Raw genomic sequence first — 72,089 nt, forward strand, 5'->3', positions numbered from 1 at the left:
GAGATTTATCTATTTTAATCTTATTTAGCCGGTTTCGCACCTCTTCTTGGGTTAGATTGGTGACCCTTAATATAGGGTTTTCATTGTTTCTTGGGATTTCACCTAGCATTTCATTTTCCACCGTGAATACCGTGGAGAAGAAGGTGTTTAATATGTTAGCTTTTTCCTCGTCATCTACAACCATTCTTTCCTCACTATTTTTTAAGGGGCCTACATTTTCAGTTTTTATTCTTTTACTATTGATATAGTTGAAGAACAGTTTGGGATTAGTTTTACTCTCCTTAGCAATGTGCTTCTCTGTTTCCTTTTTGGCAGCTTTAATTAGTTTTTTAGATAAAGTATTTTTCTCTTTTAGAGCTTCAATGGTGCCATCCTGCTTTAGTAGTGCAAATGCTTTCTTTTTACTGTTAATTGCCTGTCTTACTTCTTTGTTTAGCCACATTGGGTTTTTCCTATTTCTAGTCCTTTTATTCCCACAAGGTATAAACCGCTTACACTGCCTATTTAGGATGTTCTTAAACATTTCCCATTTATTATCTGTATTATTAGTTCTGAGGATATTGTCCCAGTCTACCAGATTAAGGGCATCTCTTAGCTGGTCAAACTTTGCCTTCCTAAAGTTCAGTGTTTTTGTGACTCCCTGACAAGTCCCCCTAGTGAAAGACAGGTGAAACTGTACAATATTGTGGTCGCTATTTCCTAGATGCCCGACCACCTGCAGATTTGTTATTCTGTCAGGTCTATTAGATAGTATTAGGTCTAAAAGTGCTGCTCCTCTGGTTGGATTCTGCACCAATTGTGAAAGATAATTTTTCTTGGTTATTAGCAGAAACCTGTTGCCTTTATGGGTTTCACAGGTTTCTGTTTCCCAGTTAATATCCGGGTAGTTAAAGTCCCCCATAACCAGGACCTCATTATGGGTTGCAGCTTCATCTATCTGCTTTAGAAGTAGACTTTCCATGGTTTCTGTTATATTTGGGGTTTGTAACAGACCCCAATGAGAATTTTGTTACCATTTTTCCCTCCATGAATTTCAACCCATATGGACTCGACATCCTCATTTCCTTCGCTAATATCCTCCCTTAAAGTGGACTTTAGACAAGACTTTACATAGAGACAAACCCCTCCTCCTCTCCGATTTTTACGATCCTTTCTAAACAGACTGTAACCCTGTAAGTTAACTGCCCAGTCATAGCTTTCATCTAACCATGTCTCGGTTATTCCCACTATGTCAAAGTTACCTGTAGATATTTCTGCTTCTAGTTCTTCCATCTTGTTTGTCAGGCTTCTGGCGTTTGCAAGCATGCAGTTTAGAGGATTTTGTTTTGTTCCAATCTCCTCGCTGTGGATTGTTTTAGAAATGTTCTTACCTCCCTTCTGAGTATGTTTTCCTGGATCTTCTTTGTTCAAGTCTAATGTTTTTCTTCCCGTCCCCTCTTCTTCTAGTTTAACGCCCTCCTGATGAGTGTAGCGAGTCTTCTGGCGAATGTGTTTCCCAGGTTTGTTGAGGTGTAGTCCGTCTCTGGCGAGGAGTCCATTGTACAAGTAATTCACACCGTGGTCCAGGAATCCGAATCCTTGTTGTCTGCACCATCGTCTTAGCCAGTTGTTTGCATCAAGGATCCTGTTCCATCTCCTGGTGCCATGCCCGTCTACTGGAAGGATAGAAGAAAAAACTACCTGTGCATCCAGTTCCTTTACTTTCTTCCCCAACTCTTCAAAGTCTTTGCAGATTGTCGGTAGGTCCTTCCTTGCCGTGTCATTGGTGCCAACATGTATCAGAAGAAATGGGTGGACGTCCTTGGAGTTGAAGAGCTTTGGTATCCTATCGGTCACATCCTTGATCATCGCACCTGGAAGGCAGCATACTTCTCTTGCAGTTATGTCCGGTCTGCAGATGGCTGCTTCTGTGCCTCTCAGTAGTGAGTCTCCCACCACCACCACTCTTCGTTGCTTCTTGGCTGTACTTTTTGCTGTCACTTGTTGCTGTGTGCCCTTTTCTTTTTTGCTTGCTGGTATTGCTTCATCCTTAGGTGTGCCATCTTCATCCTCTACAAAGATTTGATATCGGTTCTTCAGTTGTGTGGTTGGTGATTTCTCCATGGTCTTCTTGCTTCTTTTGGTCACATGCTTCCACTCATCTGCTTTTGGAGGTTCTCTGACACTTTTTTCACCTTCTGTGACCAGTAGAGATGCTTCTGTTCTGTCTAGAAAGTCTTCATTCTCTTTGATGAGTTTCAAGGTTGCTATTCTTTCTTCCAGACCCCGCACCTTTTCTTCTAAAAGGGCCACTAGACTTCTGACAGGTGAAATTTAATTCTTCTTCTGGTCGATCTGTGAACATGTAGCACATGCTGCAGCTCACCATGTAGGTTGTCACATTTGCCATGTTGCTCCTAGATCCTGCTGACTTGCTGTGTGTTTTCCTTCTTGTGTAATCTACTCAGCCAAGCTCTCTTGCAATAATGTCCTACAGGCAAAAATTCTTTTTGGTGATTCTTTCCAAGCAGCTGGTCCCGGCTGTACCCAACGATCTTCTAGCTTAGGGAGACTCTTTGCTTTCCCAGAAGGCACCTGGAATATGCAAATTAGCCTCCTCAAGCTTGAATCCCTGGTTTGATGATTCTTTCCAAGCAGCTGGTCCCGGCTGTACCCAACGATCTTCTAGCTTAGGGAGACTCTTTGCTTTCCCAGAAGGCACCTGGAATATGCAAATTAGCCTCCTCAAGCTTGAATCCCTGGTTTGATGATTCTTTCCAAGCAGCTGGTCCCGGCTGTACCCAACGATCTTCTAGCTTAGGGAGACTCTTTGCTTTCCCAGAAGGCACCTGGAATATGCAAATTAGCCTCCTCAAGCTTGAATCCCTGGTTTGATGATTCTTTCCAAGCAGCTGGTCCCGGCTGTACCCAACGATCTTCTAGCTTAGGGAGACTCTTCGCTTTCCCAGAAGGCACCTGGAATATGCAAATTAGCCTCCTCAAGCTTGAATCCCTGGTTTGATGATTCTTTCCAAGCAGCTGGTCCCGGCTGTACCCAACGATCTTCTAGCTTAGGGAGACTCTTCGCTTTCCCAGAAGGCACCTGGAATATGCAAATTAGCCTCCTCAAGCTTGAATCCCTGGTTTGATGATTCTTTCCAAGCAGCTGGTCCCGGCTGTACCCAACGATCTTCTAGCTTAGGGAGACTCTTCGCTTTCCCAGAAGGCACCTGGAATTTGCAAATTAGCCTCCTCAAGCTTGAATCCCTGGTTTGATGATTCTTTCCAAGCAGCTGGTCCCGGCTGTACCCAACGATCTTCTAGCTTAGGGAGACTCTTTGCTTTCCCAGAAGGCACCTGGAATATGCAAATTAGCCTCCTCAAGCTTGAATCCCTGGTTTGATGATTCTTTCCAAGCAGCTGGTCCCGGCTGTACCCAACGATCTTCTAGCTTAGGGAGACTCTTCGCTTTCCCAGAAGGCACCTGGAATATGCAAATTAGCCTCCTCAAGCTTGAATCCCTGGTTTGATGATTCTTTCCAAGCAGCTGGTCCCGGCTGTACCCAACGATCTTCTAGCTTAGGGAGACTCTTCGCTTTCCCAGAAGGCACCTGGAATATGCAAATTAGCCTCCTCAAGCTTGAATCCCTGGTTTGATGATTCTTTCCAAGCAGCTGGTCCCGGCTGTACCCAACGATCTTCTAGCTTAGGGAGACTCTTCGCTTTCCCAGAAGGCACCTGGAATATGCAAATTAGCCTCCTCAAGCTTGAATCCCTGGTTTGGTGATTCTTTCCAAGCAGCTGGTCCCGGCTGTACCCAACGATCTTCTAGCTTAGGGAGACTCTTCGCTTTCCCAGAAGGCACCTGGAATATGCAAATTAGCCTCCTCAAGCTTGAATCCCTGGTTTGATGATTCTTTCCAAGCAGCTGGTCCCGGCTGTACCCAACGATCTTCTAGCTTAGGGAGACTCTTCGCTTTCCCAGAAGGCACCTGGAATATGCAAATTAGCCTCCTCAAGCTTGAATCCCTGGTTTGATGATTCTTTCCAAGCAGCTGGTCCCGGCTGTACCCAACGATCTTCTAGCTTAGGGAGACTCTTCGCTTTCCCAGAAGGCACCTGGAATATGCAAATTAGCCTCCTCAAGCTTGAATCCCTGGTTTGATGATTCTTTCCAAGCAGCTGGTCCCGGCTGTACCCAACGATCTTCTAGCTTAGGGAGACTCTTCGCTTTCCCAGAAGGCACCTGGAATATGCAAATTAGCCTCCTCAAGCTTGAATCCCTGGTTTGATGATTCTTTCCAAGCAGCTGGTCCCGGCTGTACCCAACGATCTTCTAGCTTAGGGAGACTCTTCGCTTTCCCAGAAGGCACCTGGAATATGCAAATTAGCCTCCTCAAGCTTGAATCCCTGGTTTGGTGATTCTTTCCAAGCAGCTGGTCCCGGCTGTACCCAACGATCTTCTAGCTTAGGGAGACTCTTCGCTTTCCCAGAAGGCACCTGGAATATGCAAATTAGCCTCCTCAAGCTTGAATCCCTGGTTTGATGATTCTTTCCAAGCAGCTGGTCCCAGCTGTACCCAACAATCTTCTAGCTTAGGGAGACTCTTCGCTTTCCCAGAAGGCACCTGGAATATGCAAATTAGCCTCCTCAAGCTTGAATCCCTGGTTTGATGATTCTTTCCAAGCAGCTGGTCCCGGCTGTACCCAACGATCTTCTAGCTTAGGGAGACTCTTCGCTTTCCCAGAAGGCACCTGGAATATGCAAATTAGCCTCCTCAAGCTTGAATCCCTGGTTTGATGATTCTTTCCAAGCAGCTGGTCCCGGCTGTACCCAACGATCTTCTAGCTTAGGGAGACTCTTCGCTTTCCCAGAAGGCACCTGGAATATGCAAATTAGCCTCCTCAAGCTTGAATCCCTGGTTTGGTGATTATTTGTTGTTCTAGAAATTAATATATGCAATACCTAAAATAATTTTAAAATTACTTATAAGGAGTTAGGTACTGCTGATTCACATAAAGATAAATGTACAAACATGAGTGTACTTAGTTATTTGCCTCTGTGCCTCACGTGGCCGCTGATCATAATTTGGGAATAAGGACCCACATATACTCCTCCATGCTGCCTCTTTTTGGGCCCTGTTGGCATAGTTGGGATCTCTCTGGTCCCAAATTTCGGGCCTCTCCTGGACCAAAATGATGAGCATGTCAACATTTATGATGGTAACCATGCTGATTCAGACTCCGTGGAGGCGTTCGGCAGACTTCCGGGATCTATGTCTGGCTTTTTCAGCTAATTAGCATGTCTCAGCTTCCTGATTAAGGCCTTGGGACATGTCCTGGCACCTGCCAGAGTCTAGCGTATTTCTCGCAAGTCACAAGCGTGGTCCGTATGCATTCCGTATTTTGCGCGCCCCCATAGACTTGCATTGGCGTATTTTTTGCGCAATACACTGACAAACGCAGCATGCTGCCATTTTCGACGGCCGTACACCTTGTACACATGCAGCTCTGCTCCATACACCTCGTACACACACAGCTCTGCTCTGTACACCTCATACATACACGTCTCCGCTCCGTACACCTCGTACACACATGGCTCTGCTCCGTACACCTCATACATACACGTCTCCGCTCCGTAGACCTCATACACACCCATGGCAACTACGGCGAAACAGCCAAACATATGACCACCAAGTGATCCCTTCCACTACCAACATAGACCCAATAGAGAATAAGGAAGGTGCCAATATGTAAAAAGGTATAAATTTATTAAACACACATATCACAATGTATACCAGCACTAAATGGCAAGAGGTATATAAATATACATACAATTACATGACAATACCCTAAAAATAGGGGGAGAGTAAGGCAGGCTATATATCAGCGGAAAACCAAAAAAGGGGGGACCACAATCCTTGGGGTATATACCACTATATCTAGGAATACAACTTATTTTTAACAGTATGCCATAAAGCCCATACAGGACTATACATGATCAAATTCTATTGTGGTGCAAACTGTCAATGACGTGGTTGAATACAATAATCCAGTTACACATCAAATCAGACATATGCCATGTACCATCAGATATAAGTGTGAAAAATACTAAATAAGGCTAACCACAATAGCACTCGTATCCCTGTAGGGTGCCTGACTTAGATTATAGCCACATAAGTGATCACATACCAGAGCTCCATAGTGCACATACAATAGTTGGATAGTACAATAGTAGCACACACTATAAGCAGCTCATATGTTACCTGCGGTCATGATATAACCCCGGATGGTGGTCCCGTAGCGCACCTCGATGCGCGTTTCACTGCCCCCGCAGTTTCGTCAGGAGGTAATGGGTAACCTGATAGTCCGACTATATATACTACTCCCGCACTACTCCAGCTGTGAGCGGCGCGCCCCCGCCATGTTGCATCGCGGGGAGAGGGGCGGCGCTCAAGGAGCACGTCACACGGGCACGTGATCCGGTCACATGACCGGGTCCGTAGCCATGCCGACGCGTCACCCTAGAGAGCAGCCGCCCGTCTCACCGAGAGGCAGCGCATGCACGGTGCACGCTCCAGCCTATATCCCTGAATAACCAGTGTGGGTGCCTGTAAGTAACACAATAGGAAGCGATTGTGAATAAGAGAAACCTTGCACTCTCTGTATGTAAAACGCCTCCGGAGGCAAGTCCCAAAAGGGATTAAAGCCAATGATCCCCCAGAACATTGTTACTAAAATACCGCAGCCAGAATAACTATACAGAGATATGTTTTTTGCCCACCATAATGTGCAAATTCACAAGGAGCCTATCTTGTAACATTCTATACAAAAACAGATTATTCAGTGTAACACTATAATTATCATAATAACAATATAATTATCATAATAACAATATAATGGCATGTCTTCTTTTACGGATGACGTCCTGTCCTCAGGCTTAATATGGGTCATACGGTCTTTCCAAACGGGTGTTATTAGAGGTCCGTCTCCGTATCACATGTTTATCCTTGGGAATTTATCACATCAGATAAAGCAGAGTCATCACATTTTCATGATCACGATCGCAGATGGTGATGCTATTGTAACTAGACTGGAATATAAACAAAAGTGTTATACACATCATACATCCTATTTGGGCACCTCATACTTCAGGCACAGAGAGACTGAATGGTGGAGACACAGCCATATATGGAAGAACAGCTAAAAAAACATAAAAGGTTAAAATTCGCGCTAAACTACCAACTACAGAAAGGATTTGAAGCTCAATGAGTCATTAAGGCCCTTAGGAGTGATAGAATTGAGGAAGACTATCCATCTAGTCTCTATTTTAAGGAGTTCCTTCTTGTAGTCCCCGCCTCGTATGCCTAACTGCACCCTATCTATCCCTCTGACTCTAAGCCATTTGGGATTGCTCCCATGATGGCTTCTAAAGTGCTTTGGGATTGTTTTAAGTATTGTGGTGTCATGAGCTGTGGCAGCCTTCCTAATGTCCCGCATATGTTCCAGGATCCTCACTTTGAGCTGCCGAGTCGTCATGCCTATGCAGATGAGTTTGCAGGGACAATACGCATCTATATATATAATTGTCTAAGGGTTTTTCCATCTGTCTGTCTGTCTGTCTTTCTGTCTGTCTGTCCTGGAAATCCCGGCTCTCTGATTGGTCGAGGCCTGGCGGCCTCGACCAATCAGAGACCGGCACAGCATCGACGTAGAAATCCCGCGTCTCTGATTGGTCGAGGCCGCCAGGCCTCGACCAATCAGCAACGGGCACAGCGACGATGATGTCATAAAGGACGTAGAAATCCCGCGTCTGATTGGTCGAGGCCGCCAGGCCTCGACCAATCAGCAACGGGCACAGCGACGATGATGTCATAAAGGACCTAGACATCTCATGTTTCTGATTCAGCGACGGGCACAGTATCGACGTAGATGTCATAATGGTTGCCATGGCGACGATGATTTCATAAAGGTTGCCTCGCACCGACTCACGGTGCGGAGGTGCCACTCTGCATCCCAGAGCTTCCAGCTAGCAAAACAAAATCATGATAGCAAGCTGGACAAGGAAACAATGAACAAATAATAACTAGCAGGGACTTAGCTTCTACTGGAGTAGACAGGTAACCAGAAAGATCCAAGAGCGAACTGATCCAGTACAAGAACATTGACAGCTGGCATGGAGTAACAATCTGAGTGGAGTTAAATAGAGCAGCCAGCCAACGAATAAACTCCGTCACCTGTGGAAGGAACCTCAGAAGCAGCAGCACCACTCACAGCCACCAGAGGGAGTCCATGGACAGAACTCGCCGAAGTACCATTCATGACCACAGGAGGGAGTTCGATAACAGAATTCACAACACATAAGTCCTCATCAGCATGTAAAATAGGCCAGTATTTGCGCATAATATCCATAATTTCTGTCCATCTTGAATTAAAGGTTGTAATAAATCGAACCGGTTGTTCATGTTGATTTGACTGTTTGCTCTTCTGAGAGAGTAGCTGACTCCTAGGGGTAGCTAGAGCCCTTCTACATCCCTTCCTGATGGACTTATGGTTATAGCCTCTCTGCTGCAAATTACTCGTCAGGATCCTGGCCTGCTTTTTAAATTTGGTGTCATCCGAGCAGATGCATTTCATACGCAAGAACTGACCCACCGGGATCGCCCCAGTTGTCTGTGGGTGGTGTGCCGACGTGGCATGGAGGAGAGAGTTGGTTGCTGTACTTTTACGATAGACATCGGTTGTGACAAATTGACTCCCATCCATCTCAATCAAAACATCAAGGAACTCAACCTTTTCTTGGCTATATTTGTAAATTAGCCTGATATTCTGCTGATTATCATTTAATTGGCCAATGAAGGAGTTCAATGATGTTTCATCCCCCTGCCAAATAAATAATATATCATCGATATATCTGGACCATGAGACCACGGCAGAGAAACTTTCCAAATTTTATACGACTTCCCTCTCCCACAGCCCCAGGAACAATTTTGCGTATGAGGGCGCACAAGTCGCCCCCATCGCTGTTCGCTGGAGCTGTAGGAAAAATCTGTCTTTAAACGTAAAAAAATTATGAGTTAATGTAAATTGTAAGAGGTCAATGATAAGTTGTATAAAATCATTATCCAAATCTTTCATCTGTAGAAAGAATCTAGATGCCGTGATCCCATGGCCGTGACATATCGATGTACATAGTGACTTGACGTCACACGTAACCAGGAACATATCCTGTTCCAATTGGATATTGTTTAGTCGGGTCAAAATATCGGTTGTGTCCTTGATGAAGGATGGTAGGGTTACTACTAGTGTTGAGCATTCCGATACCGCAAGTATCGGGTATCGGCCGATACTTGCGGTATCGGAATTCCGATACTGAGTTCCGATATTTTTGTGATATCTGGAATCGGTATCGGATCCATATTAATGTGTAAAATAAAGAATTAAAATAAAAAATATTGATATACTTACCTCTCCGGAGGCCCCTGGACATCACCGCTGGTAACCGGCAGCCTTCTTTGTTTAAAATGAGCGCGTTTAGGGACTTCCATGACGTCACGGCTTCTGATTGGTCGCGTGCCGCTCATGTGACCGCCACGCGACCAATCAGAAGCCGCGACGTCATTCTCAGGCCCTAAACTCCTCATTCTAGGAATTTAGGACCTGAGAATGACGTCGCGGCTTCTGATTGGTCGCGTGGCGGTCACATGAGTGGCACGCGACCAATCAGAAGCCGCGACGTCATTCTCAGGTCCTAAACACGCTCATTTTAAGCAAAGAAGGCTGCCGGTTACCAGCGGTGATGTCCAGGGGCCTCCGGAGAGGTAAGTATATCAATATTTTTTATTTTAATTCTTTATTTTACACATTAATATGGATCCCAGGGCCTGAAGGAGAGTTTCCTCTCCTTCAGACCCTGGGAACCATCAGGATACATTCCGATACTTGGTGTCCCATTGACTTGTATTGGTATCGGATATCGGTATCGGCGATATCCGATACTTTTCGGGTATCGGCCAATACTATCCGATACCGATACTTTCAAGTATCGGACGGTATCGCTCAACACTAGTTACTACACAACGCTGCAGATAAAAGTCAATAAACCTGCATACCTGTTCATTTAATCCACCAATACCCGAAACAATGGGGCGACCCGGTGGGTTGTTCATGTCTTTGTGTATTTTGGGTGTCAAATAGAATGTTGGGATCACCGGGAATGGATTAATTAGGCCTTCCAACATTCTATTTGTAATAAGTCCCTGATCTCAAGCCCCCTGCAACATAGAATCTAATTCCATTTTAAACATTGCAAGTGGATTGGTATCCAATTTTTTGTAACAATGCTTTACACTGAGTTGCCGCAGGGCCTCCTACCAGGGCCACACCCATGGCTCTGCTCTGCACACACGTGGCTCCGGTCCTTACACCTCGTACATACACACGGCTCTGCTCTGTACACCCCATACACACACGGCTCTACTCCGTACACCTCGTACACACATGGCTCTGCTCCGTACACACATTGCTCCGCTCCGTACACACCCATGGCTCCGCTCTCCAGACACACGGCTCCGGTCCGTACACCTCATACACACATATGGCTCCGGTCCGTACACCTCGTGCACACATATGGCTCTGCTCCGTACACCTCATACACACACGGCACCACTCTGTACACCTCGTACACACATGGCTCTGCTCCGTACACACGGCTCTGCTCCATAGACCTTGTACACACACAGCTCAGTTCTGTACACCTCGTACATACACGGCTCCGCTATGCACACCTTGCACACACGTGACTCCGCTCCGTTCACCTCATACACACCCGACTCCGCTCCGTACACCTCGTACACACGCGACTCCGCTCCGTTCATCTCGTACACACCCGACTCCGTTCCGTACACCTCGTACACACACGGCTCCGCTCCATACACCTCGTACACGGCTCTGCTTCGTAGACCTTGTACACACGTGACTCCTCTCCGTTCACCTCGTACACACCCGACTCCGCTCCGCACACCTTGGCACCCGCGACTCAGTTCTGTACACCTCATACATACACGGCTCCATTATGCACACATCGTACACATGCGACTCCGCCTCGTACACATCGTACACACGCGGCTCCGCTCCGTACACCTCGTTCACACGCGGCTCCGCTCCGTACACCTCGTACACGTGCGACTCCGCTCCGTACACACGCGGCTCCGCTCCGTACACCTCGTACACACACGGCTCCACTTCATACACCTCGTACACGGCTCTGCTCCGTAGATCTTGTACACACGTGACTCCTCTCCGTTCACCTCGTACACACACACGGCTCCGCTCCGTACACCTTGACACCCGCGGCTCAGTTTTGTACACCTCATACAAACATGGCGCCGTTATGCACACCTCGTACACACGCGGCTCCGCTCCGTACACCTCGTACACATGTGACTCCGCTCCGTACACCTCGTACACACGCGGCTCAGGTCCGTACACCTCGTACACACACGGCTCTGCTCTGTACACCTCGTACACACCCGACTCCGCTCCATACACCCTGTACACACGGCTCCGCTCCGTACACCTCGTACACACACGGCTCCACTCCGTACACACACGCTCCGCTCCGTACACCTTGTACACACACGGCTCTGCTCCGTACACCTCGTACACACACGGCTCCGCTCCGTACACCTCGTACACACACGGTTCCGCTCCGTACACCTCTTACACACGACTCCGCTCCGTACACCTCGTACACACACGGCTCCGCTCCGTACACCTCGTGCACACACGGCTCCGCTCCGTACACCTCGTACACACACGGCTCCGCTCCGTACACCTCGTACACACATGGCTCCGCTCCGTACACCTCGTACACACACGGCTCCGCTCCGTACACCTCGTACACACACGGCTCCGCTCCGTACACCTCGTACATACACGGCTCCGCTCCGTACACCTCGTACACACACGGCTCCGCTCCGTACACCTATTACACACGGCTCTGCTCCGTACACCTCGTACACACACGGCTCCGCTCCGTACACCTCGTACACACACGGCTCTGCTACATCCACACTGTAAACCCCTCCTGACCCCACACATAAACTTCCCCTCATCCAGCACCATGACAACCAGCACAGCAGAGTCCTGCATACACTGAGGCCCCTGATCATGTGACCCCAGACTCCTCCCCTCCTGTGACCTCATCACAGGTCCTGTGTGCACAGAGCAGCCATATATGTGGAGTGGGGCTCTGCAGGTGGAGGTAGGTGCTGGAGCCCCTGGTTGTTTATCATTATAATTAACCCTTTCAGGTATGGGCTAATTTTCCGTTTAATCCCATAGTGACGAGACCAAATGCCTTTGGGCTACTGATCTGACACTTAAAATACACATACAGCGATGCCCTGCAAGCAACCCAGGTCCCTCCAGCCTGGCCCAAATGGGTTCTGGGCACCAGAACTGGCATCAAAGTGGGCAAACAGCCCATTTTCACAGATTTGAATACGTAACTGATGATTTTAAGGGGTTAAATGACTTTGGGCCACTGATCTGACACTTAAATACACAGATAGTGATGCCATGCATCAAACCTAGGTCCCTCAAGCCTGGCCCAAATGGGTTCTGGGCACCAGAACTGGCATTAAATTGGGCAAACAGCCCATTTTTGCAGATTTGAATAAGTAACTGATGTTTTTAAGGGGTTAAACGACTTTGGGCCACTGATCTGACACTTAAATACACAGATAGTGATGCCATGCATCTAACCCAGGTCCCACCAGCGTGGCCAAAATGGGTACTGGGCACCAGCACTGGCATCAAATTGGGCAAACAGCCCATTTTCGCAGATTTGAATAAGTAAATGATGTTTTTAAGGGGTTAAATGCCTTTGGGCCACTGACCTGACACTTAAAATACACAGATAGTGAAGCCATGCATCAAATCCAGGTCTCTCAAGCCTGGCCCAAATGGAGTCTGGGCACCAGAACTGGCATTAAAGTGGGCAAACAGCCCATTTTTGCAGATTTGAATAAGTAACTGATGTTTTTAAGGGGTTAAATGACTTTGGGCCACTGATCTGACACTTAAATACACAGATAGTGATGCCATGCATCAAACCCAGGTCCCTCCAGCGTGGACCAAATGGGTTCTGGGCACCAGCACTGGCATCAAATTGGGCAAACAGCCCATTTTCGCAGATTTGAATAAGTAAATGATGTTTTTAAGGGGTTAAATGCCTTTGGGCCACTGACCTGACACTTAAAATACACAGATAGTGAAGCCATGCATCAAATCCAGGTCTCTCACGCCTGGCCCAAATGGGGTCTGGGCACCAGAACTGGCATTAATGTGGGCAAACAGACCATTTTTGCAGATTTGAATAAGTAACTGATGTGTGAAAATGGGCTGTTTGCCCACTTTGATGCCAGTTCTGGTGCCCATAACCCATTTGGGCCAGGCTGGACGGACTTTGTTTTGATGCATGGCATCGCTGTCTGTATATTTTAAGTGTCAGATCAGTGGCCCAAAGGCATTTAACCCCTTAACCCTGCTGTTGTCTTCGGTCTGGGGAGACCTATTTTGAACTTTGGTATTTTTTGGGGTGTTCAAGATGCGGTTCTGAAACTTGTGGTTGATTGACTTAAATGAGGATGGGTCGGTCGGCCACGGGTTTCAGGTTTCAGAGCCGCATCTTGAATATTTTAAAGAATATTGAAGTTCAAGGTCGGTCGTTTTTGACCAAAGACAACAGCAGGGTTAAAAAAATCAGTTACATATTCAAATCTGAGAAAACGGGCTGCTTGCCCACTTTGATGCCAGTTCTGGTGCCCAGAACCCATTTGGGCCAGACTGGAGGGACCAGGGTTGCTTGCAGGGCATCGCTGTCTGTATAATTTAAGTAACAGATCAGTGGCCCAAAGGCATTTAACCCCTTAAAAACATCAGTTACTTATTCAAATCTGTGAAAATGGGTTGTTTGCCCACTTTAATGCCAGTTCTGGTGCCCAGAACCCATTTGGGCCAGGCTGGAGGGACCTGGATTTTATGCATGGCATCACTATCTGTGTATTGTAAGTGTCAGATCAGTGGCCCAAAGGAATTTAACCCCTTAAAAACATCAGTTACTTATTCAAATGTGTGAAAATGGGCTGTTTGCCCACTTTAATGCCAGTTCTGGTGCCCAGAAGCCTTTTGGGCCAGGCTGGAGGGACCTCGTTTTGATGCATGGCATCACTATCTGTGTATTTTAAGTGTCAGATCAGTGGCCCAAAGGCATTTAACCCCTTAAAATAATCAGTTACTTATTCAAATGTGTGAAAATGGGCTGTTTGCCCACTTTAATGCCAGTTCTGGTCTGGTGCCCAGAACCCATTTGGGCCAGGCGGAAGGGACATGGGTTTGATGCAGGGCGTCACTATCTGTGTATTTTATGCATCAGATCAGTGGCCCAAAGGCATTTAACCCTTTAAAAACATCAGTTACTTATTCAAATGGCAAAAAATGACTGTCTGCCCACTTTGATGCCAGTTCTGATGCCCAGAACCCATTTGGGCCAGGCTGGAAATAACTGGTTTGGATGTGGGGCGCCCTGTTCTATATGTCTGCAGTGTGAGATCAGTGGCCCAAAGGCATTTAACCCTTTCTTCAGCGCTGTTTGGTGCCCACTTTGATGCCCATTTTTGTGCCAGTTTTATTGTTTTGGTAGCCGTTTTTAAGCGTATTCACATCAGGGCACCTCGCTGTATTGTCTTTTATTATTGTGATGATTATTTTTAGTTGTTAAACCTACAAAAAACAGAAAAGAAAAAATTGCCGAATAAGAAACTGACGAATAAGAAACCAACTTCAGCCTCGTTGTAAAATGTTCCTTTATTTTGTTAGCATTTTAAAGGTTTCAAATTTTGCAGTAATTTTTTTTACAAGGAAATTTACAAAACTTTGTTTTTTTAGGGACCTATTCAGATTTGAAGTGATTTTTGGCGGTCCTTTATATTGTAAAACCCTAAAAGTGAGACCCTTATAAAAACGGCACCCCTTGACATATTCAAAACTGCTGTCAGGTCGTTTATTAACCCTTCATGTGGTTTTCAGGAATCAACGCAAAGTGGAACGACAGGAATGAAAATGTCTATTTTTAACACTAAAATGTTGCTAATATCTCAACCGAAACCTATAGCCAGCAAACCCAAAAGCCATGGCAACCATCAGGACCACACAATCACTATGTCAGGGTTCTGATGGGGTTCAGCAGAGAACTCCCACACTCTGCTGTCACTATTGGCAGCAGCATCTAAGGGGTTAAATGGCCATGGTTGGTGCCAACACCGATCGTGGCTGATGCAGCAGGATACAAATAGAGAAAAAGACCAGCGCATCCAATCTAGTGTGAACAGGTGCCAACCAAAAAAGCATATACCTTGAAAAACCATAAAGGTTGCACCATAATTTACCTAGAATGATTACTCTAGAACTTTGAAACTGCATTACTGCCATAGAAAATGGGGAAAAAAGGTAAAAAGTGCTATATAGTGTATATATGAAATATTAATCTGCAACATTGCTATGAAAAATACAGTAAAAAAGAAGGTACTTAGCGCATAGATTGGATGTGCTGGTCTTTTTCACTGTTTGTATCAAACCCTTTTTGGACGTGTACTCCCACTCCCATCAGCCCCAGGTGATTTTAAAGGGAACCTGTCAGCAGGATTGTGCACAGTAACCTGCAGACAGTGTCAGGTCGGCCCTGTTATATTGATTACAATGATACCTTGGTTGATGAAATCCGTCTTGTGGTTGTTGTGTAATCTTTATTTTCAGCTTTTAGTTAATGATATGCTGGTGCTCTGGGGCAGCCTGTGGGGGGGTCTTTTTGTGGTGACTTTCACTCCAATGCAGCAGGCGGAAAGAAATCACGGAGAATGCACCTGTCCGACTAGTCATCACAGCACAGGACATACAGTTACTCCATATGTACAAAGTGATTTGAGGACAAATAATTTCTCTTTTATTTACATTTTTTATCTGGTGTATATGTCTTAAGAACTGTTATTTTTTCCTCGTTTGAGATATGTTGTACTTGTCATACCAACTGACCTTACAATTACATTGGAGGGATCACTCAGTACATTCTGCTCCCCCTGGGGACACGTAAGGTCAGCTTGGCACAGTTTTACTCAGCCATCCCCTGTCCACATGGGCCCAGGGAGGCATGGGGACGGGGAGTGACAGACGGCCCACACAGCCGATGACGTGGCACCACACTCACTCAAAACCCGTACAGGCTGATAGGCCCCTTTCAATAGCACCAGTGAAACAGAGCCCTACCAGCCTGGTAGGACTGCCACGTTATATATGAGCGCGGTCTGTCAACGGGATTATATCGGGCTAGAAACCATCCCCGGTAGCATGTGAAGTTAACACCGAGAACACTGACGTGTGGATTCGTGGATCGAGATAAAAGAGCTGCCCGAGGATAACTTATATATTTAATCACCTAAAAGGCACACTAAACACTACACTATATTCACAATGGTTATACACATGCAATGGTCAGATATGCAAATACAGGTGAAGTGCAAAAGATATAAGCAGATGAAAAATGTCAGTTACCAGTTTGATGTTCGACCACATGTGCTGGGCCACAAGAGGGTATGGGGCTGCCAACTGGTTCCTGTTCCTTCAAGAGAGAGAGCACATGGCCTTGCACAAGCATTTAACCCCTTGGCTGGTTACTCCTTGTTCCTTCCACGGGATGGTCCTAATCTACCTCCCCTGGGTGTTTGTAGCTAAAACTCTCAAAACCTATGAAGGATCATAACCTCCAAAGGGAACGGAAGGTTATAGTGTGGTTGTTTTGGGGCCATTGGATCTGGACAGATTCTTGTTTCGCTTGGAGACCAAACACTGCTATGCTACCTGACTACTAACCGTTCAGGGGTACTAAAATGGATTGAGACCCTGGAAGGTGTTCTGCCCATTTCCAAGATCTCAAAAATGTAACCGGTTTACAGCTAGGACGTACGATAACTCCATATTTCCTTAAAGGGAACCTGTTGCCCCAAAAATCAAAGATGAGCTGCGGCCACCGGCATCAGGGGCTTATCTACAGCATTCTGTAATGCTGTAGATAAGCCCCTGATGTATCCTGAAAGATGAGAAAAAGAGGTTATATTACACTCACCCAGGGACAGTCCCGCTGCGGTCCGGGTCCGATGGGCGTCGCGGTCCCGTCCAGGGCCTTCTATCTTCTTACGATGACGTCCTCTTCTTGTCCTCCTGCCGCAGCTCTGGCACAGGCGTACTTTGTCTGCAGTCTGCAGAGCAAAGTACTGCAGTGCGCAGGCGCTGGGCCTCTCTGACCTTTCCCGGTGCCTGCACACTGCAGCACTATGCTTTGCTCTCAGCAGGGCAGACAAAGTACGCCTGCGCTGGAGCTGCGGCGTGAAGACAAGAAGAGGATGTCATGGTAAGAAGATAGGAGGCCCTGGATTGGACCGCGACGCCCATCGGACCCGGACTGCAGCGGGACCACCCCTGGGTGAGTATAATCTAACCTCTTTTTCTCATCTTTCAGGATACCACAGCTCATCTTCGATTTTTGGGGTGACAGGTTCCCTTTAAATCTCTTTGTGATGTTCCCATCTGACTGAATTAAGCAGTTACACAGGATGACCCCCCTGTGTAAGCTGATGGGATTGCGAGTTTTCACTTTGCAGTTGAGAAGGTTGAACCACCTGCTGAGCCAGGTGTCCTGTTACAGCTACACATGCTGAATGAGGACTGTACTATATGACAGATTGGCATGCTTAAATACCCACATATTCTTCACAGGGATTATATAACTTATTGCTTAAATAATTATTACTATTTCTTAGAACAATATTTGCAATTTCACTTTTTTCAATTTTTTTTTACTTTTTTATATACACTTTTTAAAATGCTGTAAAAATAAGATATACAAAAAAGATTCCTTGTTGTCACATCTCCACCAGAACCTATTTCTGCTTCTGTTGCCAGATGCTGCCATATTGACTCGGCGGGTAGCATTGATGATTGAGGAGATGTCAGAAGCTCTGGATGGCAGGCATTGTCCAGGCACTAAGGTTAGCTGGGACCTGTAGTACATGCAGTGTCCAGTTGAAGTTATCAGTTTCTGCTCCAACCAATTGGAGAGCACCATACCCTACTAAAGCTCCCATACTGTTGTATGCTGCCAGATATAGCTTAGTGATTCTCTTGTTAGGTGTGTGCTAAGATCTGAGGTTGTGGATTGTTATAATCAACTAGGCAGGTTAACAATGCAACTACGGTATGTGTTATAGTTACATCCATGGTTTTACAACAACTTTGGACAGATGGTTAAAATACATTGCCTCCAGTCCACAAGATCCCCTCCCTGGTTAGTTCCACTACACCCGTATCAGCCAGTACTCACTGTCTCCCAACTTTTGGTTGGCCCACAGTTGTTTTTTTTTATCTCTCATCATTACACGCTCCTCTAGATGACCGATAACAACACAACCATAGTACATGTATCCAGCTGCAACAGTCTTTTTAAAATGGTTCTTCAAATCCAGATCACAAATCCCATGACCGTAGCATGTGTATCCAGCCCAGCCGGCAACCGATCTCCAGACTCCGTAGGCCATCCATACATGGGCACCAGGACCTCGGCAATAAATCCTCGCCCCTCGACGTCACTGCACCAACTCCCTCACTAAATATGTGGTTACCGTTCTCCCTCCCTGAGGTCAGCCCCCTGAATGGGCAGAAATGTTCACACCCTCCCCCCCAAACCTAAGTGTGCATTGGTGGAGGTATTTTCCTCAGGCCGAACCCGCATCCTGGAACTGCATGTGAGACCCCCTGTGGTGATGTCTCTGCTGGGTATACTATCCCTATCCACAAGATGGGGCTAGTGGTTGGTTGAACAATGGCTTGAGGCCCCTGAGACACTAAAAAGAGTAATGGAGTGATTTATTTCTTTGATTACCAATTTTGGGTCAGGTCTTATGTATACATAAGATCCAGCTTGTATGTCTTCCTCTGAATGGAAACATTAATTCCTGAGGCTGAACTGACGAGCAAGCAAATCTCCTAATAAAATGCCGCAAGCACCTCTCTAATAAAACATAGCAAGCAAATCTCTAATAGAACACAACAATAAGATTGACGTAACTGGTGCTACATGCTGGAAAAAGTCTGCATCCCTTATAGCCACGGATTCCGCTGTACTTCCATTGGTTCAGTAGTCTTTTTAGAACAAGGCCAGCTCCTCACAGTGTGTGTCTTCTGCTCCTGTTTGGTTTTAGTGTTTTCCTGTTTTGACCTTTGCCTTTGATTCTTACGGATCCTGATTGTGTCCTTGATGTGACCTCTCAGCTCTAACCCTGCTCTGGACAAACAGCCCTTCGATGGTACTGTTCCACTAGGTCCTATTGTAAAATCAGATACCTGAGAGTATCAGGATTTCTCTGGAATCTGCCAGATGGAGTAACTTGCGCAAATTCTTTCCAAGGCAGCTTTTTGAGCCTGTGGTCTCAGCCAGGCGTTACACTTGTGCTCCCCATAAGTCAATCTCTGGTATGTTTCTTAGATGAGAAGGTGTAGGTTCAGCCACAGCAGTATATTTGGAGACCACGTAGCTTCCTCATCAGGAGTCAACTGGAGACCAGAATACCACACATTTAATGTAACCAACAATGGTTTGGGAATGTCAGGTTGAATAAGAGTTGGAATGACTAATAAAGAAAGAGACACCATGTACAACATAGAGATACCCAAATGAGCAATTTTTCCTTTCAGTTTTTTCTTCGCACATATTCTTACCTCATACCACACTTTCACTCCCCTTTTCAAATTATGTTTATTTTCTATGATTTCATATTTTTATATCACTTTTAATATTTCATGCATAAGTCTCATATTTTTATGGTTTACTTATTCTACACACGGAAATGACAATAAGATACAGTTTAGTAAATTTTCCTCCTTCAGATGTCACTGTCCTGCTTTTAGCCAATCATGTTAATAAAGTTTTTTTTTTTACAAACCTTGATTCATGAATGGGAGTTTGGCCTCTAAGGCTACACATCAGTTTTGTTGCCGTCTGGCACAATCCCCCCAAGTTTGAAAAAAAAGGATCCAGTAAAAGTTGCTTCCGGATCTTTTTTTTTCTCATAGACTTGTATTAGCTCCGGATTGCAATGGATGGCCTCACGTTTCATCGTTTTTTTTTTTCCCGGATCTGTCGAGAATCCGTTTTCTGGCAGCAGGAGAAAATGGACATAGAAACTTTTCTTCTGTCCGTCGAAAAAATGGACAGCGACGGATCCAGCGGAAAACGGGTGAAATGTGAGGTCAAATGATGGAATCCCAGCGACGGATTCAGTTTTTTTAAACAAATCATGCATCCTTCCTTCCTTCCTTCCTTCTTTTCCTTCCTTCCTTCCTTCCTTCTTTTCCTTCTTTCCTTCCTTCCTTCTTTTCCTTTCCCTTCCCTTCTTCCCCAGAATCCAAAATAGCCAGCACATCCACAAACTCTGAACCGGCAAAAAAAAAGGATCTGTCGCATCAAGTTTTAACAATTTCCGACGGATACGTTTTTTTTTTTCAAAATTTGCTGGATCGAGTCCAACGGCAAAAACCTGATGTGTGAAAGTAGCCTAAGCAACAATCTCCGTAACGTTTGTTCAAGACCTACCACTTTAAGCGGCAATCACACTGCCATATACCAATCATCCCTACGAATAATAATGAAATAAACAGGGATACATCAATCCCCCAATTTTTAGGTAAATAGAGAGTTTGCAGCTTTATTCTAAGAGGATTGCCCCCATTAGTATTTTAAGGAGCTCTATGAAAAGGGCGGCAAAGAAACTCTTGGCGATCCATATAGGTGAATTTTGGAAAATGTATCAAAATTTAAGTAGCAATTTAATTTTAAGGTTGCCCCTTCCAACCAGCATTACAGGGAGCGAGGCCCAAACCACGGCCGCCTGACTCTTTACTGTTCAAAGGCATTAGGTTATCCTAAAAAAATTGATTTGTCCACTTACCTTAATATCGAGGTACGTTGCTTTTTTAACTTAATGTAGTTGGACCGGTGCCGGCAAAGTCTCTGCTGCCGAATCCAGGAGATTTGTTTTTTTTTTCCCAATTGATCTTATGCCTGAATAAGTTCCAAATTCATTGAAAACTGTCAAGACATTACCTAAAGATGTCCCTGGATCTTGCAAGAAAATGAGTATATCGTCCGCATATAGCGCTCTGCTTTCCCCGTATCCTTGAAATTTAAGATCGGCAATAGTATGAGAAGAGCGACCATGAATCACAAGCAGCTGCATATCAAACAGTGCAGGAGAAAGAGGGCAGCCCTGACATATTCCTCTGCCCAGAGGAAATTTAGAGAAAATGTGACTGAATCCTAATACTAGTCAATGGTGAGTTACACAAAATTTGCACACAATTTATAATAACTGAAACCAAATCTACTCACCACCGCCCAAAGGTTAACTGTAACTGAGTTAAATTCTTTGTCCTGATCAATTAAAGAAACGTTCAATTTCCATAGTCTGAGTGCTTCAGCACAAAATAATTAAACAGTCTATGGAGTTTATTATCAGTTGTCTTATTGGGCATGAAGTCTGATGGTTTTGAAAATATAATTTCCGCAAGAACCCCACTGATCCAGGTTTTCAGAATAAAATCTTAAAGCGGTTGTACACTAATTATTCTTAGGATAGGTCATCAACGTCTGATCGGCTGGGGTCAAACACCCGGCGTTCCCGCCTATCGGCAGCTATCGGTGGTGGCGGCAACTGCTGGCTGGAATTACTCACTTGCGGAGCTGGCTATCTTCTGGTAGTAGCCGCCACAAGGTACTACACAACCTCCTCCCTTTGATTTGAATAGGAGGCGGATGTGTTGTACTCTGCCTTGACCACTATCAGAAGGCAGAGCAGCTCTGCAAGTGAGTACTTTTGGCTGCTGCCGCCTCCGACACCATTAACGGCTGAATGGCAGAGGTGCCGGGTGTCGGACCCTGGCTGATCAGACACTGATTACCTATTCTTAGGATAGGTCATCAATGAAAATGTAGTGGAAAACCTCTTTAATATCATTATGTAGGAGTGAAATGGGTTTAGAAAACCCACAATCAGTAGGGTCCTTACCAGGCTTAGGCTACTTTCACACTTACGTTGTTTTGTATCCGTCACAATGCGTCGTTTTTGGAAAAAAAACGCATCCTGCAAATTTGCCTGCAGGATGCGTTTTTTTCCCATAGACTTGTATTGCCAACGGATCGCGACGTATGGCCACACGTTACGTCCGTCGTGCACTGGTTGCGTCGGATTTTGGCGGCCAGTCGTCTGGAAAAAATGCTCATGGGAGCGTTTTTCTGTGCGTTGCATCCTGTTTTTCCATCTGTGCATGCACAGCAGGAAATCTCACTCTCTGTCTCTTTCCTGCCCGTGACTGCAGACGGAAATGTGAAAGCACACACTTCCGTCGGTACGTCGCGCCGACGCTTTGTGACGGGCGACTTCTGACGGAAATGTGAAAGTAGTCTTGATCCCTAAGGCTATCAGGGATTTCCATAAAGAATCCAGCGCCATTCTAGGTTATAGCAAAGAATTGTACAGATTTATGGATTTAGGGGCCAAAAAAAATCTATATTTTGATTGTATCACTTGGTAGGAAAACCATTAGTTTCCGGGTATATTCTGCTTGGAAAGGACATGATTGCGTAAATCACATCCTTTTCAGTTTGGTGTCCATAGAACAAAGCTACACTGTCCAGGGAGAGACCTGGAAAGGAGATGGCTTCCAAATATGTCACTAATTCTTCATCTGATCGGGCAAGCCTAGAGGTAAGTCTTAAGACTTTTAAGACTCTACTAAAGCTGAGTTTACATCAGAAAGTTCAGAAACTATGATACCATTCATATCCGCAACAGCTACAATAGTGAGTATAGTGTTCCTCCTTGCTAGATAACCTAACAATACGGGAAAATGTTGTGTTGCAAAATGACAAGACTACATCACATCACGTGGGTGCAGATGTCTCCACACCTTCTGGAGTGAGTATGCGGAAGCCCAGTTGGATAAATGTGGAGACGGTGGGTTGATATGTCTAAGCCCATGCCTGACAGAGTCTAGCACACAGTTAAAATCTCCTAACAATATTACTGGGGTCAGATCCAATTTAACAACCTTCATGCAAGATTTGTATCTCTGCAGGAAATGGTTAGTATAAATTATCTAAAGCTAGGGGACATCTATGGAAGGTAGCATGGAGAATGAGATCTGGGACTTCTAGATTAGTGTAAATCCACTCACATACAAGTTGTGCCATTTTCGCCACTAATATAACACCTCTAGAGCAATTGGTGTATGTGGCATGGTAAATTGAGTCAACGAAGACGCATTTATACGCCATTATCTTAGACGCCGGTAAATCTGTCTCTTGCCAGAATATGTTCTGAGGGGAGTTAGTTTTAACCCCTTCATGACCTTGGGATTTTCCGTTTTTCCGTATTTGTTTTTCGCTCCCCTCCTTCCCAGAGCTATAACTTTTTTATTTTTCCTTCTATATGGCCATGTGAGGGCTTATTTTTTGCGGGACGAGTTGTACTCTTGAACGACATCATTGGTTTTAGCATGCCATGTACTAGAAAGCAGGAAAAAAAATCCAAGTGCGGTGAAATTGCAAAAAAAAGTGCAATCCCACACTTGTTTTTTGTTTGGCTTTTTTGCTAGGTTCACTAAATGCAAAAACCGATCTAATATTATGATTCTCCAGGTCATTACGAGTTCATAGACACCAAACATGACTAGGTTATTTGTTATCTAAGTAGGAAAAAAAAAATTCCCAACTTTGCTGAAAAAAAAGGCGCCATTTTCCAATACCCGTAGCGTCTCCATTTTTCGTGATATGGGGTCGGATGAGGGCTTATTTTTTGCGTCCCAAGCTGATGTTTTTATTGATACCACTTTTGTGCTGATACGTTCTTTTGATCGCCCGTTATTGCATTTTAATGCAATGTCGCAGCGACCCAAAAAAAGTAATTCTGGTGTTTCAAATTTTTTCCTCGCTACGCCGTTTAGCGATCAGGTTAATGTTTTGTTTTTTTTATTATTGATCGGCCGATTCTGAACGCGGTGATGCCAAATATGTGTAGGTTCGATTTTTTATTTTTTTTTTTAATTGTTTTATTTTGAATGGGGCGAAAGGGGGGGGCGATTTAAACTTTTATGTTTTTCTTTTTAAATTTTTTTCACATTGTTTTTTACTTTTTTTTTTTTTACTTTTGCCATGCTTCAATAGCCTCCATGGGAGACTAGAAGCTGGCACAACTGGATCGGCTCTGCTGCATAGCAGCGATCATCAGATCGCTGCTATGCAGCAGAAATGCAGGTGTGCTATGAGCGCTGACCACAGGGTAGCGCTCACAGCTAGCGGGGATCAGTAACCATAGAGGTCTCAAGGACCTCTATGGTTACAATGCAGAAGCATCGCTGATCCCCGATCATGTGGCGGGGTCGGCGATGCGCGCATTTCTGGCCACGCGGCCGGAAGCGGTAGTTAAATGCCGCTGTCTGCGTTTGCCAGTGGCATTTAACTAGGTAATAGCTGCGGGTGAATCACGATTTCACCCGCCACTATTGTGGGCACATGTCAGCTGTTCAAAACAGCTGACATGTCCCGGCTTTGATGCGGGCTCACCGCCGGAGCCTGCATCAAAGCGGGGCTTCTGACCTCGGACGTACTATCCCTTGCGAGGTCAGAAAAGGGTTAAGAATGTTGAATACCAGTGCTGTTTTAAATTTAGAGTTCATGTGTCATGATGTGACGGTCTCCAGTAAGGAAGAGGGGCCTCAAACTGTCCCTAGAGCTGGGACCTTAACTATCCCTGTCCTGGGTGTACTCTTAAAGGTAGAGAGTCCCAAGTCTCCGCCCTTACTATGCTCCTGTAAAACAACTAATCTGTCCCATGCACTACCGCATGAGGCATGAGACAGAAATTAAAGGTGAAAAAGACACAAAGACAAGACAGGGATAACCGAAAACCTCTACAATGCAAAAACACTAACCAACAATAGAGAGGAAGATAGGGACAGGGAGAAATAAACTGAATGGGAAAAGGGATCTGGAGATAAACACCCACAACAGCAAAGTACAGAACATCACAACTCCAAACTTCAACAACTTAGCTTTAGCGCACAACATAGGAAGATGATTCTATTCAGCACTGCATCTCCTAAGCGCAAGAAAGCAGAGCTTTCATTGGCAGAACAAAGAGGGTCTGGCCTTGTTTTATAAGAAGAGTTAACAACCAGATCAGAAGCAGCTGAAATGGAGCTGCATGTTTCTGACCAGCATAGAAAGGGTCTTTAACCTCTTCAGTAGCAAAGGCAACCAAATTCATTTAATTTGGGATCCAAATACACAGATTAAATGGAATAATACACAGTAATCTTCTACCCCCACATCTCTCAGGTTGGCAGGACACACTCGTGGCACATGCCTGTCACATTCCAAGAGACAACTTTGAACTTAATATTAGCCATTTGGACCTGTGAAAAAGATTGAGACCCTCATACAATTGTCACACCATGGGGAAAGCAAGTGAAGAATAGCATTCTATGTAGAAAAAAACAGGGACATACTATCTCTGAGCACCAAACCAAGTTATAATTTAACCTACTGTTTCCAAAAAGAACCATAGTCCAGCAGGAATTGACCTAAAGCAACTGCTTAGATGTTCAAGTAAATAATTTTGTTTCAGCCAATTAATGAGATCTTCCAGCCCTTCAAAGAAATGAGAGCAATTGTCCTTAGCAAATTTCAGTTTAGCTGGTTATAGCATGGTATAATTGAGTTGTTTGGACCACAGCTTTATTTTGGCCTGTGTGAATTTTCGTAGCCTTCTCTGCACTTCCAAGGAGAAGCTGATAAACACTTGGACTTCTTGGCCTTCAACTTTCTTTGAGAAGTTTTTTGCTTTTATTCAGTTCCAGAGTCTGAATAACTCCGCTCTCAGTAGTTTAGCAAATTGGCCACACAAAAAAACGTGGAGGACCACCGGTTTGTGTAGTCAGAAGAGAATCCTATGCTCCCCGAAAAGAGGGGAGGAAGGATCAGCCCCATAAGTATTCCTGAATAGAACTTCAGAACACAAATTGCATTTGACATCTTCTGGGGCCCCAATCAGTTTGAAGTTAGATCTACTCAGGCGGTTTGCTAGATCCTTCATCAGATTTTTTGAGAAACAGAAGCAGTTTTTAAACACTAAATTCTCGCTCTGAGTAGTGTAACTAGATTCTTGAGATCAAAGACCCAGTTCTCCACATTTTACATCCCCCTCTCTTAGGTTCTGGACATCTGCATGCAGAAGACCAAAATCCACTTGTAGAAAATTAATTTTGTGTGTACGGAGCAGCATTCAGTTATGGCTTTGAGGTCGTTCAGTAAAGTAAGGTTTTGCTCGTGCAATTTCCTCCACCTTGCTGTTGCTGTTTTATTCTGCTTTGCAAGAGGCATGACGCGCAGAAGTAGACAGAACTAGGTATGGTATAATGTGCATAAGTGACATCTTACCTCCCTCATTATCTCATCTTATCCGGCTCATCATCTTCCCATTTAGGTCTTTACAATGTTGGATCCTCTCAGTGAAGATCTTCAGTAGAAGATAATTTTCCTGCTTTACCTATCAAGGATGGATAGGGACATGAACAAGATGGCAGAGAGGATATTACACCTCACCCTAAAGATACTCTTCCGGCTTACTGGAGAGGTGAGACATTCTGATGACATCCATTGCATTATTTTTATCTATGGGAATAACAGATGGAGAGAACTGGAAAGGTGAGGACTCTGGAAATGTATGTAGTGAGATTTATTAATGTCTCTCCATAACCAGGATTACACAGTAGTGAAGAAGACCTCTAGTGAGCGCTGTCAGGACCCTGTGTCTGAGGGATGGGGAAGACCCCTGAGCCCAATCACGGGGCCTCCACCTCACTATCTGATGCATGAGGACATCAATGATCAGAAGATCCTAGAACTCACCTACAAGATGATTGAGCTGCTGACTGGCGAGGTGACACTGCTGTTACATTATACAGTAACGCTATGAAGGGATTGGGGTGATGACGTGTCATTTTTTGTGTCAGGTTCATATAAGGTGTCTGGATGTCGCTGTTTATTTCTCCATGGAGGAGTGGGAGTATTTAGAAGGACACAAAGATGTGTACAAGGATGTCATGATGGAGTTTCGCCAACCCCTCACATCATCAGGTAATAGACCGGACTAAATAGACACGGTCTATAATTATCTGTATGTAAAGAATTAATTCAGTTCCTGTATGTGTTTCCTCCAGATCTATCCAGTAAGAGGACAACACCAGAGAGATGTCCCCGTCCTCTTCTTCCACAGGACTGTAAACAAGAAGATCCCAATGTTCCTCAGGATGATCAGGTAGATGTGTAGACTGCTGTGAAGTGCTTGTGCTCAGTCTTGTTTTATTCACCAGTGTTATGTGGCTTTTGCAATATTTGTTTCAGGGTGAAGATCTGACCCATATTAATACTACAGAGACATATGTGAGGGGTGATGAGCGGTGTAAAGAGGAGATTCCTACAGATAACCGCCCTGGTGAGTAGTAACCACTAAATGCAGAGAAGTCACAGATTTTTCTCATTCGCTTTGTGGTACTTTTCTATTGTATATTTTCTCTCTTTCAGCCAAATAGCACAGGTCTGCAAAAAAAATTTTTTCAAGAGGTGTTTTGGTTATTCCACGTAATCTTTGTTTTTAAGTGCGCTGAATCCAAAAATGACCTCCGTTTTGTCATAGGACATCACGTTTTCTGACAATTTAAGTAACTGTGTTAAATAAGACAATACATCAAAATAAATGAAAATAGACTCATAAAATTAATTTTTTATTACAAATGTTTTATGAAAATCATTTTTTAACTGCAATGAGCTCACTAACACACACTAAAATCGATTCTTCTTCCCTGTAAGGCTTCTCTTGGTACATTTACGCTTGTGAGTAGCATCTGGAATGTCTCTCTGAAGCGTCCAACAGTAGTCTGCCATCATTGTAATGCTCCATCTTCCCTGGTATCTTCTTTCCAACTCTTTAAAGGGAACCTGTCACCTGAATTTGGCGGGACTGGTTTTCGGTCATAAGGGCGGAGTTTTCGGTGTTGGATTCACCCTTTCCTTACCCGCTGGCTGCATGCTGGCCGCAATATTGGATTGAAGTTCATTCTCTCCTCCGTAGTACACGTCTGTGCAAGGCAATCTTGCCTTGCGCATGCGCAGTATGCTTTGCCCAACTGCGGGCAAAGCCGAAAAGTATTAGTGCGCATGCGCCGGCGCACTATGTGCCGGAAGTATTTCGCTGTGTTCCGGGACATAGTGCGCTGTGTGCTCAGTGCTCACCATGTACAACACTGGACTCCCCATGAAATCTCCCCAAGATTGCTGCTGCCCCCACACAATCACACAATGCTCATTGTGTCACACAATGCTCATTGCCCGGAGTCGACCATGAAAGGCAAGGATACCCAAAAATAAGGCGGTATCGTATGGGTACGGCAAGAAGGGGACAAGCCGGATATCGGTAGAAAACACATTATCATTTATTGTCTAAATTTTATGAATCATGTCTCATTTTTATATGGAAATTGAATTTGTAAGTAAATTATTGCTTCATTTTATATACAGTATTTTGTGACTTAACCACTTACCTCTATAAGGGTCAAGGGTGACCTCCTGTTTGTATGTACCTGATGAAGGGGACAGACCGTCCTTTTTCATTGAGAATTGAGACCATTTATATTGTAGCAGTTGAAAAATAATGTCTGAATGTATTTTATAACTCCCATGGTCCCAAATAAGAAGACATAAATATTCTGAGTCTGACGTCTAGATGTTTGAAGATGAAGAGCTCTACCTCATTACAGCTTTATACTGGCATCAGAGTTCTAGTAATTGTATACTTTGTGATATGTGTTTTACCCAGATTTTTCTTTCTATCTTAGGTCAGGAAAATTGTAGAAACCTATCAAGGATGGATACGGACAGGGTCAAGACGACGGAGTGGATATTGCACCTCACCATAGAGATCCTCTTCTGGCTTACTGGAGAGGTGAGAGATTCTGATGATGTCACATTACATCATTATTATCTATGGGAATAACAGATGGACAGAACTGGAGAGGTGAGGACTCTGGAAGTGTCTGTAGTGAGATTTATTAATGTGTCTCTCCATAACCAGGATTACACAGTAGTGAAGAAGACCTCTAGTGACCGCTGTCAGCTCCCTGTGTGTGAGGGATGGGGAAGACCCCTGAGCCCAATCACGGGGCCTCCACCTCACCCCCAGATACATGAGGACATCAATGACCAGAAGATCCTAGAACTCACTTACAAGATGATTGAGCTGCTGACTGAAGAGGTGACAATGCTGGGAATGTTGGGACATTATTTCCAAACTCTATGAAAGGATTGGGGGATGATGGTATCATTGTATGTGTCAGGTTCTTATAAGATGGCAGGATGTCGCTGTGTATTTCTCCATGGAGGAGTGGGAGTATTTAGAAGGACACAAAGATCTGTACAAGGACGTCATGATGGAAGTTCCCCAGCCCCTCACATCACCAGGTAATAGACAGGACTAAATACACACGGTCTATAATTATCTGTATGTAATGAATTAACTAAGTCCCTGTATGTGTTTCCTTCAGCTCAATCCAGTAAGGGAACAACACCAGAGAGATGTCCCCGTCCTCTCATTCCACAGGATTGTAAACAAGAAGATTCCAATGTTCTTCAGGATCATCAGGTAGCTGGAGAGAAGGTGTCATGAGATCTCCCCTATGATGTGTAGATGGCTGTGAAGGTCTTGTGTTCAGTCTTGTTTTATCCACCAGTATTATATGTTTTATTCTTGTGTAATGAGATTGGTGGAGATGGCGGAATTGGAGCTGATCATAGATGTGATTTCCAGGTCACCACCTGACAGCACCATGGAGGACGTCCTTCTTATACACAGTGGGACAGGAAACACGAGAGTTTAAAAGGACCCTCCCCCTTCCACCCTTCAGTGTGTTTTTCCTGTCCCACTGTGGATAGGAACGACGAGAGATCGTGGTCCCTACAGAGCGTGCGGATCGGGGGGGCTCAGCCTCTTCCTTCCCATGGCCGAAACTCTGTATCGCCGACACCCAATTTATTGGGTCCCTCAGCGACGCCGGTGTAGCGCTGCTCCTGGCTAAAAGGTCGCTTCCCCCTGGGGGGGGCTCTCGACCTCGGATGGCTACCCCAAGCGTACCTGCGGGATCTCTGCAGGGGGTCCCTTGGCAGACAGTCCGGAGGAGGGGCAGGTACGGCAGAGCGCTCCGGACTCCATGTGTTCAGGCCGGAAGGAGTCGGCGGTAAGCGTGCGTTGGACTTCCGGTTTACCGCTGCCGCGTCACTTCCGGGTTGCGGCGGCAGCAGGGGGGCGGCTTTCCTCATCGCTCCTGTAGGAGCGCCGGGACACAAGCAAAGGATAAAAGGTAAGTGAGATAGCGCTAGGCACCGCAGCTATAATGGATCCAGGCTCCATACCAGCGGTCAGCATAGAGGCTACAGGGAAGCAGGATTCCCTTGCACATGTAAGTCCTCATTTAAAGGTGCACTCCGTACAGTCCTATTAAAGGTACTAGTGGTGGTCCCTTTATATATTCCAGGGGCGTCCTTCATCTGGGGATAAGAAGACTGGTAAAACCAGGAGATGCCCTATATGTGCCTCAAAACTTAATGCTTTATGTCAGAAGCCTCTGTGCGAGCCCTGCACCGCCCGCATTGTAGGAGAGGAACAGGCCTCTCTAATAACAAGCATGAGAGCGATGGTTAGAGAAGAAGTGCAGGCTTCTATATCTAACCTATCTACCACCCAGCAGTTCCAGCCTGAGGTCCAAGATCTTCCCAGGTCTAGGAAGAGACAGAGAGAGTCAGATTCATCTTCTGACAACATTCAATCAGAATCTGACATAGAGGAAGAGGAAGAAGTGTGTAGAGATGCCCCTCAGAAGGGGAAAAAGTATATTTTTTCTTCCAATGATATTGACGAACTACTGGGAGCGGTCAGACAGAATATGCAGGTGGAGGAACCTTCGACCTCTCTTTCCGTGCAGGACGAGATGTTCGGGGGACTTCGGTCACAAACTTCAAAAGTCTTTCCAGTTAATGCACACATTCGCTCAATGATTTTGGAAGAGTGGGAGGAGGCAGAGAAGAGGATATCAATACCGAGAGACTTTAGGCTCCGTCTTCCCTTTGACCATGAAGAGGTCAAAGACTGGGAAGATGTACCAAAGATTGACATCCCACTAGCGAAAGTGTCTAAGAGAACTGCCATACCATTTGAGGACTCCTCAAACTTAAAGGAGCCCATGGACAGAAAGGCAGATGGCCTCCTTAAAAAAGCTTGGGAAAGTTCGGCCGCGGTGATCCGCACAAATATTGCGGCGACATCCGTGGCGAGAGCTATGCATCTGTGGGTTGATGATTTAAAGGATCAATTGTCAGCCAAAACTTCTAGGGAGTCTATCATTAGTGCTATTCCCTTACTTAAACTAGCCACAGGGTTTCTAGCAGATGCTACGGCAGAATCGGTCAGGTTCTCAGCCAGGGGGCAATCGCTATCTAATGCGGCCCGTAGGGCTATTTGGTTAAAAAGCTGGTCGGAGGATGTTCCCTCTAAGAACAAACTATGTTCCATTCCCTTTTCGGGTGGCCGGGTCTTTGGCCCTGTATTGGATGATATTCTGGAAAAAGCTTCTGATGAAAAGAAGGGGTTTCCAGAAGAGGAAAAGAAAAAATTCCAGCCCTTTCGTAGACCCTATTACAGTCAGAGATCAGACTATAGGGGTAAAGGTAAACAAGGGAGATGGAGTTACCAGAAAGGGGGGGATAATAGGAACCGAAATAGAGATCCAGGTCCCTCAAATCCTAGAGCTGAGTTCCGGAGAAAGTGACGCCACCAGAATAGGGGGTCGATAGGTTGAACTACCTGGGGGAATGGGAAAAAATTACCTCAAATCCGTGGGTCCTTCAGGTTATATCTCGGGGCTACAGGATAGAGTTCGTATCTCGTCCCCCAGAAAGATTTTTCATCTCCAACGCCCGTCTCTCTTTAGTCTCTCCAATGTGGTCAGACATTCAGAATCTCCTCCGGATGGAGGCAATAACTCCCGTACCTCCTCACCAAAGGGGAACAGGTCACTACTCGGGTCTTTTCTCTATTATAAAACCATCAGGAGAATCCCGAACTATCATAAACCTCAAGCCACTAAACAAATGGCTATCGTACAAAAGATTCAAGATGGAGTCAATTCGCTCCACAATTCCCCTATTAGGGAAGGACGTGGTAATGTGCACTTTGGATCTAAAAAGTGCATACTATCACGTTCCAATTTCTTTGCAACATCAAAAATTCCTAAGATTTGCGATAGAGAAAGGCGGTTCAGTCTTACACTATCAGTTCCGTTGCCTTCCGTTTGGTCTAGCATCAGCTCCAAGAGTTTTTACAAAACTCATAATAGAGATCGTATCTTTTTTTAAGGAAACAAGATATCATTATAATACCATATCTAGACGATTTCCTGTTAGTGGCAGACTCAGTATCCCAACTCAACATCGATTCTCAGTTAGTGATCTCCACACTGCAGAAACTAGGTTGGGTAGTAAACTGGGAGAAATCACACTTAACCCCAAAATCAAGACGTCAGTTTCTGGGGATAATTCTAGACTCAGACATCAGGAAGTCTTTTCTTCCGGACAGAAGGCGGTCAGATTTGGTGAAGAAGGTTCGACAGTTTGCAAGAACTCGGGTGACAATACGAGATGCAATGAAGATCCTAGGCCTGATGACAGCCTGTATCCCATGTGTCAGCTGGAGCCAATTCCATTCTCATCAATTGCAGAGAGCGGTTCTAACAACATGGGACAGAAGACAGTCTTCATTGGACAGACAGTTTGTCCTATCCTATCGAGTCAGGGAGTCCCTGCGATGGTGGACGGTGTCAGAGAACCTTCAGGTGGGGGTCCCATGGATCCAGACCCCAGCAGTCACGGTAACCACGGACGCAAGTCAACAAGGTTGGGGCGGCCAGGTACTCGGAAGATATTACCAAGGACAGTGGAATTCGGAAGAGAGCAACAATTCCTCAAACCACAGAGAGCTACAGGCGGTTTGGAAGGTTCTGTGTGCAGCCCGGTCCCTGTTAAGAAACAAACATCTGAAGATCTTATCGGACAACACGACGGCGGTAGCTTTTCTTCGCCATCAAGGGGGCCCGAGACATCCGAAATTGCAACGTCTGGCGGATCAGATCTTCGAATGGGCAGAAAGTTCGGTGCTTTCAATTTCAGCAGTCCACTTAGAAGGCTCAAAGAACCAGGTTGCAGATTTTCTAAGCAGAGAAAAACTATCACCCATAGAGTGGGAATTGAACAGCGGAATTTTCGATACCCTGTGTCAGCGCTGGGAAACCCCGTCCGTGGATCTTTTTGCGACCAGAAGAAATGCAAAAATAAAGACCTTCTCCCTAAATCCCCAGGAAAATCCAGCAGCGGTGGATGCCCTTTCTCAGTCGTGGAGCTCGGGTCTGCTATATGCCTTTGCCCCTCTCGCATTAGTACCAAGAGTACTCAGGAAAATTTGCGAGGACAGAGCTCGAGTGATCCTGGTGGTCCCCTTCTGGGCCGGAAGGAGCTGGTTTCCTCTTCTGAAGAAGCTGGCAGTGGACAGTCCTTACCATCTTCCAGTCAGGGGGGACTTGCTTTCTCAGGGTCCGATCCTCCATCAGAACCCAGGAAAGTTGCGGTTAACAGCTTGGATCCTGAGCGGCAGATCCTAAGGGCAAAAGGCCTTTCAGAAGGAGTAATTTCGATTCTACAAGCAAGTAGGAAACCGGTGACTTCAGCAATATACCTCAGAACATGGAGGAAATTCTGCAGTTTTTGTGGAGACACAACAATCGATGTTGATCACCCTAACATACCCAAGATTCTTGATTTCCTACAGCAGGGATTTAGGATCGGGCTCAAACCAAGTACCCTGAGGGTTCAAATTGCAGCCCTCAGTGTATTTTATGACTCTTCCCTTGCCGCCCACCCTTGGATCGCTCGTTTTTCTAGAGCAGTCTCGAGGCTGAAGCCTCCAATCAGAAAGTCTGTGCCCCCATGGGACCTAAATTTAGTCCTTAACGTTCTATGCAAAGAGCCCTTTGATATAAATAAGGATATAAATATCGCTAATCTGTCCCTAAAAGCAGTGTTTTTAGTAGCCATTACATCAGCCAAAAGATTGGGGGAGCTTCAGGCCCTTTCCATCAAAAACCCTTATCTACAAATATTTGATGATAGGTTGGTTTTGAGGCTTGACCCAGGATTTCTCCCCAAGGTAGCCTTTGTATCAAATATTAACCAAGAGGTCGTTCTTCCGTCTTTTTGCCAATCTCCTAAAAATCAAAAAGAAGCCTTTTTCCATAACTTAGATGTTAGGGAGACGGTGCTGAAATACTTGGACATGACTAGGGCCTGGAGACAGGATAGTAATCTCTTTGTCCTGTATGGGGGTCCTAATAAGGGAAAGAAGGCATCAAAATCCACTATTGCCAGGTGGATTAGATCCACTATTACCACGGCCTATCAGTTACAGGGAAAAGATCCTCCAGATAGCCTTAAAGCTCATTCATCCAGGGCTATGGCCACGTCTTGGGCCGAAAAAGGTGGGGCCTCAGTAGATCAGATTTGTAATGCAGCATCCTGGTCTAACATTAGCACTTTTTCAAAACACTACAAATTAGACGTAGTTTCTTCTCAGCTAGCTTTTGGCAGGAAAGTGCTTCAAGCGGTAGTCCCACCCTAGAACTAGGAAGTTTCCTTTGGTACTTCTCCATGGTGCTGTCAGGTGGTGACCTGGAAAACGGTAATTAATCTTACCGATAATTGTATTTCCAGGAATCCATCCTGACAGCACGGATAGTTCCCTCCCTAATGTAAACATGTATCATACTTATGTGAAGTAACATTGATGTTGATCTTGTTATGTTCAAAATAAATTTTTCTGTTTGCATCCATCCAGATGTGTTACTTTGGAAAACCACTGAAGGGTGGAAGGGGGAGGGTCCTTTTAAACTCTCGTGTTTCCTGTCCCACTGTGTATAAGAAGGACGTCCTCCATGGTGCTGTCAGGATGGATTCCTGGAAATACAATTATCGGTAAGATTAATTACCGTTTTCTCCACCTGTCTGTGACTATTGCAATATTATTTCAGGGTGAAGATCTGACTCGTATTAATACTACAGAGGCATATGTGAAGGATGATGACTGGTGTAAAAAGGAGATTCCTACACATGACTATCCAGGTAAGCAGTATCCACTAAATGCTGAGAGGTCACAGATTCTTCTAATTCACTTTGCGGTCTGTCGATTCTTTTTTTTTATTGTATATTTTCTCTCCTTCAGCCAAAATAGATATAACAAACATATGGATGAATTTGTAATTCTGTTATAGGTGGTAACACAAATAAAATATACATATAAAATACAGATGGAATATGGACATAACATTTTTCTACATAAATGAGGCTTATTTCTACACCATCTGCCCATTATTTTCCTGTCACGCAACGTGTAGGAAAGGCTAAAGGTACCTTCACCCTGAACAACTTAACAACGATATCGCTAGCGATCCGTGACGTTGCAGCGTCCTGGCTAGCGATATCGTTGTGTTTGACACGCAGCAGCGATCTGGATCCTGCTGTGACATCGTTGGTCGGAGCAGAATGGCCAGAACTTTATTTCGTCACTGGATCTCCCGCAGACATCGCTGAATCGGCGTGTGTGACGCCGATTCAGCGATGTCTTCACTGGTAACCAGGGTAAACATCGGGTTACTAAGCGCAGGGTCGCGCTTAGTAACCCAATGTTTACCCTGGTTACCAGTGTAAATGTAAAAAAAAAAAACACTGCATACTTACATTCCGGTGTCTGTCGCATCCCCCGGCGTTCTGCTTCCCTGAACTGACTGTGAGTGCCGGCCGGCCGTAAAGCACAGCGGTGACGTCACCGCTCTGCTTTACGGCTGGCGCTTACACATTGCAGGGAAGCAGAACGCCGGGGGACGCGACAGACACCGGAATGTATGTATGTAGTGTTTGGTTTTTTCTCTTCGCCACGACAGCACCCACTTGAGAGAGGGGATCCGCCCCTAGGAACAGGAAACCCCTATGGAGAGAATAAAAGGGGCGGTCCCCCTCGCTCCCACAGTTGGTTTCCTGTTCCTACGGGAGACACCTGGAGAGAAGAGGATACCCAGCCTGGATGCCGCTTGCGCATTTTACCTGTACAGGGACGGCAAGGGCTCCAGAGCTGGAAGCCGCGTCGGGGGTCCTATGACAGCTTTCCCCCTCTGCTGGCAGGTACCGTGAGGCCAGGATCGGGGAGTCGCCTGGCTCACGGAGTTTCATCCAGCACGCCTGCAGGGTCCGGATCGCTGGGGTAAGAACCTGTGTCGCCATCTTCGGGTGGCGCACAGGCAGCGTATGGCCCAGTGTTTGTCCCCCGGAAGTATTGTTACAACTTCCAGGGTGAGGCTGAAGGAGGACTGCGCCTGCGCGCTGGATAGGATGCAGGCGCGCACAGCAGAGCCGCAACCCGGATGTAGTGGTCACTTCCGGGTGCGACAGGAAGAAGATGGCGGCCCCCATTACAAGAGGACGCCGGCGCTGATTCCCGGCGTCCATCATGGCATCTCCCCAGGACACAGCGTTGCCTTCAGTTGAGGTCACCGCTGTTACTCCTGGAAGCCGGACAAGCAGCAGCCGCAGATCTTCCTCCAAGAGCACCAGAGAAAAGAGATCGGACCGGTCGGTTCTTCCATCTGTGCCTCCGTCTCCTCCTCGTCAGCCGGTATTATGATGACAGCTTCAGGGGTGAGTGTTTGTCTACCCTATTTTAAGCTGATTACACTCCCCTCTTTTATCTAATTCCCTAGGCTAAAAGAACAGGGAAATCCAAACATAAGCAATGTGCCTTATGCTCTCAGCCGCTCCCGGATATCCATTTAAAAAAGCTGTGCCAGTCATGCATCGAATCCACCTTACGTGAGGAGTCGTCAGTAAGGTCGGAAGATATACGTAGCATGATAAGAGAGGAATTACGAGCCTTTCGAAGCTCGGAGAAAGTTCCTGAAAGTAGGAAGAAATATAGCTCTCCTACATCTGAACAATCCTCTGAGGTTGAGGATAAGGATTCGGACGGGTCTCAAGAGGTTATATCCTCGGAGAGTGAGCAGGATTCATGCTTCCCTACTGATAGCATTGACAATTTAGTCAAATCAGTACGTAACACCATGGGTATGGAAGATACTAAAACCCTTAAAACGCCACAGGATGTGATGTTTGCGGGCCTGTCCGAAAGAAAAAGACCTTCTTTTCCTGTTATTCCAGCGATAAAGGAATTAGTCAGAAAGGAGTGGGAAAGCCAGGGGCAAAAAGGGTTGCCGTCTTCCTCAAAACGTCGCTATCCCTTTAATGACGAGGATTTTTGCAGATGGTCGAAAGCCCCAAAAGTAGATGCGGCAGTGGCGTCCACTAGAAGATCTTTACTGCCTGTTGAAGATACAGGATCTTTGCAAGACCCGCTTGACTGGAAAGCTGATTCCCTTTTAAAAAGAGCTTGGGAATCCTGTACAGGAGCTTTCAGACCGGCTATTTCGGCCACATGCACGGCTAGGTCCATGCTGGTCTGGTTGAATGATCTTGAAGAAGGCTTGAAAGGTGGTCTTTCCCGCAATAAACTAATGTCCTCTATTCCGTTAATTAGAGGGGCTACTGCCTTTTTGGCCGATTCTTCAGCTGATTCCATCCGATTAGCAGCCAAATCGGCAGGGCTGACCAATGCGGCTCGCCGCGCCTTGTGGTTAAAAGGATGGAAAGGGGATCCACAAACGAAATCTAAGTTATGTGGTCTGCCATGCCAGGGTGAGTACCTATTTGGTACTCAGTTGGATGACATTATTACCAAAGCGGGTGAGAGGAAGAAAGGGTTCCCCAATAACACTTATCTTCCATCTTATAGGAGAGCATTCCGAAAGCCCATGTTCAACAGAAGACGGGACTATAAAAACCAGAACCGTTGGGATAATAAGGACTTTAAGCAAAAAGGAGCCTTCTTCGGAAAACACCCTTTCAAACCTGAGGATAAACCCCGCTAGGACAGATCTACCTGTTGGTGGTAGGTTGTCCTTCTTCTCTACACAATGGCTGGCAATAACTTCAAATCCATGGGCAACTAGCCTTATGACTACGGGCCTAAAATTAAAATTTCTCCAAGTCCCCCCGGACTCATTTTTTCTGACTTCCTTGGGGTCACCATCACAACAACAGGCCTTGGAACAGGAAATAATAACTCTCCTGTCCAAAGAAGTATTGGTGGAAGTCCCCTTTCATCAAAGAGGAAGGGGATTTTATTCCCCTTTATTTTTGATTTCGAAACCAGACGGATCATATAGAACAATAATTAACCTTAAGAGACTAAACATCTTCTTAGAGAACCAAACTTTTAAAATGGAATCCATTCGGTCAACTATTAAGCTTCTGTTTCCCCATTGCTTCATGGCAGTTCTTGACCTTAAAGATGCATATTATCATCTTCCAATCTTCAGTGAGCATCAACAATACCTACGGGTGGCAGTTATGATCAAAGGTCAGGTTCGCCATTATCAATACACAGCAATGCCCTTTGGACTATCAATAGCCCCCAGAGTTTTCACAAAACTAATGTCAGAGGTAATGTCATATTTGAGGTTAAAAGACACCCTCATATTACCATATTTAGATGACCTATTGATAGGGAATTCCCGACTTTCTCAATGTCATCAACGTATATCCGATTCAATTTCGTCCCTACAGGGGTTGGGGTGGTTAGTAAATTGGGAAAAATCTAGATTGTCCCCTACAACTAATCAAAAATTTTTAGGAATTATTCTAGACTCTACAAATCAGATGTGCTTCCTTCCCGAGTCAAAACAAATAGCAATCATAAACAAAGTACAATCGGTGATTAACAACCCCCTAATTTCCATAAGAGAAGGTATGTCCCTTCTTGGTTCTTTCACATCTTGTATTCCAGCTGTTCCGTGGGCCCAATTCCATAGCAGGAAATTACAGTATACGATACTTCGTGAGGAAGAAAGACTGCTGGGCCGATTAGATAGTCGTATTTCCTTACCATCAGATGTGGTACAATCTCTCACTTGGTGGTTAGATCCGGATCATTTTACCAGTGGGGTTCCCTGGGTGGTTAAAACTTTAAAAACTATCTTCACTGATGCCAGTCCTAGTGGTTGGGGAGCACACTTAGGAGATCAAATAGTGCAAGGTCTGTGGTCTCTTAGAGAATCGGATGATTCTTCTAATAAAAAAGAACTGAAGGCTATCTATCATGCCTTGTCTAAATTTCTTCCGCAGCTACACGGAACGCATACAAGGATCCTTTCAGACAACATGACAGCAGTAGCATACATAAACCACCAAGGAGGAACAAGATCAGAAGCACTCATGTCTATAGCCGACAACATTCTAGCCATAGCAGGGGAGCACCTTCTGTCCCTATCAGCGCTACATGTGAGAGGAATCGACAATTCGAGAGCAGATTTCCTCAGTCGCCACACTCTCCACCAAGAGAATGGGTTCTAAGTCATCGTATCTTTTGCATGATAGTAAAAAAATGGGGCACTCCCGAGATAGATCTCTTTGCGACAAAACAAAACAGGCAAGTCAAAAAGTTTGCATCTTTGTTCCGATCCGACAATCCAGATATCTTCAACGCCCTACAAGTACCATGGGTATTCAAGAAGGCATATGCCTTTCCCCCGCTGATACTACTTCCGACAGTGATCAGGAAGATAAGGGAGGACAGAGCAAACGTGATCTTAATCGCTCCGTTCTGGCCCAAGAGGCCATGGTTTTCCTGGCTGAGAGCCATGTCAATTTCAGACCCATGGATCATTCCGGAGGATCGGGATCTTCTTTTCCAGGGCCCCTTCAACCACCCTCATGTGAAGGGTCTACGGTTAACAGCCTGGAATTTGAGAGGCAGCTGCTAAAGATGAGAGGGTTCTCAAACAAAGTAATTGACACTCTGCTATTAAGTAGAAAAAAATCCACTACCTCCATCTACGCAAGAGTGTGGAGAAAATTTCTAAACCTCTACCCAACGGCCCTGTCAAACGAAATTCATATTCCTATGATTCTAGAATTTCTTCAAAAAGGGCGCGATTTAGGTCTGGCGGTCAGTACCTTAAAAGTACACATTTCTGCGCTGGGGGCTTTATATGGTCACGATATCGCAGGTAATAAGTGGGTAGCCAGGTTTGTTGCAGCATGCCAGAGGTCAGAGACAGTTCACATTCCCCATGTACCACCTTGGGATGTTAATTTAGTTCTGGAAGCTCTTACAGACCACCCTTTTGAGCCACTACATTCAGCTCACATAAAACATGTCTCCCTCAAGACAGCTCTTCTCGTCGCCTTAGTATCAGCGAGAAGAGTAAGTGACATACAGGCACTATCGATATATCCTCCCTTCATGTCAATCTTCCCAGATAGAGTTGTCCTAAAAACAGACCCTTCATACTTACCCAAAGTATGTACTAAATTTCACAGATCGCATGAAATTTTTCTTCCCTCCTTCTATGATAACCCTACAAGTCAGGAAGAACAAAAATACCACACATTAGATGTGAGGAGAGCCATATTAGCCTATTTGGATAGGACTAGTGCCTGGAGGAAGAGCAGGGCTCTCTTTGTTTCCTTCCAGGGTCATAGGAAAGGAGCTGGAATCACGAAGGGTACTTTATCTCGGTGGATTCGAGACGCAATATTTCTGGCCTATTTATCCAAAGGGGAGAATCCGCCTGAGACCGTAAGAGCACATTCCACCCGGGCGATTGCATCATCCTGGGCTGAACGAGCGGAGGTTCCGATAGAGCTGATATGTAAGGCCGCAACCTGGTCTTCGCCTACTACCTTCTATAATCACTATAGATTAGACTTGTCTTCCTCATCTGACTTGTCCTTCGGTAGATCAGTCCTTAACACGGTGATCCCTCCCAAATGACTATCTCTGAAAGTCTCTCAAGTGGGTGCTGTCGTGGCGAAGAGAAAACACCAGATTACGTACCGGTAATGCTCTTTTATAGAGCCACGACAGCACCCCTTCACTTCCCACCCTTATAGGTTTTTTATTTAGGAGCACGGTTAAGGGTGTTTGGTTCTTGTAGTTAGCCATACTTAAGTTAACTAATTATAAACGATGATATTGAATGAACTACTAAAATCTGGTGGGCGGTTCCTCGCAATCTCTGTAAACCCAACTGTGGGAGCGAGGGGGACCGCCCCTTTTATTCTCTCCATAGGGGTTTCCTGTTCCTAGGGGCGGATCCCCTCTCTCAAGTGGGTGCTGTCGTGGCTCTATAAAAGAGCATTACCGGTACGTAATCCGGTGTTTTTTACATTTACACTGGTAACCAGGGTAAACATCGGGTTACTAAGCGCGGCCCTGCACTTAGTAACCTGATGTTTTCCCTGGTTACCTGGGGTCTTCGGCATCGTTGGTCGCTGGAGAGCTGTCTGTGTGACAGCTCTCCAGCGACCACACAGCGACGCTGCAGCGATCGGCATCGTTGTCTAGATCGCTGCAGCGTCGCTAAATGTGACGGTACCTTAAGTGCAACACGAAGTGATAAGGTAAAGGGAACCAAACACTCAGGAAAGGGAGAGTGGAGACCCCTAGACAGATCTAACGTCACCCTGTCTGCCCTATCATAGGTTCCACACCTATCGCCAAGCAGGATACCTAATTCCTACCGGACACTGGCGATAAGCCGTGCATCGGAAAGGACAGGATGAGCGCTAGTCAATCCCCACTGCCTCTAAAGACAGCTAGGGTACACAAAACAAGGGAACACTTGAGTATACTCAGAGAGAAACACCAACGTCCTCCACACTCCAAAGAAGACGCTAGCCGACTGCTGCAACTCCAAGCCTCAAGGAAGTGCAAATAGAAAATATCACCAGTAAGTCCCAACAGTAAGTTGGGAGTTATAAACGCCCAGATCCAGGTGTGGCCACTGGGTCCTAGCTTAAGAAGGGCCAGGCAGAAGTCTGTAAAGCAAACTGCTGAGACCTTCTGCAAACAGATGCAGTGCAACGGTCTGCAGCCTCTGACACATCCGTGACAGTATTAGACTCATACATAGTTTCTGTTGGATAAAAAAAAAACATAAAATTATACAACTGCAAGAAAAATGTTGGTAAATGAATGGCTCAGATAACCATTTTCTTTGGCTTCTGGCCTTTAAATTCTGACGCATTTGAAAATTTTTTGAGTTTCTCCGATACGCATGAGGGAGCATTCCGCCCTATTACTGGGTAGGAAGCCTAAAGCAAAATGAAGAGATGCCTCCCACTTTTTCCTTCATTGATTTTCCTATCTTTTGCACGAAGAAGATTGGCGCATGTGGTTTGGACAATAGTGAATCATGGAAAACCCTTGGAAATATTCTGAAGCAGCACCTAGTAGAGACTTCACTGAGTTATTGGCCCACTTTGATTCTGGGGTATTAACCTTAAATTGGAGCAGTTTAGATATCCTGAATGCAGTACCCGATGACTGCTGTATGGTGTTTGATGTGCTGCCTTAAGTTTGGTTCTTATTTGGCCTACTGACTCTGTCTCATGGTATGACCTGGAGTAGCTTTTTTGCCTCATGATTTGACTTGGTTTAGCCTTTGGCATTATGATTTGGCTGGATTCAGTCTTTTTGCATCATGACTTGATTTAAGTCTTTAATGTTTTGGCTTTGCTTTGTTTAACCTGTTTCATTGTCGTTTTGGTTAGCCTTCGGCTTCTTGGATTGAGTTATCATTTAGCCTGATGGCATGATGGGTTTCTGTCTCTTGACTTTGAGTGGCCTACTGCCTCATGGCTCTGTGTGTCTTACTGCCTCGTGGCTTTGCGTGGCCTGCAGTTTTTTAATGTGCTTCTGGACTGCTGCCTCATAATATTACTGCCCATTGTCTCACGACATGGTTGTGACATGTTTATTTCTGTATATATTAAGATTTCATTATCATTTGGCTTCCATCCCAGCACGGTGAAGGTTGAATTAGGCTAGGTTCACGTTGCGTTAGGGCAATCCATTAAGCGCATAGCGCTAACGCAATGTTTCTAGAGGGTCGGCGTTCACCCTCCTCGCTAGCGCAGATCCCTGATCTGCGCTAGCGAGGAACGGGCCTCGGACGCACCTCGGATGCTGCAAGCAGCGTCCGAGGTCTGTCACAAAAGAACGGCACATCGCTAGCGCATACTGAAAATGGCATGCGCTAGCGATGCGCTTCAGCTAAAAATAACATTGCTGTCAATGGGTGTGCTAACAAACCCGTTGCACGGCTTTAATTGCGACATTTTCGCAATGCAACGCAGTCTGTTAGCGTTAACCCGTTAACGCAATGTGAACCTAGCCTTCTAGATTACTTTTTAAGTCTGTTGTGGCTCTATCAGACATTATGAGAAGTAATTATCCCCCTCTACTCCTCTTTGGTCATGCCTCATCTGGAATAATGTGTCCAGTTCTGCACTTAAGCAAGTTCAGAGAAGAGCTACCAGAATGGTGATCGGCCTGCAAACATTGTCCTATGAGGAACTGTTAGGGTACCGTCACACTATGCGATTTACCTACGATCACGACCAGCGATATGACCTGGCCGTGATCGTAGGTAAATCGTAGTGTGGTCGCTGGGGAGCTGTCACACAGACAGCTCTCCAGCGACCAACGATGCCGAGGTCCCTGGGTAACCAGGGTAAACATCGGTTTACCCTGGTTACAAGCGTAAAACTAAAAAACAAACAAACAGCACATACTTACATTCTGGTGTCCGTCACGTCCCTTGCCGTCTGCTTCCCGCACTGTGACTGCCGGCCGTAAAGTGAAAGTGAAAGCACATCACCGCTGTGCTCTGCTTTCACTTTACGGCCGGCAGTCAGAGTGCGGGAAGCAGACGGCAAGGGACCTGACGGACACCAGAATGTAAGTATGTGCTGTTTGTTTTTTTTTAGTTTTACGCTTGTAACCAGGGTAAACATCGGGTTACTAAGCGCTGCCCTGCGCTTAGTTACCCGATGTTTACCCTGGTTACAAGCGAACGCATCGCTGGATCGCATCGCTAGATCGCTAGATCGGTGTCACACACACCGATCTAGCGATGACAGCGGGAGATCCAGCGATGAAAGAAAGTTCCATACGATCTGCTACGACGTACGATTCTCAGCAGGATCCCTGATCGCTGCTGCGTGTCAGACACGGCGATATCGTAACGATATCGCTGGAACGTCACGAATCGTACCGTCGTAGCGATCGAAATGGTATAGTGTGACGGTACCCTTAGAGGATTTGGGAATGTTTATCTTGCAAAAGAGAGGACAGAGGAGACTTAATAGCTGTGTACAAATATCTCAAGAGCTGTCAAATTGTAGAGGGATCATCTTTATTCTCATTTGTACATAGAGAGATTAGAATCAATGGAATGTAACTGAATGGGAAGAGACACAGACTAAATTTAACCCCTTCATGACCGGAGCTTTTTCGGTTTTGCGTTTTTGTTTTTCGCTCCCCTTCTTTCCAGAGCCTTAACTTTTTTATTTTTCTGTCAATATGGCCATGTGAGGGCTTATTTTTTGCGGGACGAGTTGTACTTTTGAACGACACCATTGGTTTTACCATGTAGTGTAACAGAAAACGGAAAAAAAAAATCCAAGTGCGATGAAACTGCAAAAAAAAGTGCAATCCCACACTTGTTTTTTGTTTGTCTTTTTTGCTAGGTTCAGTAAATGCTAAAACTGACCTGCCATTATGATTCTCCAGGTCATTACGAGTTCATAGACACCAAACAAGTCTAGGTTCTTTTTTATTTAGGTGTTGAAAAAAAAATTGCGCTATTTTCCGATAGCCGTTGCGTCTCCATTTTTCGTGATCTCAGGTTGGGAGAAAGCTTATTTTTTTGTGTGTCGAGATGATGTTTTTAATTATACAATTTTTGTGCAGATACGATCTTTTGATCACCCGTTATTACATTTTAATGCAATATCACGGCGACCAAACGAAATTCTGGCGTTTTGATTTTTTCTCTCACTATGCCGTTTTGCGATCAAGTTAATCCTTTTTTTTTTTATTGATCGGGCGATTTTGAATGCGGCAATACCAAATATGTCGATGTTTGATTTTATTTTTATTTTTTTTTTTTACTTTTGGCATGCTTCAATAGAAACTGCCACAACTTGAACGGCGCTGCTACATAGAGGCGATGCTCAGATCACCTCTATGTAGCTGAACTGCAGACTTGCTATGAGCGCTCACAGCAATTTGGTGTCAACAACAATAGAGGACCCAAGGAGACCTCTGATTGTCATGCCGACACACACCGGTGACCTGCAATCACTTGACGCAGGTCACCAGTGTGCGCATTTTCGGCCTGATGGCCGTAAGCGCTTGTTAAATGCCGCAGAGTTTGACAGCGGCATTTAACAGTTAATAGCTGCGGGCGGATCGCGATTCTGCCCATGGCTATTGAGGGCACATGTCAGATGTTCAAAACAGCTGGGGCCTCTTTCACACTTCTGTCATTTAGCTCCCTTTGAAATCAGTCGATTTTTGAGAAAACAGGATCCTGCAAATTTTTCTGCAGGATCCTGTTTTTTCCTCATAGACTTGTATTAGCGACGGATTGTGACGGATGGCCATCCGTTTCATCCGTCGTGCACTGAATACGTCGAATAATTGCTGTCCATCAGGCGGAGAAAATGTCCAGAGGAACGTTTTTTCTGCACATCGGAAAATCGTCGGGTCCTGCGCTGTCCATCGTTGGCTATAATGGAAGCCTATGGACACAGGATCCGTCGCTGACCGTCAAAAACTGGAATCCAGCGACGTATCCCGTTTTTCTATTCTGAGCATGCCTGAAAGGATTTTCTAGTCTCTCTCATTGAAATTCAGGCAGTGCCTAGTTCGACGCATCCGTCAGGACACAGGATGCGTTATATCCGTTTTTCACTATTTGTAAGACATCCGTCGATACGTCACAACGACGCATTCTGACAGGAGCCTAACGACGGAAGTGTGAAAGAAGCCTGACATGTCCCGGATTTGAGGTGGGCTCACCGCCAGAATCCACATTAAAGTGGGGGATACTGCCTTCGGTGTAATAGTTCGTCCGATGGCAGTAAGGGGTTAAAAAAATATTTCTCCTTCGCCTCACTGGGGGACAGAGGACTGTGGGTGTATGCTACACTAAGTAAACATAAAAAAAAAGTTTAGCTCCTCCTCCGACATATACACTCTGCCACTGGCCGAAGGCGAACCCAGTTTGGTGTAAAAAGCAGTAAGAGAAGAACAAGAAAAAAAAACAAATCAGCATTAATACAGAAACAACATGTCTAGAAACAAACCCACCGACAAATAGCGTCACATAATAAAAAATGAAACCAAAAATGAGCCATCTGGCTTACCCGGGAGTGAGCTGTGTCCCCCAATGAGCGTCTCGGAGAAAAGGATTTTACGGTGAGTAACACAAAAATCCCTATTTCTCCTTCGCCTCATTGGGGGACACAGGACTGTGGGACGTCCTAAAGCAGTCCCTGGGTGGGGAATTTACTCACCGGAATAACATACAGGCATCTGCCGTCAATAGGTGTGCTACCGTTGCCTGAAGAACCCTTCTACCCAGACTTGCATCCGCAGAAGCCTGAGTATGGATATTATAGTGTTTGGCAAAGGTATGCAAACTTGACCAGGTTGCTGTCTTGCAAACCTGTTCTGCCCAAGCCTAGTGCCGAAGCGCCCAGGAAGCCCCCACTGCCCAAGTGGAGTGTGCTCTGATCCCGGCCAGAACGACTATGCCCTTGTCGTGGTAGGCTTCCTGAATAGCCGATCGTATCCACCTGGCTATGGTCGATCTTGATTAAGCGAATCCCTTCCTGCGACCCTCAGGCAGTAGCATACACCCACAGTCCTGTGTCCCCCAATGAGCGTCTCGGAGAAAAGGATTTTACGGTGAATAACACAAAAATCCCTATTTTTGACAGTGAAGGTGATCAACGAGTGGAACAGGCTGCCACGAGAGGTGGTGATTTCTCCTTCACTGGAAGTCCTCAAACAGAGGCTGGACAGACATCTGTCTGAGATGTAACAGCCAACACAGCAGTGGCTAAAGAAGGGAGCCCAGACAGAGAAATATGTGAAAAATTATATATATCTTTATTAGTTACAATGTGGCAAACATATTTCCAAAAAGTAAAAAAAAAAACTTTAAAAAAATTAAAAACTATGTGTACGTATGTAGGACCAATATACAAAAAATAATAAATAAAAATATATTTTCTAGTTTTCAGGTCTATAAAATAACTTTATATTTATGTTTATTTTTATTATTATATATTTTTATTATATATTTTTTTCACTTTTTTCCTAATTTTTTTACACGTGTGTATATATATATATATATATATATATATATATATATATATATATATATATATATATATATATGTGGGTGTATAATTTCCACTATTATTATTTTTCACTTTTTTGTATGCAATACAGGGGCTATAGCATTATTGCCGATCAGGGGTTACTGCATATTTATATATTTTTATTTATTATTATTTTTTGTATATTGGTCCTACATAGTTTTTAATATTTTTAAAGTTTTTTTTTAAACTTTTTGGAAATATGTTTGCCACATTGTAACTAATAAAGATATATATATATATATATATATATATATATATATATATATATATATATATATATATATAATTTTTCACATATTTCTCTGTCTGGGCTCCCTTCTTTATCCACTGCTCTGTGTTGGCTGTTATATATTTGAAGTGGTCTCCACTTTTCTTTCTCTCAGCACCATAATTGATTTTTCATATTGGGGTGTATGTGTATATACAGGGCCGGCTCCAGGTTTTTGAGGGCCCTGGGCGAAAGAGTCTGTCGGTTCCACCTTTAACACATACCACAATTCATGATGCACAGATACAGCAGAGAAATATTGCACAGCCACGTAGTATATAGCACAGCCACATAACATATAACACAGCCACGTAGTACATTGCATTGCACAGCCCACGTAGCATAACACAGCCCATGTAGTATATAGCACAGCCACATAGCATCTAACACAGCCCACGTAGTATATAACACAGCCGATAGTAGTATATGTGCTCCGCCTCGGCGCCTCCGAGTCCTGGCTGGCTGAGAGTTGACTGTCACACACAGACACAGCACAGGGATGTAGTCCGGCTGCGGGGGCCCCCCAGGAGCGCATCAGTGTGTGTAATGTACCGTTACTACTGTAAATGGGCCCTCCCGTCTCGCCAGGGCCCTGGCACTTGCCCGGGTGCTGACGCCGGCCCTGTATGTGTGTATGTATGTATATATATATATATATATATGTGTGTATATATATATATATATATATATATATATATATATGTATATATATGTATGTGTATATATATATATATATGTATATGTATATGTATATATATATATATATATATATATATATATATATATATATATATATATATATATATACAGGTCCTTCTCAAAAAATTAGCATATAGTGTTAAATTTCATTATTTACCATAATGTAATGATTACAATTAAACTTTCATATATTATAGATTCATTATCCACCAACTGATATTTGTCAGGTCTTTTATTGTTTTAATACTGATGATTTTGGCATACAACTCCTGATAACCCAAAAAACCTGTCTCAATAAATTAGCATATTTCACCCATCCAATCAAATAAAAGTGTTTTTTAATAACAAACAAAAAAAACATCAAATAATAATGTTCAGTTATGCACTCAATACTTGGTCGGGAATCCTTTGGCAGAAATGATTGCTTCAATGCGGCGTGGCATGGAGGCAATCAGCCTGTGACACTGCTGAGATGTTATGGAGGCCCAGGATGCTTCAATAGCGGCCTTAAGCTCATCCAGAGTGTTGGGTCTTGCGTCTCTCAACTTTCTCTTCACAATATCCCACAGATTCTCTATGGGGTTCAGGTCAGGAGAGTTGGCAGGCCAATTGAGCACAGTAATACCATGGTCAGTAAACCATTTACCAGTGGTTTTGGCACTGTGAGCAGGTGCCAGGTCGTGCTGAAAAATGAAATCTTCATCTCCATAAAGCATTTCAGCCGATGGAAGCATGAAGTGCTCCAAAATCTCCTGATAGCTAGCTGCATTGACCCTGCCCTTGATGAAACACAGTGGACCAACACCAGCAGCTGACATGGCACCCCACACCATCACTGACTGTGGGTACTTGACACTGGACTTCAGGCATTTTGGCATTTCCTTCTCCCCAGTCTTCCTCCAGACTCTGGCACCTTGATTTCCGAATGACATGCAAAATTTGCTTTCATCAGAAAAAAGTACTTGGGACCACTTAGCAACAGTCCAGTGCTGCTTCTCTGTAGCCCAGGTCAGGCGCCTCTGCCGCTGTTTATGGTTCAAAAGTGGCTTTACCTGGGGAATGCGGCACCTGTATCCCATTTCCTGCACACGCCTGTGCACGGTGGCTATGGATGTTTCCACACCAGACTCAGTCCACTGCTTCCTCAGGTTCCCCAAGGTCTGGAATCGGTCCTTCTCCACAATCTTCCTCAGGGTCCGGTCTCCTCTTCTCGTTGTACAGCGTTTTCTGCCACATTGTTTCCTTCCAACAGACTTACCATTGAGGTGCCTTGATACAGCACTCTGGGAACAGCCTATTTGTTGAGAAATTTCTTTCTGGGTCTTACCCTCTTGCTTGAGGGTGTCAATGATGGCCTTCTTGACATCTGTCAGGTCGCTAGTCTTACCCATGATGGGGGTTTTGAGTAATGAACCAGGCAGGGAGTTTATAAAAGCCTCAGGTATCTTTTGCATGTGTTTAGAGTTAATTAGTTGATTCAGAAGATTAGGGTAATAGGTCGTTTAGAGAACCTTTTCTTGATATGCTAATTTATTGAGACAGGTTTTTTGGGTTATCAGGAGTTGTATGCCAAAATCATCAGTATTAAAACAATAAAAGACCTGACAAATTTCAGTTGGTGGATAAAGAATCTAATATATGAAAGTTTAATTGTAATCATTACATTATGGTAAATAATGAAATGTAACACTATATGCTAATTTTTTGAGAAGGACCTGTATATATATATATTATAGACTATTATTTCATATATTATTTTTGTGGTGTGTTGCTGTTTTCTAAAATCTGTCTGAGATGGTTTAGTGATTGCTGCATTGAGCAGGAGGTTGGACCAGATGACCCTTGAGGTCCCTTCCAACTCTACCATTCTATGATTCTATGATTAATGAAAGTGTACAATCAGTTCTAGCTTTAGTAAACTTGTATGCCTGCAGGAAATGTGGTAAATCCCCAAATATTCCAGTCTAGTCCTCTGGATGTGCATGTTGCTGTACCTCAGATTAAACCATTGTTTGAACTGTTAATGTTCCTAGCAGGTGTTGTAAAATGGGCTGTCAATCCTGCTAGTTTGAAGTTGTATAGTGTGCTCATCACTATCAAGTTGGCGAGCAATCAATGTCTCAGTCAATGGAAACTAGGAGGATTGACGGTTTACCAACAGTAAATTAGATGAAACCATTGTAAGCCAAGTCAATCCTTCTAGCCATGTGTTGAAAAATGGGCTTGTCGGTATTACGTTGGTAAACCATCAATGTACCACTCAATATTACTTACTGGGCTCATCAGCATAAACTTGGTAAACCATCAATATCCTAATAAATCCCCCTAGTTTGGAGTGGTTAGTTGGACTCATCAGCATAAAGTTGTAAAACAGTCAATATTTCAATCAATTCCGATTAAGTGGATTTACTGGGACATTGATGGTTTATCAACAGTAAATCCTCCTAGTGTGGATTCTTAAAATGGGCATGTTGGAATTAAGTTGGTAGACATGCAATGTCCAAGTCAATCCTCCTGGTTGGAGTTGCATGATAGAATGGTTTCATCATATCTAGTAGTAAATTGATCTTTCTTCTGGGTTACTTCCTCTTTTGAAGAAATCGATTATGGGTTGTGGTGTTCTTAAAGTTTTTGTATCCGATCAGTCTTTTTTCATTATTCACTGTTTTTTTATTTAATGAATATCTCCTTGGTTTCTCCCTCTTATCGCCAGAACACTGATGTGTCAAGTATTTAATGTGTAGTGTGTAGTCTGTCATAAGCAGCCATTACAGTTTGATGCCATAATAAAGAATGGGATAATTCTATCTTTCTCTGTAAGAATGTATGAACATGACGCATAGTAACGAATACCGCAGTCCAGCTTTTCCTACTAGGTTCTTATAGGAATTTTTGTGTATTGGATCTGGGAAGCAGTGAGCAGAACTTCTCCTAGATAGAATTCATTAACTACAGTGAATTAGGATCTAAGGCACAATTTTTTATTTTTCCTGTGAGGACTAAGAAGATTGTGCCTTTATGGGACAAACCAGATAGAGAAGCAGATACCACAACAAAATAGTGAAGATCTTTTATTTATAGTTTTGTCTATTCAAGTTTGCTTATCTGTCAGGGAATGAGTTAAGCCTAAAATCTTAGGGGTGCTTTCGATCTTTTAATCTCTAAAATTAGTTCAGCATACGTGGGTTTTCAATTTATACTTGATGGCATGGTATTCAAGTAGATATTTATAATCCACAGAGTGTGAGGTTCTCATTAAATCTAATTTGTACCTTCCTAAAGATTGGAATATGTTCTACTGTAATTTACACTAGAAATGTTTGAGGTTCAGATCTTGACGTGAAGTGGCTCATTTGAGCATAATTATGTTGTCCAGAACTTGATAATCTGGCTGATTTTAGACCAAATGCAGTTGTTGGGCCTGAAGTCCCTCTGAAAACTTAATTTGGTCCTTGTTAAAGTTAATTTGTTTACTTGACTTCTGCTCCATCATGCTACTGATCCTTCATGCCTGTTTCTGGGTGTTCGAGTGTTGCTTAGATGGTTTAACAAGTTCAGAAAATCTATATGAACCTGCACTTTCTTGGATTATGTCCACCAAGGTTCTCTTAGTGTAGAGTTAGCCTGCTTTCTTCATTATATACAGAAGAAATCAAGCATATAGTCATGGCTGAAAGTGTTGGCACCCTTGAAATTATTGCAATTTCATATGTTTTGGTATACAATGTGTGTTGGAGCAACACAAAAATCAAGTAGAAAAAGACACAATTTCACACACACTGCAAAAAAGGGCAGGTCAATATTGTTGGCACCATTCCAAAAATGTAGGTGAACAACTTTGTTTCAAGCATGTGGTGCTTGTTCAAACTTACCTGTGGCAAGTAAAATGTGTGGCCAATATGAGAATAACACATGAAACCAGAAAAAAAAGGGAAGAAGTTTGCCCAATCTTTGCATTGTGTGTCTGTGTGTGCAACATTAAGCATAGAGAACGGTCTTAAGGACTTGTGAAAAACACCAGAAAAAGGCAGATGCTTACCTGCTCAGGCCTCCAAACAAATGCACTATCGGGGTACAGCGGTAAGTATCTGCCTTTTTTTCTGGTGTTTTTTGAATAATTTTGGAGGATTTCTAAGTCCTCTTTTTGTGGATTTAACTGTTTCTTGATAGGACTCGCAAGTGTGGGGACCCTTGACGTAAGTCAAGGAAGGTGTGAAACAGATACGCACACCATAAAAAAACACTGACCGATTAGTGACTTTATGATTTTCTACTGACTAATTTACTAGAAAGGGGGTGGTGATAGACAGATTTAAACTTTTTAGGATGCAGAATAAAATAGACATCAAAAACTTCTATTAAATTGTGATCCATTACAGCTGTCTTCATCAGTTAATTAATAAACAACTGACTACATGACTTGCATTTCTTATGAAAACCTTTATAAAAATGAGTTTATTCTTGGCAGGTGCCTATGCTTTAAGCCAAGAAGAACATCAAAGATCTTCAGATTTTAAAGCAAGTGATCATGGAATCACACAAGTTGCAAATGAACAGCACGCCGTTAACCCGTATGAAAACTCAGCCCTACAAAGCAAAGATCTATCATCTTATCCTCTTCTGTTGGTCCTATATTCACCGCAGATTGTGAAGCAAAATCAAAGCGTTAATGCAGGAATTAAGCCCTATTCGTGTTCAGAATGTGGGAAATGCTTCAAGCATAAATCCCAACTTGCATCTCATCAGAGAATTCACACACAGGAGAAGCCATACTCTTGTTTAGAATGTGGGAAATGCTTCAACTATAAATCCAATCTTGTGACACATCAGCAAATACACACAACAGAGAAGCCATATTCATGTTTAGAATGTGGTAAAGCTTTTAAACAGAAGACTGTTTTAGTGGCACATCAAAGAAGTCACACAGGGCTGAAGCCTTATTTATGTTCAGTATGTGGGAAATGTTTTAGCCAGAAATCAGATCTAAATAGACATCACAGACTTCACACAGATGAGAAACCATTTGCATGTCCACAATGTGGTAAATCTTATAAACAGAAGACCGTTTTAGTGGCACATCAAAGAAGTCACACAGGGGAGAAGCCATTTTCATGCTCAGAATGTGGGAGATGTTTTACACAGAAATCAAATCTTGCTGCACATCAGAGAGTTCACACAGGAGAGAAACCATATTCATGCTCTGAATGTGGAAAATGTTTTGGCCAGAAATCTGGTTTGGTAACGCATCAGATAAGTCACACAGGAGAGAGGCCTTATTCATGCTCCGAATGTGAGAAATCTTATAAGTTGAAACAACATCTTGTTGAACATCAAAGAGTTCACACAGGGGAGAAGCCTTTTTCATGTTCAGAATGTGGGAAATGTTTTAGCCAGCAATCAGTTCTTTTACGACATCAGAAAGCTCACACAGGAACAAATTTCAAGTTCACAATGTGATAAATCTTTTAAAAAGAAGGAAAATTTAGATGCACATCAAATAAGTCATACCGGGTAGAAAATATTTCGTGCTCAGAATGTATAAAAAATTTTACCAAAAAATCACATGTTGCTACACATCAGAAAGTCCTTACAAGAGAGAAGCCGTATTCATGTTCTGAATGTGGGAAATCTTGTTCTCAAAAATCAATTCTGAAAATAAATCAGACGACTCACAAAAACCACAACTGAAATCTAATTGCGCATCAAAGATCTCACAGTGTAAAACACAGGATGCGAGAAATATTTATTCCACTCACTTCTTAGACAAATAACTCTGATATAACTAGTGTAAACATAATATCTTAAAGTGGTTTTGCCACTTGTCTTTTTTTACCAATGTCACATTTATTCTCTTAAACCTAAATTTAGAATATTGTTTTATTTTTTTAATAAATGTTTTGGGTCTTTTTTAATGTTCTGAAATTAAATGATTGACAACAAAGAGACATAATAGTTTTAGTCTTTGGTCACATTCAGTGTTTGGTCAGTATTTTAATACATCAATATTTGTAAACCAGGAATAGGTGAAAAATGTAGAAGTGGTGACGTGTTTTTATTATACTTTTCCTCTGATTGTTCCACTTCTGGTTTTGGCTTACAAATACTGATGTAAAATTCTGAACAAATAGTGAGTGAATGTGTCCTTTATCTGACCTCCAATTCAGACATTCTGTGGATTTATTTGTATGGCCAATACATTGTAATCATCAAATCATAGAGCTAATAAAGTAATTAAGATTTTAATTTCATACATCACTATTTGTTTTATGTGTGTGTTATGTTTATTACAGTTAACTATGAACATCATCATTTCTTTTCCTCTTTATTTTTTTAAAACATTATCATCTAATAAAGTTTTCGGATTTAGGGTTATAGCTCTGTTGAGTTTTTTTCAATTAATGTTCTACACATTTCCACTCTCTTGATCCTCCGCAGAGTTCGTTAGTTTAACCACTAAAGGTCATGTTTTGATGAATTTTTGTTTTAGCAAATTACGTCTTGTTTTTTGTGGGACAAGTTGCATTTTGAATGATACCATCCATTTTGTAATCTCCTCATTTACTGGATAAAATCACATGCTAGGCACTGTTCAATTAGATTTTACAATTCTCTTGGGTCCATTCATCAGGCAAAATTGCATCTGAGTGAATTTAATAATGCCTATGAAGATAAGGAAATGTGTCCTCTAAAGAAAGGTCTACGCCTCTTAATACATTTAGGACATCTTTAGACTGCACATAGGAAATTAAATTACATTATTGTAAATTTGCTGCAAAATGTTTGAAACTGCTACCTCCTACTAAGCTCCATCCATTTCTCAAAAAAAGTATGCACCCTTGCATAAAGTTTGTCACTTTTTGATGCCTTTTGTCTTCAATATCTCATATTTATAGGGCACATTCATAAAAAGTGTATATTTGGGATACCTGTCCCCTGTTTTTGTTACAAGGGCCTTTTGAAGATCTGAGGTTGTGGGTTGTAATAATCACCTAGGCAGGTTATCGATGTAACTATTTTTTTTTCCTTATATGCATGGTTTTACAACCTCTCCAGGTAGATGGCCAAAATATATTGCCCCAAGTCCACAACATTCCCTCTCCAGAGCCAGTAGTCTCACTGCCCCAGTATCAGGAGATACTCCCTGTCTCCCAACTTTTGGTTGGCCCACAGATTTTGTATCTCCTGCCAGTATAGTCTGTAGTCATGGTTCACACTCCTCCAGATGATAGAAAACACAACTGAAGCCCATGTATCCAGCATCAAAAGTCCTTAGGAAAGTTCCTTAAATCCAGAAGACCGATCCCTCAACAGTAGCAAATGTGTCCAGCCCAGCCAGCATCCAATCTCCAAATTCCACAGGCCATCCATCCATCCATGTGCTCCAGGACCTCATCCTAGATCCTATCCCTTCGAGGACATGCTCACCAACCCCTGACTAAACATGTGGCTTCTTCCTCCCTCCCTGGGATCAGTCCCTGAATGGGCAGAAGTGTTCACATCCTCCCCCTTAAACATTTGCGTTTAACTCAAAGAATGAAGAATATTCCAGAAGCCAATCACCTGAGATTGCATGTGAGACCCCCTGTGGTGATGGCTCCTGTGGGTCTACTATCCCCACTCACACGATGGGCCTAGTGGCTGGGAGAACAATGGCTTGAGGTCCCTTAGATACTAATAAGATTGATAGAATGACTGCTTTACATTTACCTTTGGCAACCTCCTGTCTAGCGTTTTGTATAAGTTACTAAGCGCGGCCCTGCGCTTAGTAACCCGATGTTTACCCTGGTTACCGGCATAGTTGGTCGCTGGAGAGCTGTCTGTGTGACAGCTCTCCAGCGACCAAACAGCGACGCTGCAGCGATCTGGATCGTTGTCGGTATCGCTGCAGCGTCGCTTAGTGTGACGGTACCTTAAGTAAGATCCAACCAGCACGTCTTCCTATGCTTACTGTCACTGAATGGAAACATTTATTCCTGAGGCTGATCTGACGAGCAAGCAAATCTTTACTAAAACACAGCAAGCAAATTTCTAATTAAACAGAATAATAATATCTATGTAACCGGTGCTCTGTGGTGGAGAAAGTCTGCATCCCTTAGAGCCGCGGATTTTGCTCTTCGTCCATTGGTCAAAAAGTCTTAAAACAAGTCCAGCTCCTTACAGGTCACATAAAAAATAGTCAATTTGGCACTTGTTTTTTCCTAGATTGACCTCCCTGCTGTTGTAGCATTATGCAATTTGTGGATTGATTGTTCAAATTTACTCTTGAAATGTAATTTTTTCTAAATTCACACCTTCTCACATGAATGCATCTGAAGACAAATTTCTCAAAAACTTTTAAGGCAACGTTCCCATGATGAGCTTTTGGTGTGTTTTTGACTGCGTATTTTTGCAGATGTAAGAACACAGCGTCTTCCAGTTCCAGCAAAGTGGATGGGATTTACAGAACTTTCATACACACTGTGCTTTTATTTTACTCTGCATAAACTGAACGACGGTGCGTGTTTCAAATCACCAGTATGTCACCCAGTAGATTTGGAAAATCCGCAGGTAAAAGACGCATATGCGCTTTTGTTAAATATTAATTATGGTTGTTCATTTGTACCATAAAATGAAGTATTTCTCTCAGAAAATTATTGCATTTACACATGTTTTGTTATAAATGTTTGTGTTTGTGTACACAAAAACAAAGAAAAAATAGCAAATTGGACCAAAAAAGGGCAGAACAAATTTGCTTGCAGTTTTCCAAAATTGCAGGTTAATATCTTTGTTTCAAGTATGCGATGCTTGTTCAAGCTCACTTCTGGCAAGTAACAGGTGTTGCCAATATGAAAATCACACCTAAAACCAGAAAAAAGGGGGAGAAGTTGACTTAATCTTTGCATTGTGTGTCTGTGTGTGCCACATTAAGTGTGGAGAACAGAAAGAGGAGAACACTGTCTGAAAACATGAGAACCAAAGTAGTTGAAAAATATCAACAATCTCAAAGTTGCAAGTCCATCTCCAGAGAGATTGATGTTCCTTTGTCCACAGTGGAGGATCTTTTAAGTCCATTTTTTGTGTCTGTGAGTTCTGTTTGATGTTTGCGTTAGGACTTTCAAAATGTAAGGACCCTTGACATGGGTTGCCAACTTACGTATTGTGGCCCCAATATTAACCAATACCTTACATACATTAATTTTTTTTTGCACTTTATCTTGCAGGGTGCAGTTGGACCAAGATGGCTCTGTAAACTGTGGCATCTGTTTGCACAGCATGCGTTTTGTAGCGCTGGGCAGCCCGCCTGTATGTGCGTTTGTAATAGGCTGTAAGCCAGATGCTCTGCATTGCCTGTGTGAACAATGCCACATACAGACTATTATCGCTTATCTTTTTGTGCACTAAAATACCGAACAGCCAACACTTGATTGAAAGTGGTTGTTTCATTGGTATTGTTGCACCTGTGTTTCTGCCATCATTAATCGGGTCCGCTGCACCCTGCCAGTGCATTTGTTTTGGAGGCCTGAGCAGGTAATCATCTCTGCTTTTTTCTCTGTGACTTTTTCAACATTTTTGGAGGATCTTTTAAGTCCTCTTTTTGTGTCTGTGAGCTTTGTCCACAGTGCGCAACATAATCAAGAAGATTACAACCCATGGAACTGTAGCTAATCTCTGTGGACAGTAGAAAAAAAATGATGAAAGTTTGCATCGCAGGATGGTGGATCATTAGCCCCAATCACGTTCCAAAGAAATTCAAGCTGTTCTGTAGGCTCAGGGTGCATTTTGAATGAAATGAAACACTATGGTAGGAGACCCAGGAGGACCCCACTGCTGACACAGACATAAAAAAGCTAGATTGCAGTTTGCCAAAATGTATGTGTATAAGACAAAATCCTTCTGGAAAAGCGGCTTGTGGACAGATGAGGCCAAGATAGAGCTTTATGGTAAAGCACATCATTCTACTGTTTACCAAAAATGGAATGAGGCCTGAAAAGAAAAAAAACAGTGCCTACATTCAAATATGGTGGAGGTTCAAATATATTTTGGGGTTTTTCTGCTTCTGGCACCTAGTGTCTTGACTGTGGCAATATTCAGATTTCATGATGTCCTGCACAAAGGATTTTAGATTGCAATGTAGTACTCTGTGTTAAAAAGCTGGGTTTGTATCCAGCAGCACAATGACCCAAAACATACTTCAAGAAGCACCCAGAAACAAAGAGCCAGAGAGTTCTGAAGTGGCCAGCAATGAATCTGGGCCTAAACCCCATTGAAGAAGCTTGTTGACGATTATAGGAAGTGATTGCTTGCACACCCTTTGGAATAAAATAGTAAGCTGAGGATGCCAACAATTCTGTCCGGCCCACTTTTGGGGGTTTGTGCAAAATTATGTTCAATTAGCCATTTTTCTCTTTTTGTTTTTGTGTAGTTCCAGTTCACACATTGGAAATAGACAGGTGTACAACAAAACGTGTAATTGCAAACATTTTCTGAGAGAAATATTTCATTTTGTGAAACAATTTCAAGGGTGCCAACACTTTTGTCCATGACTGTCTATATACAGCTCTGGCAAAAATTAAGAGACCACTGCAAATTGTTCAGTTTGTCTGATTTTTCTCTTTATGGGTATATTTTTGAGTAAAATGTAAATTGTTCATTTATTCTATAAAATTCTGACAACATGTCTCCGAATTTCCAAGCAATAAATTTTGTATTTTTTTTTCTGAAAAGGAGAAATGGTCAAAATTAAAAAAAAAAACAGTGGTTTCAGACCTCAAATAATGCAAAGAAAACAAGTTCATAATCATTTAGAAACAAGAATACTAATTTTTAACTCGGGAACAGTTCAGAAATCAATATTTTGTGGAATAACCATGATTTTTAATAACAGCTTTCATGTGTCTTGGCATGTTTTCCACCAGTCTTTCACACTGCTTCTGGCGCAAAAATGTAATCAGTTCTTCTTTGTTTGATGGCTTGTGACTATCCATCTTCCTCTTGATTACATTCCAGAGGTTTTCAATGGGGTTCAGGTCTGGAGATTGGGCTGCCCATGACAGGATTTTGATGTGGTGGTCTCTTAATTTTTGCCAGAGCTGTATATACAGTATATCTCAAAAGTTCGTCCACTCCTTATATTTTTATAAATATTTTATATCTTTTCATTTGACAATACTGAAAATATGACACTTTGATGCAATGTATAGTAGTCAGTATACAGTTTGTATAACAAGTGTAAATTTGGTGTGTCCTCTAAATACCTCAACACACAGCCATTCATGTCTAAACCGCTGGCAACAAAAGTGAAAACAGCCCTCAGTGAAAATGGCAAAATTGTGCCCAAAGTGTCAATATTTTGTGTGGCCACTTATTTTAAAGCACTGACTTAACTTTCTTGGACATGGAGATCACTAGAGCTTTACAAGTTGCCACTGGAATCCTTTTCCACTCCTCCAGGATGACTTCACGAAGCTGGTGGATGTTGGAGACCTTGCACTCCTCCACTTTCTGTTTAAGGATGCCCCATTGTGCTGACATACACGCAAGCAGATGCTGGAGGCCATGTCTGATATACAAGCAAGCAGTTGTTGGCGGGCACGGCTTATATAGAGGTAGACTGATTCAGGCAGGCATGGCTAATATACAGGCATGCAGGTGTTGACGAGCACGGCTGGATTACAGGGACACAAGTATGGGCAGACAGGTATTGGATAGGTAAACTGACTGGTGGGGACCTAACAACTTGCAAGTGTGCAGAAAACTAACTTCACACATTGCTCAGTCACCTCCATTCAGGAGTTATGCACTCTGTACACTGTGGGATGGTGCAATCTGTCCCTTTAAGAAGATCCCCTGGCACTGTGCCCTAAGCCCCTGGGCAGCAACTGGAGTAGGAGAAAGTGGGTCGGGGCAGTGGTAGTGAGTGTCAGCGTACCTCCCAGGGGAGGGGAGAAGCGTGCATGGACAACGGCTCTACAGTGCCCCTTCCTTTACGCCCCCCTCTTCTTCAACCCCCCAAGAAATATCCCGAGGAGGAGAGGGGCATGGATGTTCTCCATGTTTTCCTTTTTCCCTCTTAGTGGTCAAAAAATTCTGTACCTCAAAAACATCTTCAAAACCAACTGGAGCAGGAGTGGTACCCGAATCCTTGAAGAAGGAACTAAGGATGGCTAGCTTGAGGAGAGACACATGAAATGAATTGGGGATCCATAAAGAAGCTGTGAGTTTGAGCTTGTAGGCTACAGCATTTATCTGTTTGAGAACCTCAATTGGACCAATGAAACAAGGACCCAATTTACACAAGGGTATCTTGAGACGGACATGCTTTGAAGGCAGCAAAACGTTGCCCACTCCCCAGGTCAAAACAAAGACTAGTCCAGACATCTTTTTCTGCATGTCTCTTCATCTGTTCAGAGGATTTTTAACAAAGTGGTCTTGGTGACTTCCCACATCTTAGAAAAACCCTTGATGAGGGATTCAAAGGCAGGAATTTCTGTGGTAGTATAGTAATAGTTTTAGCGTGCACTCAGTATTGCTATAAACGAGGTGCAGGTGTAACGGACCAGATGGCCCCAATATAGACTAATTATAATTGTCTGTAGTAGTAGACACAAGGAACGGAATATTGGAATGTTGACAGTAGACTACAAAAAACGGAGCTTTAACAGAGGATTCACTCACAAGGTTGCTTGAGAATTTGGCCCATTGCAAGAGTTTGGACCAATCATTGGGGTGAGCATTGATGACGTGTCTCAGAAAGTTGGTCAGGATCTGTTTGACTCGCTCTACCCGGCCATTGAATTGTGGATGGTAGGCTGAAGAGAAATTCAAGGTCACCAGAAGAGAGATGTAAACTGGATGTCTCTATCTGAGACTATATGGTGAGGGAAAACACCAACATGTTATCCAGGTAAATTACCACACATGTACGTGTAGAGGAGGTCCTGGAAAGTGTGGTTCACCAGTTCTTGGAAAACTGCAGGGGCATTACAGAGCCCAAATGGCATTCCACAATACTCATAATGGCCATCGTCGGTAATGTTGAGTACAAGAATATTGCTTCATTAAATATGGTGATGGTATGATTCCACTATAAAAAAAAAAAAGTGATTCAAATCCCTGAAAAAATACAATTAATTCTCTCATTCATTCATTCATTCATTCTGATTCATGGTTATACTTTGGTTTTATTGGTCTAATAAATACATCTAATTAATAAAAGTTGAGTACTAAAGATGGTATCAGTTTTTACATCAAAACACGCATTGACACCTATGGGTTGAAAAGGTATTTACACCTATGGAAAAATATGTCCAATCAAAGGAGTGACAAGGTTAATGTATTATCTAATATTTTTTTTATTATTCTAAATATCAATTATATTAATACTCTGATAATAATTCTTGATATATTACTGATTGCTATGGAACGCTGTAATAATAAAGGAGTTGTCCACTACTAGGCCAACCCCCTCTTGATCTAAATGTTTGGTCCTGATGAAATACATTGTTATGACACATGAGCCTGTCACCCAATCAGCGCTGGCGTTTCTGTCCCCGCCTTCGTGCGACTAGAACATGAAGAGGAAGCCAGGGCTGCAGCTGATCTCTTACTTCTTCATGTTTATTGAGGCGGAGACAGTGACGTCAGCCCTGATTGGGTGATGGGCTCACGTGTCATAACCACATGTGAACATAAGGATGAATGACCTCGGGGAGATCAAAACATCCAACACCGCGGAGACACCATCACGTGTTTCTCAACGCAGTGATCCAGAACACTGCCCCCATCCCTTATGGGAAATATGCAAATGCATGTAAAAAAGCCGCGGAGACACCATCACGTGTTTCTCAACGCAAGCAATAAATAGCCAGGTCTGTCACCGGGAAGGAATAACCACGGGAAGGGCAGCATCCAAAAAGGAAAACCACCTATGCCAAAACATGGTATCCATCCACAGACAGCTGTTTCTTTTTTTTTTTTTTTTCCTCAGATGGGAAAATCCACGGTCCAGAAATCCAAGACCAAAGAAAAATCCCAAACAGCTGCGTCAAATCAAAAAAACAAAAGCTGTTCCCATCATCATCGGAAAATTTCAGTTTAATACAACATCAGAAAAAAACAAATAAAGACATATTTACAAGGTATCTCCACTTCTTCACCTTCCAAATCCCTTTGGCATCCACCTCCCCCCTTCTCCCTTTTTTCCCATAGAAAACACACATACATCTTCCCCAAAATCACTTTTAGACTATTCTTTACTACAATTTCCTTTCTCTTAAAAACATACACATTCCTCACATCCCATAATACTTCCTTTATACATGCAACTATTGACCACAACACTCTCTCCTTTACTCCATCACACATTCCCAAGCCAAACATGAACAACTCGAACGATAACAAGCTCACACCACACAATTCTTTACACAACGGTCCCATTCTTCCAATCACCTCCCTAGCATAATGACAATTCCAAAACACATGTACTACACTTTCCCTTCCACCACACCCACCTCTCGGACACATACCACTTCTCCCCAACCCACAATTCTTCTGAAATTCTCTAACTGATAAAACTCCATGCAAAGACTGCCACACAATCTCACTCTGCCTATTAGTCATACCGTCCAACCGCACTTTCTTCCATACTTTTTCTACATCATTCCTTCTAACCATGTTTATTCCACACTCTGTCTCTCTACATTCAATCATCCTATACACAGCCTTCTTATTACTCAACAACCTAACATCCACATCACACAACTCATACTTCACCAAAAATTTATAAACCCACACATACCATCTAGACACGTCAAAAGCAACTGGATACCTCAGATCCCTCTCTCGCCACCTCAAACAAAATAAATACGCCCCAAACAAAAACCTACACAGACAAGAAAACTTGCCATCCATCCTAATCACCCTCAACACAAAAACCACAATATTTACACCAAAAAACACCTCAAGGTTTGGAAAACCCAACCCACCTTTTTCTAAACGTTTCACCAAAACCTCCCTCCTAGCCCTCTCCATTCTAGAATTCCACAAAAACACAAACAGAATCCTATTTAACCCCCTCATACACATATACCCCGGCGGAAAGACCACTGCAATATATAAGAAAATAGGCAAAATCACACTTTTAATAACTAAGATTTTTCCAAAAAACGAAAGACTTCTCATTTTCCAAAAACATAACTTCCGCTCAACCTTTCCTTTCGCATCATCCCAACTTTCTTTCCCATCCAAACTCTCTGAAAATTTCACCCCCAAAACCTTAATAGACCCAGTCACCTCATTCACTCCTACATCCTTACTTAAAACCCCTCCCCCAAAAACCTTACACTCACTCTTCTCCCAATTCACCTTAAATGCTGACGCACCACAAAAAATAGACACTAATAACTTCACCCGCCTCACAGAATACTCTGAATCACACAACACACACACGTCATCCATATAACCACTAAACTTCCATTCCCTCCTCCCACCTCCTGGCACTTGTACACCTCTAATCACTTTATCTTTCCTCAACATACAAAGCAATGGTTCAATCGCACAAATAAAAACCACAAGAGACAAAGGACAACCTTGTCGCACACCTGAAAAAACATTCACTCTTCTACCCACATAACCATTCATCAAAACACAACTATAAATGTCTTTATATAAGCTCCTGTTATAGCTGTTTTCGTTCTGACCAACGTCAGCTGACAGATCACCAGTGAGGGCCAAATTGTGGAGTTACGCCCGTCATTTTACAAGCGCGCTTGGAGACAAAAAGACACCTCACACATATCCTGTGAGCAAGTCACTTTTATCTGCAGTAATAGAGCAAGAAGCAATATTTTATACCATTTACACATAATGCATTTCAATGTAACTCATGTAGCCCCCACCATCACCCAGGGTCATACTTTATTTACCATAACCCAGAATATGTTGTACTGACTCTTGAGAACATACATGATAAGAAGTACAGTCTCGTTGAAGAGGAGACCGTCAGACTACTGAGTCAACAGATTCTAGTAATTCTAACACTTAAAGGCAAAAGGCACTTAAAGGCAAGGTAGCTAAAGGCAAACTATTAACCCTTCTATATCAATTTCCCCCTTTTGTAAATGGTATAACCTCTGCTACGGGGTCAGCTGATGTCCACAAAGGAGCTCCTGTCTCATGGGTCTAGTACCCACAAGGGGACTTCCTACCTGCTTCGCCCATCCACCCTCAGTGTGGACACTCAACTTCCCCATCAGCAGTGGCCATACGGGGCCTATGATACACTACAGAAGGTTCAGCCTTAGATTTTTTTCTACACCTACATTATTCCATAGCTTAGGTAATATATATATTAGCGCTTTTACGGCTACATAAAATAATAAGTAAAGCAACAAAATTTGCATACAAGTCTGTAAAACACCGAAAATAATCCATCCCGCTAGGCCGCTAAGCCAATTGGCTGGAAAAAAGGAGTCTCTATATTGTATTAGTCTCATTAAGAGCCTTAAGGAACCACGAAAATCTGAGTCCAAGTCTCACTGTGCATGCAGTGTGATGTTAATACCTTCCTTGGGTCATGGGGTAAGGCTAAGTACAGCATAGTCCTTGCAGATACTGGGCTGTGTGCACAGATCCAACAGTTTTTGTCCTTCCGCGTCTTTTATAAGAAAAGCAAGATGTTGAATAAGTTTGTTTATCCAGTGTCTCTGTAAGGTGCAAACATCCTACCACTGCCAGCAAGGTGATTAGGACAACAGTCATTCTGCTGGTGAAAAGATCTTTTTGCAGTGACTGGCAAGGATCCAGGTGGGCTTTCCCTCAAGTTTCCCTGAGGTGAATGTGGTCAGCTGGACTTTAAAACGGGCCGTCAAACCGTGGATCTAGGCTCCTTCTCACGTGTCTGTGTATGACCACCAATCACCTGGATTCAGCTGATGTACATCTGTGTATGACCACCAATCACCTGGATTCAGCTGATATACGTCTGCACTGGCATTAGGATCTGGAATGGATGAAAACACATGTTTATGCACCACATTAGGTCTTTTCTGTAAGGCCTAGACATGGGCTGTCATAGCACCGTGTTGCTTTTGTAGCACCTGTGGGAAGTACAGACCAGCCTCTGGCAAACTACTAAACAGGACTTCAAAAGGACACAAGCCTGTCTTTCTATTTGGAGTGTGTGTGACTGAAAAGAGTGCAAGAGACAAACACTCTACCCCGCTCTTTCCTTTGTCTGCCATGGCCTTTGATTTTCCAGTTTAAGTGTCCCGTTTAGTCTCATCACTTTCCCACTACTTTGTGGTCTTTATGGTGCATGATATGCTTGCTGTACTCCCAGGACCTGCATGACTTCCCTCATTATTTCTCCCGTGAAGTGTGTGTCCCTATCGCTGTCTATGGTTTCTAGGACACCATACCTGCAGATCAGTTTTTTTCATCAGTTTGTCTGCAGTTGCTTTAGTATTTGCACATTTTACCAGATAGGCTTCCAGCCAACCAGAGAAGAGATCTACACATACTAGGATATTTTTCACACACTCCTACCTTGGGTAGCTGTATGTAGCCAGTCTGCAGTCTCTGAAACAAGTAGAGAGGCCTGGGTGTCGCTTTCTTAGGGATTTTTACTGTTTTACCTGGGTTGTGCTGTGCACAGATGAGGCATGATTGTACGAGCTTTGCGGCTGTGTAACTGAAACCAGGAGCGATCCAGAAGGCATCTTGTGTTGCTTGCGCCATGATTGGGAGCAGGGATCTTGGTATATACGATTTATCCTGATTCTCCCATACTCTTTCTGAGTTCAGCTCAGCTCCCATTCTCCCAGTGTTCCTTCTCTGTTTGGGCAGCTGGAGGGATTTCAGGACATCTAGGCTCAGTGTAGCTGGAATACGCTGACTCCCCTCCACCGTCCACTGCTCCCTAGGCCGCCTTGCTGCTACTTTAGCAGCCTCGTCCGTCCTTCTGTTGCCCTTTTCCTCCAGAGTCACCGTCCGTGTGTGCTTTTTACCTTGACGATGCCAACCTGGACTGATAACGTCAATGCCCCCACTAATTGTTTCACCAGCTCTGCATTTTTAATGGGCTTACCGGCTGATGTAAGAAACGTTCTGCTTCTCCAGATAGGGCAATAATCATGGGATATTCCCCATGCACAATTCGAATCTGTGTAACTGTTAGCGACTTTACCTGCAGCAGCTCTACACGCCTCAGTGAGTGCCTTCAACTCTGCCTCCTGCACCGACATGTGAGGAGGGAGTGGTTCAGCTCGGATTACCTCATGTGAGGATACTACTGCATATCCAATGTAGAGTCGCCCATTCTGGTGGTATCTGAAGCCATCTACAAAAATAAAAAAAACTCAAAATATGCATTAGGAACAGGTTTTTTTCTTCCCACGAACATATGTAAAACCCATTGTCTCCTGACTCATCAGTTCCTATGCAGTCATGTTCGTGTGTCATGTCAACGTCATGTCAACGTCATGTCATGTTCTCTTTCCCACCTGCCAATGCTGTCACCAATTCCCCCTTTTCTGAATCCACAGGCAGATGAGTGGCTGGATTCAGAACATTATGTCTTTTGAGGGTGACATATTCAGGGATTAGTATTAGAGCACATTCAAGTCTGATCTGTCTATCCATAGACAGGTGTTTTGGTTGAACTTGTACGAGTATGGCATTAATGTCACGTGGGGAACAAAATTGTCAAAAAGAAAAAGTCAGTGTGATTTCACATGCCTTTCAGTAATACAGCAGCTCTTACAGCACGTACACATATAGAAGACCCTCTAATCACGGGGTCTAATTGTGCTAAGTAGTAAGCTATCGGTCTCTGTTTCTTTCCATGTTGTAGTGTCAGTACTGCGGTAGCATGTCCACCCTGCTCTGTGAAAAATAAGAAAAATGGCTGATCATAGTTTGGACACACAATGAGCAGCTTGAGAGAGTGGAAGGAGTCAATTGCTTCTTGAGTGAGATTGTAGGGGTCTGATGGCAAACAGTCATAGAGTGGGTGCATCATAGCTCCATTTGTGAAGCAGACCTTATCCGAGGCCTACAGTAGGTCACCAAACCTAGAAAAGTGCGTAGATGCTGGTGTGACCTGGGTAAAGGGAGATTTGTATTGCCTGTTTTCTGTCTTCAGTCAGGTGTCTTGTACCTTCAGCAATACACTATCCTAAAAATGTCACCTTTTGTTTGCAATCACGTGAGACTCTGCAACCCTTTGCTGCCAAAAAAAAAAAAAAAAACACAGCAAGGAAACTGTCTGGTCCGGGCAGCAGAGCAAGAGGTCATCCACGTACTGTAATAGTACAATCTGTGGATGAGGTGGTTGCCACTGCTCAAGAATCCCTGCCATCGCTGTTGAATAGATGGTTGGGGAGTTCTTTTCCCCTTTGTGGGAGGACCGTCCTACAGTATTGTTTACCTTCGTGAGTGAAAGACAAAAGATACTGACAGTCAGAGTGCAGTGGTACAAAGAAGAATGCATTTGCCAAATCAATAACTGTGAAACATTTTGATGTCGCTGGGATTTGTGACCGTACGGTGTGTGTATTAGGGACAGTTGAGGTCACACTCACTGTAACATCATTAATAGCTCGTTAGTCATGAACCATTCTGTAAGTGTCAGGGGAACCCTTGGGTCCTTTTTTTTTTCTTAATGGGATACAAAGGGGTGTTGCAGGAGGAATATCTCTGCACTAGAACCCCTGCCTTAACATACTCTTTAATATTCCTACTCAGGGCCATTGATTTGACTAGACTTAAGGGGTATTGCCTTAACCAAAGAGGAGTGATTACTTCTCGTGATTTATCATGACAGGGGGAATGGGCAGCCGACCCATATCAGATTTTCCCCTTGCCCAAACGGTGTCTGGTACCTGACTCTTTTCCCTGTCCTCAGACATTCTGGTGTCAGGTGTTACTTTCACTACTCTTGCCATATACACCATTTCTGCAATATTACACAAGTGTTTATATAAGTCACACATTAATGTCCGAATATTTATACCCGTATTTGATTGGGTAGAGTATCCCTTAAAAAAAACTAAATTTGATTCACAAAATGTTACCAAAAGAAAATTATATATATATAATTACGAAAGATACTGAGTCATATATATATATATAATTACGAAAGATACTGAGTCATAAAACGGGGGAGCGCAATGCCATAGGCCACAGCAAAGCACAAGCTTATTCTAAGAAAGTAGCAGCCCTATATAAATCCATAACTAACAGTTCCAATTACAAAAAGAAGGGATTTGAAAAATGCCAAATATCAATGCCAGTTGCTTGCGATAAGGTATAAGAACTGGAAAAGACAAATAAACAGTGACTATGGTTTGAGCCAATATAATGAATGGCTAAAAAAACTATATATCATATGAAGACAACCTAGAAATACACGGTAACTATACCATCTTGTGTAAGGAAACTACTAAAACTGGCAAATGAATGGAATTAAGTGTAACTATAATAGGGCATGATTTATCTGTGGTATAATGTGCACGTGGAAGACCCTGGCGTCCCTCTGCCCTAAGTGTTTATATGAAAGTGGACTTGTGACTGTAATACCCTCAGGAGAGCACTGTATAGTGCCTAGACAGCACTGAACTCTGCTCCCAGCAAATTCATAGGGGTATTGTCACTAACAGTAAGTTTGTAAGCACCTCTTGGCTGTCTCGTGACTCTAGTCTTTTCTTGTTTAGTCATAGGGGCTTCAGTCCCTTGTCCCCCTACCCTCACATATTCCACAGTCTTGTCAGTAATCATGTCTGGCAGTATCAAGTCTTTGTGTACTAGTCCCAGCTGCCCCAGTGTCGGTCAAAAATTCTGTCTATTTCCCTCCCAGCATTGGTATGGTGGTCATCAAGGCAGGACCAGGTCCGGAGGGGACAAGAACAGGGCACACATTTGTAACTGGGTTGTCAGTTTCCTAGTCTGAAGGTGAAGGAGGTGGAAGATTGGTCCGAGTGTCCATTTTCTCCACAATTCCAGCACTTCACTGTTTCTAAGTCCTTAGGTCCCTTACTACATCTCTACTGTTTTCCTTGTGCTCCAGCATACATGACACGTCATCTTATTGTCCTAGTTTCTTCAACTCCTGAGCAACCTTCAGGAGGTCTTTGGATCTACATTTCTCCATTTAGGTCTGGCTGTCTGTACTGCGTCTCGTAAGCCTTTTGTCATACCGTCAATGAATGTATTTACCAATATTTTAACATCAAGTGGGTTTACTGGACTGTACCCCATGTCTGCCCATTTCAGCTGTAACCGTCCAGAGTACATCTCTACTCTCTCTCCTTTAGTCACATCTGTAAAAGTCATAATTTGCATCCTAGTACGTCATCTGCTTTGGTGCTCACCAACTCTCTAGGTCTGCTCAGGTGCACTTATACGTCCATCATATTGTCTTTGTCTGTAAAATGGGAAAGGTTTGTTCTCAGGGTCAGGAAATTGTTTTAGCGTAGCTAGCTAGTCAGAGGGCTTCCAGGGATAATACTCCTGTATCTGTCTTACACTACCTGATGTGGTTGGTTCTCTGGTGGTGGGGGTGACATGACATGCTGGTCTACAGCTCCTTCCCAAAAGGATTACTGTCAGCTTACTCCCAAAAGTTAATGTCCCCACTAACCACAATCCTGTGTCAGCTTCTTATGTCACTACAATACATGATCTTGTCTGGACAGGATTCAGTGTAATTCACTTAGGTTGGGTTACATCACAGATCATACAAGTATTTCTCCAGTCTGGGTTTGTCTGACCGCAATGTTTACAAGTCCATCTGTCTTGTCTTGGTCTCTGGTTATACAAAGGTATGACCGTAGCAGTAATGTGTCGGTCATAGTCGGACTTTTGAGCATCAAAACATTCATAATACACCTTACTTCCGTCCTGCTGCACTCTCTCAGATGCCATTTATTCACATGCTATTTTCCTCCTTTGTCTGTGCCTTTTTGAACATCCAAACATCCATCCACTCACTGGCATTTTTGCCTTTTTCAATATTGGTCTCACATCTTTCACTGCTTCCTTTCCTTCTCTGTCTTTTACAATCTCTATAGCGGTTCTGGATCCCATTGGGGGCCCTGACTGCACACAGAATAAGTTGCCCATGGCTTCAACTTATCCGCTCAGACACTCACCTCTAAAAATGCCCTTTATTAGTGTGCCTTGCCTTAAACCAGGGTTGCAACACGTGACAAGTCAGAGTGAGTGTCAAGGTTTAGCGAGCATGTTACACCACCTACCACTCGGTAGACCTAAAGGATTCTAGCGAGCAGGTTACACCACCTACCACTCGGTAGATCAGCTGGCTAGCACAGCTCCTTGGAACGGCAAGGTTACACCACCAATTTGCTGTAGGCTGACTGTAGCAGGTTACACCACCTATTACATCAGCCGTGCAGTTGGCTACCTCCTCTGTTGATCCTCAATTTGCTATATCAATCACTCAACTTGAAGCAGGTGAATCTTTTACCAATCTTTTCAATCACTTACAAGCTTCCTCTAAAACTAGGCACAATTCTTTCACTTTCAAATTCCAACTTCAATTGTACAACATTCCCTTTTTCTTCAATACCTACAGTACTTATTGCTTTAAACACAAATCTCTCAGCGTGCACTAAACCAAAGACAGAGAAACTTTAGAATGCAGCTATGTGGCCCCCCTTCCTCTGGCCCACAGCACAAAAGGGAGAAATGTCAAGCAAGTCGCGCAGGGGCTCAGCTTACCCCTCCCATCAGCTATTTCGTGCTGATAAAGAGCTTGGTGAGTCTTACACACACAGAAACAGAATGCAGCAGTTTTCAGACTTAACCTCTACAAAACATTCATTCTCTCGGAATTAAAAACAGTTTCTCTATACAGGCAGATCACTGCATAACTTGAATAAGCTGACTCTGACCGCGTCCGGCCAAAACACATATAGAAACCTATCCAATGTCAAACCACACATAACACGGGTTTCACTGAATCTCAGTTGTAAATGAAATGTACATTAAAATATCCACAACTCATTCGTCCTGGACAATTAACAACAGTTAGATTATTAATTATATTTATGTGATCACTCATACATACATGCTCATTCAGGGATTGTTGTTTCTTTTCCTTTCACTTTCAGTTGATTTTTACAAGAAGAAAATCCCTTATCTCAATCACTCCACCTAATTCAGCTCAAACTGCGCTGAATAATGTCTTCTGTCACATACAGAGGACCACACCTAACGGAACCCCTCATCAATCAGGGTTTTATGTTTATTCCTTATACTCATTTACTCACCTCTTATCTCATTCAGAGTTCTCATAGACATACAAGGTTCACACAGCCTGCCTATTTTGCACTTTGGAATTAACACAACTCTATATAACAAAAACTGCAGCAGTGTCCACTGACACTCTGAAAGCACTTTAAGGCCAAACAACAAAAACCACAGCCTTATACAAAATACAGCTTCATATATTGTACTGCCAATCCAAAATGACCCAAATAAC

The 72,089-nt window shown here is 43.6% G+C and overlaps 1 protein-coding gene across 2 annotated transcripts; it reads left to right on the plus strand.

Moving 5' to 3' along the window:
- The first annotated feature begins 12,183 nt into the window (after positions 1-12,183).
- LOC138663722 (zinc finger protein 25-like) lies at positions 12,184-54,984 on the plus strand. 2 transcript variants are annotated; one of them, XM_069750038.1, is made up of 13 exons: positions 12,186-12,243; positions 26,357-26,551; positions 26,630-26,779; positions 26,906-27,085; positions 27,159-27,282; positions 27,366-27,463; positions 27,550-27,640; positions 29,040-29,146; positions 29,276-29,455; positions 29,538-29,661; positions 29,745-29,842; positions 35,328-35,418; positions 53,079-54,984. In XM_069750038.1, the coding sequence occupies exons 3-13, from the start codon at positions 26,702-26,704 to the stop codon at positions 54,065-54,067; spliced, it is 2,160 nt and encodes a 719-aa protein (XP_069606139.1). In that variant the 5' UTR covers positions 12,186-12,243; positions 26,357-26,551; positions 26,630-26,701; the 3' UTR covers positions 54,068-54,984. The 2 variants fall into 2 exon arrangements, with proteins under 2 accessions (XP_069606140.1, XP_069606139.1); XM_069750039.1 differs by lacking the exon at positions 26,357-26,551 and having other exon boundaries at positions 12,184-12,243.
- The last annotated feature ends 17,105 nt before the right edge of the window (positions 54,985-72,089 follow it).

This window comes from Ranitomeya imitator, chromosome 2, assembly GCF_032444005.1.
Source record: "Ranitomeya imitator isolate aRanImi1 chromosome 2, aRanImi1.pri, whole genome shotgun sequence".
In the NCBI taxonomy this organism is placed as follows: domain Eukaryota; kingdom Metazoa; phylum Chordata; class Amphibia; order Anura; family Dendrobatidae; genus Ranitomeya; species Ranitomeya imitator.

What these genes read in the sequence shown, in the direction of transcription:
- LOC138663722 (XM_069750039.1), top strand. Translation starts at nt 26,702, where the DNA reads ATGGATAGGGACATGAACAAGATGGCAGAGAGGATATTACACCTCACC. An exon ending in TCTTCTGGCTTACTGGAGAG is followed by an intron (nt 29,147 to 29,275) that starts GTGAGAGATTCT and finishes CTCCATAACCAG; the next exon opens with GATTACACAGTAGTGAAGAA. An exon ending in TCCTACACATGACTATCCAG is followed by an intron (nt 35,419 to 53,078) that starts GTAAGCAGTATC and finishes TATTCTTGGCAG; the next exon opens with GTGCCTATGCTTTAAGCCAA.